Source organism: Antechinus flavipes, chromosome 1 (assembly GCF_016432865.1).
Source record: "Antechinus flavipes isolate AdamAnt ecotype Samford, QLD, Australia chromosome 1, AdamAnt_v2, whole genome shotgun sequence".
Lineage (NCBI taxonomy): Eukaryota > Metazoa > Chordata > Mammalia > Dasyuromorphia > Dasyuridae > Antechinus > Antechinus flavipes.
Window position 1 is genome coordinate 32,482,667 of NC_067398.1, and position 72,089 is coordinate 32,554,755.

The following is a 72,089-nucleotide window of genomic DNA, read 5'->3' on the forward strand; positions in this document are numbered from 1 at the left end:
CCACTTATGATATCTTCTGTATCTGCAGAAGCAACTAATTTTAATCTTAACAAATTTTAATTATTTGAAGATATTTCCTTAAATTAAATGAATATCTGCCACCCATTACTTTTAGATGAGAAATTCTCAACTTTTGCATGTGTGTGTGTGATTACTTCCCATACACTTTGAGAGTCTGATGGTATCAATAGAACACCTTCTCAGAATTGTGTTTTTAATGCATAAGATTAAATATATAAGTTTCAAAGGAAATGGATTGTATTGAAATGCAATTATATATATGTGTATATATATGTTTGCTAAATTGCTATATTTCTAAATAAGTATATTTATCTTTATATTCCTTTCCTCATCTCTTCGTTTTTCTTCATCTTGTTCTTTTGCTCTTATTGTTTTTGTTCTTGTTCATGTTCTTTTTGTTTTCATTCTTGTTCTTCTTGTTTTTGTTCTTGTTCTTCTCTTCTTCCTCTTCTTTTCTCCACCTCCTCCTCCTCTTGTCTCTATCTCCATCTCTGTCTCTGTCTGTCTGTCTGTCTGTCTCTCTCTCTGTGTCTTTGTCTCTCTGTGTCTGTCTGTCTGTCTTTTTCTTTAATTCATTCACTAATCACAGGAAAAAAAAAACCCCAATCTTAGAGGTAGGATTAACCTAGAGGTAAGATAGTGGTTCTTGTCCTAGTGGTAGCTGTTAATAAAAGTCATGTGGAATATTCCATAGTCCCATGGAATTGAAATTTAGAGGGTACAGATGATAAATCCCAATTTATGGATCAGCAGAACCTGGGGGAATAATAGTCCCATTTGCCACCTTGTTGGTATTCCTGATATGATACTGATAGCACATCCAATGGAGTTTATGAGAGTCTATGCTCCTAACTGCATTCACACTCCTTTGGCATCTAAAAACATCTGAGTTTTATACCTACCTTATTCGCAAGAATAATAATAAAAATAGGTAGCTACTAGATGTATTGCTTCCTTACCCTGGAAGTATCAGCCATTTGGATGGCTGGATTTCTCTCTCAAATGGAACCATGTCGTCTGATCTCCCTCTCCCCACTAAATTTGGTCCTGAAAGTTCATTTGAGACCCCGTTTTCTGTTACTTGTCTCAGATACCAAAATTACTAGTTAAAATTATTAGTGACAAAGTAAGAATAAAATGGGACATGGAATTAAAAAAGTTGGGATTGAATTACAGTTCTACTTCTTAGCAGTTTTGGTCAAATGACTTTACCCCTCTAGCCATCAGATTTTGCAGTTGAAAAATGGTGGTAAATGATAGGTATTTTCCTAGATACTCCTGAAAATTATTTTTGATTCTAAGTTTCAAGATCTTGAGAAAGTTCTGACTTCTGAGGTCTGGGATAGCAAGACTAATCTTTCTTTCCTTTAAAACAAAGACCTTAAAATACTTGAAAGCAGTACATGTTAATTTAAGAATGGAAGTATTATGTTAAAATGACTGGTTTTTTTTTTCCCCTTTTTTGGTGAGGCAAAAAAAAAAAAAAACATGAAAAAAAGAGAAGAGACACAGATAAGAGAAATCTGTCTTTTTATCTGTGCAATTCTTTCTTGTCCTGCCTGCAAATTGAGAGGTGAATTCTAGAAAGATATACAGAGCAAAAATTCTGAGAAACTCCTGGGGTAGCTTGGTAATTCAGGGAATAGAGTAGGGTCTGGAGTCAGGAAGACCTGAATTCAAATCCAGCCTCCAACACTTAGTAGCTGTGTGACTCTAGGTAAATCAGTTAAACTTATTGGCTTCTATTTCCTTATCTGTAAATATGAGCTGGAGAAAGAAATGTCAAAACACTCCAGTATTTCTGCCAAGAAAACCCTAAATGGGGTCATGAAGAGTCAGACAGGATTGAGAGAACTGAACAACAATAATAGTGGATAAACAAGAAAGACTAGAACATGTGAAGGTAATGGAAAAGGCAAAAGGTCAGAGTGCATTTAAGTAGTTACTGCTAGTTAAAACTCTGTTACACAGTAAAATTTTTTTGTGATCATTAGCTTTATCTCAATTTCAGTTTCTATACTTTTTTGAAAAAAAAATTTCCCCCTTTTTAAAATTTATTTTTCTTCTCTTTCTGTTGATTCTACTTTAGCTTTATCGTTTATGACCCTTACACTATTTAGAGTTTCTCCAATTTTATATTTTTCATGGAATTAAGGTTTCTAAAGTATCTATTTTTTAAGTTATCAAACTGTGCATACCCTTTGATTCAGCAGTGTTACTACTGGGCTTATATCCCAAAAAGATCTTAAAGAAGGGAAAAGGACATGTATGTGCAAGAATGTTTGTGGCAGCCCTCTTTGTAGTGGCCAGAAACCAGAAACTGAGTGGATGCCCATCAATTGGAGAATGGTTGAATAAATTGTGGTATATGAATGTTATGGAATATTATTATTCTGTAAGAAATGACCAACAGGGTGATTTCAGAAAAGCCTGGAGAGACTTGCATGAACTGATGCTAAGTGAAATGAGCAGGACCAGGAGATCATTATATACTTCAACAACAATACTATATGGTGATCAATTTTGATGGACATGGCTCTCTTCAACAATGAGATGAATCAAATAAGTTCCAATGGTGCAGTAATGAATTGAACCAGCTACACCCAGCGAAAGAACTCTGGGAAATGAGTGTGAATCACTACATAGAATTCTCAATCCCTCTATTTTTGTCTGCCTGCATTTTTGATTTTCTTCACAGGTTAATTGTACATTATTTCAAAGTCCAATTCTTCTTGAGCAGCAAAACAACTATAGGGACATATGGACATATGGATTATATTGTATTTAACATATATTTTAACATATTTAACATGTATTGGTCTACCTGCCATTTGGGGGAAGGAGTGGGAGGAAAGAGGGGAAAAATTGGAACAAAAGATTTTGCAATTGTCAATGCTGAAAAATTGCCCGTGCATATCTTGTAAATAAAAAGCTATAATAAAAAATATCTATTTTGTACTCCTTCTTCTGAAGAGTATGTTTTTTATAATAGCTTTTTATTTTTCAAAATACATGCAAAGATAGTTTTCTGCATTCACCCTTGCAAAACCTTGTATTCCAATTTTTCTCCCTCTTTTCCTATCTTCCCCTCTCCCCTAGATGGCATGTTAACATAGTTTGAAAACTTACACAGGTTAAACATGTGCAATTCTTTGAAACATGTTTCCACATTTATCATACTGCATAAGAAAAATCAGATCACAGGGGGAAAATAAGACAGAAAAAAAAAAAAACAAGCAAGCAAACAACAACAACAAAAGGTACAAATGTTGTGATTCATATTCAATCCTCATAGTCTTCTTTCTGGATGCAGGTGGTTTTCTCCATCACAAATCTACTGAAATTGCCCTGTCACCTCATTGTTGAAAAGATCCAAGTCTATCAGAGGTGATCATCATATAATTTTGTTGTGGCTATGTATAATGTTCTCTTGGTTCTACTTACTTCACTTAGCATCAGTTCATGTAAGTTTCTCCAGGCTTTTCTGAAACTGGCCTGCTGATCATTTCTTATAGAACAATAATATTCTATTATATGCATATACCATAACTTATTCAGCTATTCATATCCACTCACTTTCCAGTTCCTTATCGCTACAAAAAAGGGCTGCTACAAACATTTTTGCACATTTGGGTCCCTTTCCTTTTTTATAATCTCTTTGGGATACAGATCCAGTAAAGAGTGATCTGTTTCTTAAAGATACTGGTTCAGTTTCCTTTTCTGTTGTACCTCACTCTTAGAAATACAAATTCCTATAGCTGGTAGAGAGGGTGTTGTTCCATGATAAAAATTCACCTATGAACCTGATTGTGTACATAGTTTGTTTTTAATCTTTGTCCTTCCCATCATCATTTTTTCCTATTTTCCATGAAATCTCTCTGGGTCCATGTTTCCCTTTCTTCTGGGTCTCATTTACCCCTAGGAGCTCTGATTCTTACTTGCCTGAGCCAAAATAAGTGGTATCTCTAAGCATCAAATCCCTGCATTTACCCATTGTGAGCTCTCCAATTCCCTTGTAAAACATTTCTCTTCCCCCGTGGAAACATCTATTCAGTGGTACATCACTGAAACAAGATTTCCCCTCTCTTTCCTGTTTCAATCCTTCCCTTTGCCTTTTCACTCATTCTCCTGTAAGCTTTCTTATTCTTGAAAGAGTATTGGTTTTATTTTTCTCCAAATTGTTAACCTGTAATTGGTTAATGTACCTTCTATCTTCTTCCTCTCTCTTCTATCCTTTTACTCATTCTCCTATTTAATTTCCCTAAAGGAAAGATATAAGTTTTAATCCATGATGCTTCAGGTCTCTTTCTCCATCATCATTTATTTTTGACTTGTACTTTCACCCTTGATTCCTTGTTTATGTTCAAAAGAAATCTCTTTATGGTCTCTCTACTGATAGTTTGTTGCTGTTGTCCACATTTACAGTTTACCATTTTTTTTTTCTATTTTGTTATTTGGTGTGTTGGAGAACCAACATTTTTCATGCCTATATTCTTTTTAAGAATGTTTTTAAATGCTCTAAATCATTATTGGTTGAAAAATACAAATTAAAACAACTCTGAAATACTACCTAATACATCTCAGATTGGCTAATATGACAAAAAAAGGTTAATATTGGATATTGGAAAGGATGTGAGAAAAGTGATACATTATTGGTGGAATTGTGAAGTCACCCAACCATTCTGGAGAGCTATTTGGAACTATGTCCAAAAGGCAATAAAATTGTGCATACCCTTTAATCCAGCAATGCAACTGCTAGGTCTATATCTCAAAGGCATCCCCCCAAAACAAAAGGACTAATTTATATAAATATATTGATATCAGATCTTTTTGTGGTGGGTAAGACTTGGAAATCAAAGGGATGTCCATCAATTAGAAAATGGCTAAGTCATTTTCTTTCTTTCAATTTTTTCTTTCATTTGAGTCATTTTGTACAAGAAGACTCTTACTGATCAGATATTCACTGATCATAGATGAGTCACTTAACCCAGTTTACTTCAGTTTCCTCATGTGTAAAATGAGCTAGAAAAAGAAATGGCAAACCACTTTGGTAAATTTTCTAAGAAAACTCCAAATGGATGCACAAAGAGTTTGATAGAAGAATGAGATGATGCTATCTTGTACTTTCAATTTTAAAATGTTCTATTCAACTCTATTATTTCCTTTGATCTTTCTGTTTGTTAAATTTATAAAATTCTTAGAGGGTTCATTCATATTTCTGGAAATTGTGTTCCTAGCTATTCTTATATTTTGCAATTTGACTATTTTTATTGAATTACTGTGCTATGTCATTACATACATGTTTAGTAATGGGATTGTGTCATGTCTATGACATTTTTATTCCTCTTTTCATTCTGCTTGCTATGGAGATTTTTAAAAATTGTCTAAAATCATGATTGCAATTTCTGCTTTTTCAGTACTTGCTTAATGCATATTAAATTTTAATACAGCAACAAATTTTCTTTCTATTTTTTAGTCAGATTTTGTTCTTCTATTGTTAGCCATAATTATTCTTTTCATTGGAGAATTTAATATCATAATTCTTAGGGTTATTTTTATTTTTTTATTATTTTTTTTTATTTTTTGCTGAGGCAATTGGAGTTAAGTGACTTGCCCTGGATCACACAGCTAAAAAGTGTTAAGTGTCTTCCTGATTTTGAACTCAGGTCTTCCTGACTTCAGATTTGAACTCAGGTCTTCCTGACTTCAGGGATAGTGCTCTATCCACTATGCCACCTAACTGCTCCAATTATTGTTTTTTTTTTTTAATCCATTTAAATCTTTGGTATTGACTTTCCCATTTTTCTTTTAAATCAGTATTATTTAGCTTTCCTTTAACCAATTTTTTTTCTTAGATTCCTCTAATACCTCTGTGATTTATTAATTTATTCATACCATTATTCTTTCATATTATAATTTTATTTATTTTTCTCTTTTATGTTTACCTTTTGGTAAGATTATTTCTGACTTTATATCCAGCTTTTCCTCTTTTTTGACCTCCCCCTAATTACAAAAGGAAACAACTTCTCAATTTTTCTTTGTCTTTTGATGAGTTTGTTGAAGTGTCTGCACATCTTGTTCACTCCCCCCATCATAAGTGGTGTGTGTGTGTGTGTGTGTGTGTGTGTGTGTGTGTGTGTATTCTCTCCAGTCCACCAGTCTTGGGAAATTTGAATCCCTTTAGAGTTGAGATTGAGGGGAACTTCTGATTACCTGCATGACATCTGGAAATATATAGAAGACAATAGTTGATTTTAAACCCACCTAAACTCCTTCTGTCTTCATTGATCTTTGCACTGCTTGGTCTCTTCCATTTCTCCCTACTGCACTATATTACTTTTTTTCTTCTCCATGCTACCACTTCAAAGTGGTTAGATCTATACCTAGATAGACTTGTAGATGAGTGAATGAATGAATGGTTACTCCAGCTAAAGCTTCAAAAAAGAGCTGATGCATTTACATAATGTGAAAGTGTAGGAATTCTCATATCATAGCTAAGGTATTCATATCAGAAAATTTTATATTTCTATGGACATATCTTTCATTCACTTTTTTTGGTAAAAGTTTTAAAGTCTATATATAAGATAGATTCCTTGGTTGGTTGAAGTGGTGCATTTAGGAAGTTATATTGAGACCTTGTTTACTGGGTCCCCATTTTTAATGTCAATGATGATTCATCTATCAACGTCTGTTTTGATGCAAAAGGACTGGAAATTATGCTTTTCTTAATTATATATCCTCTCATTTTGATAGATACAAAGAACAACTTCTGATTTGGGAAAGCCCAAGTTTCTAGGGGAGATATGGGATTGTCCATTATAGGTCAGCTTGAGGAATTCTAAAGAGAAGAAAGTGCATGAGATTCTGAATGAGACTTCTATGTTGTAAACCAGTTTGGAGAAAGCACTTAGAAGTATAGGTTGGTACTGTAATAAGGGAATGTCAAAGTACTGAGTGGGACAGATAAAAGCCAGAGTAAGACTAGAAGTTGCCAAGTAATAATCCCAATTCAAGTTCTTTGGTCCTCATTCAGACCTTGGTCCTATTTCCATGTATTCAGATTAGACTTTTTGCTGAATTTATTTACCTTGAATCTACATCTTTACTTCACAACTATTTATTACTGGCGTGGGAATTAACTTGAGTTGGTTTGAGAGGAAACATCATGGTATATGCTGACTCAAGTCAGGAAGGCCACCGTTTAAATTTTATCTCAAACATTTAGTAGTGCTACAAACTTAACAGCCTTAGTTTCCCATGTATATGTAATCCAGGGCTGAAGCTTAAAATTTGTATGAGATTTGTCATTGGTGGGGAGAATGGTCCCCACTCCATGGTCAATGCCTTTGTGAGAAGTGGAATTATTAAGAACTTAGGAGAAGAAATATCTTTATTTCCTGACTTCAGCTTTGATAAAGCACCCACATGGTTCTCAGCTTTTTTCAGGGAAAAGTTCCTAGAAGATGAGCATGACCCAAAAAAGAAGTCAACATATAGAGAGGAACCAATGCCTCAAACACATCTCTATTCCCTGCTTGCCCTACTGTAGAGTTAGGGGAATATTTCCTTGGGAGAGATTAGGAATTCTTTTTTGTGGTTCAGCTCTTAGTGCTCTTAGTGGAAGAGTTCATTTACTCTGTTGTCTAATATATTTCAATCTGTATAATTTCTTTGATTTCTTTTTTGTGGCTTTGATAAATAAGTTTATCTATTATTCACTATATGTGAGGATCTTTCATGTAACTGGCATTTGGTAGGAAAGCAGTCAAGTCTTCAGCTGTGGTTTAAAGCCCTCTTTACATTTTAAGGGAGACCAAAAAGATAAGTGGCTTGAACCCAAGAAATAATTTCCCTCAGACTAATAATATAGAAAGTAAGGGAATATACATTATCTATCTATCTATCTATCTATCTATCTCTCTATCTATCTATCTATCTTTCTATATTCTAGCCCAGCACTACCTCTCTGAAGAGAACAAAGCAAACCAATGTCATGGCTCCAATCTTTCCCCCCTCCAGTCAGGAATCAAAGCCTCCCTTTGAAAAGAGGGAACAGAGGAAGTTGTAGAGAGATCTAGTCACCCCTTTCTGTGAGTCATATCTAGACAAACCCTTATGTACATATGTAAATTATATGGGCACAACACAGGCACATTACATATATAATGGGATAATAACAGCACCTACTTCAGAAGGTTGCTGTGAGTTGCAAATGAAATCAACTATTGAAAAGCTTTGCAAACTTCAAATGTTATAAATGTGAACTATTATTAGTTCATTGTTTAGTTTATGTCATTCACACTTCCCTATGACTTTGCTTTTGAGAAATGACAAATTCATCAGAATACTTGTATAATCTTCCAGGGAGACTACTTTGAGGGACAATACTTCTTTGGCCATGCAAGGCCTGATATTTAGTTTTTGTGGGGATGGAGAGGGGAAATCAACCTCATTAATTACTGAGGCAAGGTAATATTTTAAAGTGGTACATTTAGAATTGAATAATTTTGACTTTTTTCACCTTGCCTCAGACACCATTTCTGCCTTCTGAGTCTCAGCCCTCACTGTAAAATAGAAATGATTCTTGCATTAAAATGAGAATGAAAATGATACTATATACATTTAAGTTATTTTTCAGTCACATCTCATGAACCATGAAAGGTTGGTCTCAACTGGCCTCATATACCAATGTGTCTCATGTTCAATTCAATGGTAGCAACAAAGTTCTTTGCTCTGTTCTACCCTCACCCCTGCTCTGTTTCTATTCCTATTCTCATGGGGACAAATGGATAAGGCATATAAAGAGTTATTTTCCTTTCCAGGCCTAAACTACTTTCATCAAACAGGCTGGTGCCATTTCTATAAAGTTTTTTTTTTTTTTTTTCCCTAGGGTGACAAGATCCTTTCTTGCTCCCTTCCCTCACCTGTGGAAAAGTGTGAAAATCCCAGGTTACTTTGGAAGTGAAATAGGATGAAAACTGCATTATACTGTCATATAGGGGGTCCATGACGTGATTTTCTCACCCTGTAGGGGGAAATTATCATTATATTTATATCCTTCAAACCATAAGTAATTATACATAATATTTTCTCTTGCCATAGATTTTCTTTTTCCAAACAAGATTCCTTTTTGCAGATGAAATGAATATTTCGGGAGGACTTTAGTTTACAAATTAGTATTTTTAGAGGGCTAATGAACCATAAAAGCAACTGAGATTATAATTTTCAAATATGCAATAATAAAATATTACAATTATAATATTTACTTTTTATAATTATTTAAAACTTGTTTTATGTATAAAGAATAATGAGTCAAATGAAGACTCGAAATAGAATTGTTCTTGCTTAATAAGTGACATAGCATTCTAACCTGTTTAATGAACAAATGAAGTTATTAATTCAGAACAAAAGCCTTTATTCACAAGCCCAAATGGTCCATTACTTTCTTTGTAACTTTCAGTTGAAAATCTTAAAAGCATTGAGAAATACTGTATAATCTTCATTTTCTAGATGGAGAATAGATAAATGTTTATGTGGAGGCAGTCACAAAGCTTGGAATAGAACTTGGGGTTTCTGGCTCCTCGTTTGATGAACTAAATACTATATAATGCTCCATAACCCTAATTAAAAATACAAAAGCAGAAGGTTTTGCTTGAATAGAGCACTTTTAAAGAGAATGTGATGGAACCTGATGAGGCAAGGGGGTAATTGCTGCAATTATAAGACATGTATAAACATAGATGCTGCATTAGCTGGAAAGCAGCGAATGAGAGGATTATCAGTTACAGAATACAAGGGGATAAATAATACATGTACTATCCATGTAATAATAAATAAATTTAGGCTAAATCATGAAGAAAGGAAGTGTAAGTGGTAAAATTTCAGTTATTGAATTTAAATCTCATAAAACAGGAATTCTATAATATCAAATGAAAATTCAGGGTCCAGCTATTGAATGCTTTTGGAGGAGGAGATTGTGGAAAAATGCATTCAACTTCCCTGAGGCTTATGAGTGTAATTATCAGGCAAGGAAAAGTGGTGTTCTCAACTGAGTAAAAATCAATGGCAATGGGAAAGTTGCATTTAATTTAGGAAATGTGCATTTTGCTAGACCAGAAAGAGGTAAAGCCTATTTGAGGAAAAATATGATTTTTAAAAAAGGAAAAATATGATTGAGTAGTGACTTTGTGATATCTGAAGAAACATTGGAGTGGCCTAGTGATTCCAAAAAATGGGTTATACTGTAGAACAGTGTTGCAAACCAGATATTTTTAAAATTGCTTTCATCAAGGGAGTTTAACCTGGAGTATTATTCTAATACACTGAAGGTAAAAACAATCATCATAATCTTCAGATCATTACTAGATTCTAGTAAGTTGCCCTTTTAAATTCCAAAAATATGATGAAATATTCTAAAGTGATTCCCAGTTTTTAACCACTTAAAATGCTGAAAACCATTGTAACTAGAAAATTATAATGTGTGGGAGGAATTAAATAAGATCTCTTAAAAATAGGGTAACTTAAAAGACACTTTTAAAAGTAGAGACACAGGAAAAGATGCTTTATATGTTCTATACTGAAGTTTATAAATTCTTTAAAAAGAAACAAAAATTAAAATTGAGAATGAGGGCCTTAGGTCAGGCATAAATCTTGTGATAAGTAGCTTTGACCTAAAAATGTACATTAGAGTTCCTTAAGAGTAGCGATTATCTTGTCCTTTTTTCACTCTTTCAAAGTTTAGCAAAGCATCTGGCATACAGTAGATGCTTAATGTTTAGTGAGTGGCATGGTAGCCGATATTACTTTTAAAAAAAGATTAAAAACAAAAGATAATGGTCTGCATCATAAAGACCAAGAAATGTTTAGGAAAATCAAAATCAATTTCATATTTATCCTTTTTTTTTTTTTTAAGAAATGACAAGCACATTCTCTTGTGATAACCTTAATCAAGAATTCTGTTTAAAGATAATAGTTTGGAGTATTTCATAATAAAAGTTTAAGATCTGCTAGCATTAAGTATACAAACTTACTTTTAATAATCATATATCACATTTTGTTTTCTATAGATAAAACCTAGAGAGGGGAAATCATAGAGAGTGGGAAACCTAACCCAAATCACCACAATCTTTTGTCATGTACCTTAAGTCAAAGTTCACAGACACACAAATATACATACACATAACATATGTGTTTATGTTTATAGATACACATGTGTGTATATATGTATAAATCAAAGACGCTCCCATCTGCTATTATACATTAAAGCTCTTCTATGTTTTAAAATCATGTACCTTTGTATATTAATAATTGTTCACTTTCTTATATTAATTTTCTTTTGTGAATGTGTAATTCTGCATTTTATGTGCAATTTCTTTCTAGAATAAAATAATTTAATGAAGAAAACACTTATGTACAAGCATGTATGTATAGGAATACATTTATGTTGATCTGTACATGTATGTGAAATATATATAATTATGCTATTCGTGAATAATTGTTTGAACATTATTATGCAGAAATTAAGTAAAACACCTAAAACTCCCCCTGCTGCCTACCATCTGCTTTTGACTTGCATGACTATGAAGACAGTCCTGAATCTATTGCACTACGGTGCAAACATTTTTGCTGTGTACACATAAAACTATGTAAAATTGTAGGCTATTTTACAAGTTTACAAAAACTTTTAGTGGTTGGGTTGGGCATGATATAGGAAAGTTCTCTAAGGGTTCGTTATATAATCTAAACAAGGAAAAATTTTTTCATTCACTATGTTCTTGCTAATATAAAAAAAAAGTTTTATAAAGAATTTTATAAGCCCAGGCTAGTGACTTGGAAAATCTTTAAATTACTAGATTTACTTTAACCTTTGCTTGATATACACATAGTGCCATCTGTTCATCCTTGAGTGAACTCAGTGTCCCTCAAATATAATCTGAATCTAATATTTTAAGCAGTCTATATTACTCAAGAAAATTCATTCCTTAGGATAGCAAATAAGAGTATATTTCTGAATGATTTTTTCTATGTATGACTCTATAAACATTGTCCCACTCGCCATCTTTCCCTTAGACTGAACTATAGTTCCTGAAAGACTTGATCTTTTGCACTGCAGATTTCTGAGTGTCTCACCTGGTTTGCTTCAGAAAGACAGCTAATTCCAAAAGAAAACCATGTCTAGTGTTTCAAAGTTTAAAAAAAATTGAAAGCAATTTCAACTAAACTCCTTTCCTCAGGTATACTTTGCTTGGTCTACAGCCATGTTTTCACTAATCCCATAAGTACAAACCAGTTCTTCCCTGGTCCTAGTATTTCTGGTACCATAATGAAATCAATTAATACCATTGATACTTTAAAAAAGATACTTTAAAAATTCTCTCCATTATTAATGCCTGTCCCTGAGAAGATGCAATATACTGCCCTGGGCTCTACTTCCCAATTTCGGTTAATTCCCCCATTAGAATGCATACTTCCTAAAGGCAGGAACTGTCTATTTTTTTGCATCTCCAATGCTGTGACACATTGCTTGGCATATAGTAAACATGAATGCTTTTAATTCTTGTTCGGTAAATAGATAGATAAAATGTATATGATTTAGAATTGCAGGCCCTGATTAAATATACAATGAAAAAAGCTCTCAAAATCATGAACAGTTTTTTACTTCATGGTAGTTAAACTTCAGTCAATTTTACTAATTTAAATAAATTTTATAGTTTGTTCATTTGAGACAACATGCATTCACATACAATACAGGCATTTTGCTTTTTCTCCAATCTTACTGAATTTATATAGACTTGATATCTTTAAAAATGCTGTTTATGTGCATCTATATATAATCAATTGTACTTACTACCCAGTGAAATTCTATTAATTCATTCCTAATTACAACCTTTTATGCATGTTATGATTTCCCCCTAAGTTCCATTGTCACATTTACTTGCATATTGGGCTTGTTTTTTTGAATGTTCTGAAATATATACTAGTAAAATTTCATTTGGCATATGTTCAAACTGTATGTATACTAAATAGCTCTATTTTTTACCAGCTTATTAGTCCTTGTTTGAGTTAGAGTGTGACCTATTTAGAAATTATTATAACTTTTTGGAATAAAAACTGAGACCATTGTGACAAAAATAAGGATGTAATATTAAAATCAAATGATATACAGTACTGTTATTATTCTGATACAGAATTTTTACACAGCGATATTGATACAGGTACAAATTACAAGATATTGAGCAACCTATTACAATAAACCTTTAAATTTCAAATAAAATACAAGTGACATTTTAATACATATTATTTCAAAGTATAACTAGTTTTATGCCAGATTAAACTAAATTCCTCCTCTTTGATGGCATGTTCTATAGTATATTTAAATGTCTTATTCATAAAATGAAATTCTATTATGAAGGGAAAATGCTTTAAGGAACAATCAAAAAAAGTAAGAAAAATTAATTTGGCTCACTATTCTGTCTGCTCTTACACCTCTCTAATAACAGAACTTGCTGCTGCTGGTTCAGACAGATAGTGGCAATACATCTTCATTACATATGGTTAGCTTGATTGCAGGTAAATTTTTTTTTTCTTTACTTCTGTGCCTCTGAGACCTTTACTACCTTATGTAAAGCTGTGGAGTTAGAATTATTGATTGTTGGCTTTTGCCAGTGGTTTCACTAAGTATCTAACAGACCAAGCATTGATAAGACTTTCTACTAAAGGTGGACTTCTATCAGGACATTTGGTAAAAGCCAGCTTATAATATGAGTAGAGTGATATGGGAGCAGGGAGAAGAATAAGGTGTAAGATCAATCATAGTTAAGCTGGGATTTTCATATACCTTGGGGACTGAGATATGTATCTACTGAGGGAATTATGATGAAGAAAACAGGAAAATCTAAAAAAAAAAAAAGATTTAATCTAACCATTTAATAGTAACCAAATATTAATTTAGCTCTGAATTGGAGCCATTTCTGGGATACCTGAATAGATTTCTGGGAATCACTGTCTAGAAGAGAAAGAACTTTTAGAACTTCTCCATCTGGTCTTTAATTCCCAGAAGCTGATACAACTACACTAGAATTTCTCCCTGACCAGCAGGCACATTACTGGGTTACAGCAGATTAACAATTTCTTTATCTTCTTTGAGGTGAAACTCTGGCAATAGTTTTCTAAAATGAAATGAACATTTCTATTAAAAATGATACTTAAAAAAAAACCTCATCATTTTTAATCAATTTTTAAATATAACTTAGACCTACATATATTTATTTTTTGATGCTTGTAAAGAGGAAAAGAAATAGGATTTTTTCTGGCATATAACTTGTTCATTATAATCACAAGAAAAAAATTTAAATACATTAAGTTGCTATTCACATTTAACTGATTCCATTTCAAAAGTGATCATCATTTCCTGGGTAAACATCGAAATCGGTTAAATGTAGTCCGTACACAGGCCAACCCAGGCAGGCAAGGACAGGTGTGATGCAGTCTCTTCCCAAAAAATGGAACCTGGAAATAAACACATAACACAGTCCCAAGTGAATTTTGAAAAATAAAAGAAAAAATTCTATTTGCTCCTCATCTTCTGAAAGGATCTAATAATCTATTGATATAAAAGGGGAGGGGGAGAATTTCTATCTATATGTGATAACATGTATACCAAAATAGATATGATGGAGCTAAAGAAAACAGAATAGCTATTTTGTTTTTCTTAATTCTGAGATGTGTTGTTTAGTCAAAGAGTTGCTTCTAATTCTTTGTGACCCCATTTTAGTTTTTCTTGGCAAAAATACTAGTGTTTTACCATTTCCTTCTACAGCTCATTTTATAGATGAGTAAAATGAAGCAAACAGGGATTAAGTGACTTGCCTAGGGTCCCACAGTTACTAAGTTTTTGAAGCCATATTTCAGCTTAGGTCCTTCCAACTCCAGTGCTGGCACCCTATCCACTATGCCATCTAGCTGTTCTAATTCTGAGATTACAGAAAACAAAACACCCAGTTTAACAACCTTTCCCAGATGAGGTGTTTCCCAACTCCTCAACTCTTTAAATTACATTGCATTTATTTATACTACATCTGTGCATGCTGCCCCAGGAGCACCAAATACAATAAACTCCTCGAAGGCTGGTACAATTCAGGTTTATTTTCCCCATTGTGTCTCTCATGTGTAACAAAGTGTCAGGCAAGTACTTTAACAATATTTATTGATTTAGTATGTGTAGTGAATGGTTGATATTTTGTTGCTGGTATATTAATTGTTGAAATAAATCTGTTATTTTATACAGCCTAGAGAAGAATATTCATTTTTTTTATTTACCCAGACCAACATGGTGTAGTAAATACAGTTTTTTTTCTTTCCTAGACACCAGAAATTAGAATTTATTTTAGTTTTACCATAAAAATATAGAAAATCATTGCTTTTAAAGATCAAAAACACAAACTTCTAAAATGGAAAGACAGATAATAAACTTTATAATCAATAATCTATTTCCATTGAATTAGGTTGTTAATGATGCATACCAATGATCAAATGCATATTGAAAGGCTTTCATGTCTAAAAAGGGTGGAATTATAAAGCTTAAGGTGATCTACTATCTCATTGGGTTAATGTGAGGAAAGTACTTTGTTTTAGTTTTAAAACTTTTTTTTAAGTGCTTAAATTGATCAAGCTAAAGCAAAAATTGATCTAATTAAAGTGCTTAAATTAACAGACACCAAATCAAATAATCACACGATATGATATAACATGGTGAAACATAATATATAATATAATGTATTATAGTACAGTATAGTATAATATAGTTTAACATAACATGGTATAGCAAAATGTGACATATAACATAACTAGCATTTTTATAGCATGTAAAGGTTTACAGAGCACCTTATTATCTCATTTTATCTTCATAATAACCCTGGGCAGTAAGTGCTATCCCTAATTTACAGATGAGGAAACTGAGGCAGATGACAGTTAATTGATTTGCCCAGAATCACACAGCTAGTATCTAAGGCTAAATTTGAAGGTGTTCTTGATTCCAGATCCAGTTCTCTATCTACTGAATATTCACCCAGCTATTTTATATACAAAACAGAATTGTATATGAAATTCTAAAACTCTACTGTGTGCAACTTATTTTTCCTTTTCTTTTGGAATAAATTTAGCCTGTAATTTGAAGACAATCCTTTGTAGTCTTTAAAATATATATTAATGTGAGAGGGAAAAGGTCAGAGTTCTAAAATAGTTGCCCGGACTCATGGGAATTATAGTTCCTTTTCTTCTACAGATATTTTATAACCTCTCTGTCCTGAAGGGAAACAAATATCAGTACTATCTCTAAAGACATTACTGGGCTCAGGGCAAATTATAACTGTATATACAGGTGAAATTTCGTTAAAATAAACATCATAGTCTTCCTTGAAAGGGAAACTAAAGAGATATAGCCTCTGATAGAAGTAATATAAAGAATACTCAATTTAGGATAAAGAGACCTAGATTTAAACCCAAGCTTACTGGGAGACTGGGAGAGGAACTATGAACAAGATTATTAACATTTCTCTTCCCTCATATGTGCAATGTACTATTTGTAGTAGTCTTCTCACAAGGGTATTTTGATGATCAAATGTATGAAAACTTTTGAAACTTTAAAGGGTAATCTAAATTCCAGCTATTATTGAAAGTTCAGCACACATTTGCCAATATAAACCTTGTAAGAGACTTTAATTCAAACCCCTATTTTTACACATGAGAAAGCTGAAGCCCAGAAAAATAGGACTAGTGCTACATCCATGGTCATCAAGTGGATTAGTAATATAACTGGCACTAGACCCAGAATCAGGTTTGGACTGTTTATCTTGATTTGAATATTCTACAGATCTGTTACTATTTAACTGACTGTCTCCTATGCATAAACTAGTTTTGCTATTCTCTGATGAGGATGCAGTTTAGGTTGACTAGATAACTGTAAAAGGAGAAAATACAGAGTTTTTATTTCTGGTTTTCCTATTATAGGAAACATCCACTTGAGCTAGGAATTCTTTCAGTTGAAGAAAATTGGAAATTCCCATTCCTCTATCAATGTAGGTCTTCAGTATAACTTGAGTTATTTAGGATGCTGAGAAGTTGACTAGCTTGCCCAGACTGTCACTTGTCACCTGTCACCAAGACAGGATGTGCCAGAAAAGGAACTGGAACCCAAGTTTTCCTGACCATGAAGGTTAGCTCTCTGGCTTCTGCTTCTCAAAATATTAACCAAAAATTAAATTAAAAGATGCCTAAATCTTCTTTAAAAATTACTAATAACTGAAACAAAGTATGCTTCAAAGTTTGCAAAGTCATTTTAATACCTTGTTTCATTAACAATAGACTCTTGAAGTCAATGTGGCTTTAAAGTCATAATATAGCTTCAGAGTAATATGATGCAATCTTTCCCTAAATTTGGATAACTGGTACAGGTTTACTAAGCATTTTTCTAACTAAATATGCTACCCTCTGCTCATCACCAAGCATCTGTCTTCTGGGACTAGATCCTTTCACTTGGCAAGATCATTTCTTCTCCCACTTTGAACCCAACCTTGACTTTGCCCAGCTTTTTCTAATTTCCATTAGGAAATTTGCCTATTTCATGCTGATTTTTTAACAGTATGTAGTACTGAAGCATTTGTAGATTTGCAGGTTAAGAATTTTATAAATATAAAAGGTTAAACAGTAAGAGAAAGTATGGATAAGTTGTAACATGCATCTTTGGGAGAAGTCCTTTGAGCAGTTGGATCACAAATCGACAGTTGTGAATAGGTCATTCCAATTCCAATTTCTCCTTTTGTTTAATGAAAGCTACTTCTTTTCTGTTTTTTTTTTTAATTTAGTGAAGCAAGCATTTATTATTTTATTAACTTGTATTTTGACTTTTATTATTTCATTAATTTAAGTAGGAAAACTAATTTCTATTTGTCATTGAGAATGAGGAAGTTGATTTGTATGAAGAACTTGATAAGGCCCATCATATTTACTAAACAGAATTTGATATGGATGTTAGTACCAGAATGAGCAAAGAGAAGATGGCAAAACAATGTGTTGGAGAACTTCAAGTCAAGAAATGATCCCCAAAATAAGAATTCATTATTTGATTAAAAACTGCTGGGATAACTGAAAATTAGCATGGCAGAAATTAGGCATGGACCCACACTTAACACCATATACCAAGATAAGATCAAAATGGGTCCATGACCTAGGCATAAAGAACGAGATTATAAATAAATTAGAGGAACAAAAGATAGTTTATCTCTCAGACTTGTGGAGGAGGAAGAAATTTGTGACCAAAGATGAACTAGAGACCATTACTGATCACAAAATAGAAAATTTTGATTATATCAAATTAAAAAGCCTTTGTACAAACAAAACTAATGCAAACAAGATTAGAAGGGAAGCAACAAACTGGGAAAACATATTCACAGTTAAAGGTTCTGATAAAGGTCTCATTTCCAAAATATATAGAGAACTGACTCTAATTTATAAGAAATCAAGCCATTCTCCAATTGATAAATGGTCAAAGGATATGAACAGACAATTTTCAGATGATGAAATTGAAACCATTACTACTCATATGAAAGAGTGTTCCAAATCACTATTGATCAGAGAAATGCAAATTAAGACAACTCTGAGATACCACTACACACCTGTCAGATTGGCTATGATGACAGGAAAAAATAATGATGAATGTTGGAGGGGATGCGGGAAAACTGGGACACTGATGCATTATTGGTGGAGTTGTGAACAAATCCAACCATTCTGGAAAGCAATCTGGAATTATGCCCAAAAAGTTATCAAACTGTGCATACCCTTTGATCCAGCAGTGCTACTACTGGGCTTATACCCCAAAGAGATACTAAAGAAGGGAAAGGGACCTGTATGTGCCAAAAAGTTTGTAGCAACCCTGTTTGTAGTGGCTAGAAGCTGGAAAATGAAAGGATGCCCATCAATTGGAGAATGGCTGGGTAAATTGTGGTATATGAATGTTATGGAATATTATTGTTCTGTAAGGAATGACAAGCAGGAGGAATATAGAGAGGCTTGCAGAGACTTACATGAACTGATGCTAAGGGAAATGAGCAAAACCAGGAGATCATTATACACTTCGACAACGATATTGTATGAGGATGTATTCTGATGGAAGTGGATTTCTTTGACAAAGAGATCTGAGTTTCAATTGATAAATGATGGACAGAAGCAGCTACACCCAAAGAACGAACACTGGGAAATGAATGTGAACTATTGGCATTTTTGTTTTTCTTCCCGGGTTATTTTTACCTTCTGAATCCAATTCTCCCTGTGCAACAAGAGAACTGTTCTGTTCTGCAAACATATATTGTATCTAGGATATACTGCAACATATCTAACATATATAGGACTGCTTGCCATCTAGGGGGGTGGAGGGAGGGAGGGAAAAAATCAGAACAGAAGCGAGTGCAAGGGATAATGTTGTTAAAAAAATTACCCTGGCATGGATTCTGTCAATATAAAGTTATTATAAAATAAAATACAAAAAAAAAGAAAGAAATGATCCCCCAAAACCCTACTTGTTGAAGCTCACATTCTGGAGAGGGTTGAAGCTAGTTCCAACTAGAGTTGATTGTTAAATTTTAAGTTTGAGAATTTATACCTCAGAAATTGGTAAATGCTGCACATCAACATTTGATTTCTTGTTTTGTTGATTGTCTAGACTTAAGAAGATGATGGAGAGAATGTTAATGGTGAAGAATAAACTGAAAAGTGTGTGGTGAGTACATTTTTTTCCTGGAGAGCAGGTTGTAAATTTTTACCAGTAAACCTCTATCTATACTAATAAACAGTGGTTATATCCCTCCCAAAAGAGTCATAAGTTTATAAATTGGAGATTAAACAAGTTATGATATGTGAATGTAAAAGAATATCAATGTGCCATGGGAAATAATGCAGAGTGAGGTAAGGAGAACCAGAAGGACAATTTATATAATAGTATTTTAAAGGCAAACAACTTCAAAATGATTAAGAACTCTGAAGGATGCATTAACCAACCATGATTCCAGACTTCCTGATAGAAATGCAGTAGACTTAAAATGTAAAATGAGACATTTTATTGGAGAAGATATATGTAGGAAATATTCATATTTGTTTAAAAAAAGAGTCCCCCCATACCATGTTAAAAGGAATTGGAAAGGAGAGAAAATAAGATTTTTGTTAGTTGAAAAAACATTAACATTTTAAAAAGTCAGAATAGGTTGCATAAGACAAACATCAAATGATATTTTTAAAGAAAATTAACTAAATTTTAATGGGTCAATAAATAACTATCCTGACTCTAGGCAGTTATGATGTCAAGGAAAAAGCACTGGATATGGAGTTGGGACAATTTTGGTCTTCATCTCTGTTCTTTTAATGCATGTAAAGCACTTTGAAAACCTTAAGGAGCTATGTACACACCTTAACTATTCCTTCTCCTCCTTCTCTTTTCCTTCCTCTTGCCTTCCTCCTCCTTCTTATCTTATGTGTGACTTGAGGCAAGTCACTTTATCTCTTTAAAACTCAGTTTCCTGTCCTCTCAAATTTGAATGATTAGACTTGTACTACCCCCTCACAGATTTGTGAAAATAAATTAATGTATGTAAACTCCAAAGAGATACATTACTATAAGCTACTCACATTATTTCAAAATCAGTTATATATTGGGTCACTGGTGCTTTAGAGTGTCAAAGCCAACATAAACTACAATAGTGGTTTATGTTACCACAATGTAACTACAGTAGCTCCAACTTGTCCTTTTTTAAACAAACATGAATGATTCTGAAAAACTAGGAAATGGACACAAGTAAAGAAATTGACATCAACATTTACCACTTCCTTAAAATGTTTAAGCAATACAAAACAAACACCATAAAGGGAAGGTCCAAATGAGTCTAAGAAGTCACATCAATCTGCAAATTTTTAGGTTTCTTTCAACAAGTGGAAAGATATAATAGCCAAGGGTAACACTGGTTCAGTACACAAATTTATTTAAAAAAATTTTACAGCCACAATGCAAAATTTATCTTGGAGTTTTTTTGTTCAAAAGCTTCAATTAACAAAATAATGAGATGCAGATGAGAAGATCCAACTAAGATTGACATGATCATAAGTTTATGTCAAAGGGATCTTAAAGACCATTAAATCTAATCCTTTCATTTTCCAGATGAGGGAACTGAGTTAACAGAGAAATTAGGTGAGATGCCCAGGATTATATAATGTCTGAAGCAGAATCTGAATTTAGGTTTTCTTGGCTCTAAAACCAGTGGCTTTGGAATGACAACCAACAATTAGATACAATAGGAAACATACTGCTGGCATTTTTATAATGATCTAATGTAACATAATCTAATTTTTTTTGTTAAGCATATCAGAACTATCATATTTGGACTTTCTACCATCTGTGTACCTAATTTATTTTGTGAGGAAGGAAGTGGCAGTGGCAGCTGGATGCAACCAAATATAAACAGAAAAAAATCTATTCTGAAGAGAGTCCAATGTTAAAGTCATTTAGGGTGAAGAGATCTCAAGTAGTAGAGAAATGGGGATTCTATTAAAAAAAAAAAAAAAAACAACAACAACAACAGGAGAGAACACGGATGGGGCTTTTAGCACACAAAAATGACCAAGACAATACTAACAACTATGAACCCATTAGTCCTACTTTCTAGTTTTTATAAAAATCTTTATGGGGAAGTTCTATTTATCCATTGAGGGTACAGAACCCATCTGTGCCAACAGTTGCAAAACAACTTGATAAAATCATTTCATTTTCACAATCACTAAAACTTTTCAATTAATCTTTTCAGTTCAAGTTTCCTCATGTGCCATACTAGTAGATAGCATCAAAGACAGTTTGTTATTTCTCTAGTTCCATCTTCTTGTCCCCACCCCAACCTCATTTATTTTTCTGTTTCAGCCTCAAGATTTAAACTTTTAGAAATGGACATTTGTTAAGATTATCTGTATATCCTCATGAACTGTTTAGAAGAAAGGTGCTATGGGAGTCTACTTACTTAGTTTTACTTTATTTACTTACTAATACTTATTCATCAAATGAGATTTATCACTCTCATACAAATGCTTTGAGTGAAATCTATGGAGAAAAGTTCCATGTTGCCTTTGTTATTTTTAACCTTTTATCACTAAATATTGAAATGAATATTGCCACACCAAAGGAACAAGTGGTTGGCTAGAGGATCATGTACACCCCCTCTGCACGATTCCTTTCAGGAAGGTTCCAAAACTTCACCAGCAAAACAACCAATGCTGCTTTTCTCCAAGGAGTCCTCTACTAGAAAGAGATTAAGCTGGGGAAATGGGCACACATTTTATTTTAAACATTGAATACTCTATTGATATCTGACTTTTTTCCACATACTCTTAGCCCATGGGTTTGGACAAATTTATGAGACTTTTTAAACATTTGACTCCATATGATAAATTGTTTTATCATGTAATTTAAAAAATACAAATGGAGGCAGCTAGGTGGCATAGTGGATAAAGCACCAGCCCTGAAATCAGTAGGACCTGAGTTCAAATGTGGCCTCAGACACTTAACACTTCCTAGCTGTGTGATTCTAGGAACGTCACCTAACCCCAATTGCCTCAGCAAAAATAAATAAATAAAATAAAAATACAAAATATAAATGGTCAGGTTACTTTCTGGTGAGTCCAGAAGTTAATTACAATATATACGCCATATCTTCCAGGACCAAAGGGAGCTCCCTGGGACAGATACTAAATTGGTATTAGAGGAAGCAACATGATATAATGGACACTCAGAGGAACTGGACTCTAATGCTTGCTTAATCACTTACTGTGAAACCATGGGGAATTCAATATCGTTTCTTTATCTTTATAAATGAAGAATTTGAACTAAGTAATCTCTTAAGATACGTTCTTGCTCTTAATCTTATGGAAAAAAAAGAAATGGGGAAGGGAATAAGCATTTATATAGCATCTACTATGTGCCAAGTGAAGAAGAGAATGAGCTTTTATATAACACCTACTATCCCAAGCATTGTGTCAAATGTTTTATAAATATATGATTTGATCCTCATAACAACCCTGGGAAGTAGGTGCTGTTATTTTTCCCATTTTACAGTTGAAGAATCTGGAGCAAATGGTGTTAAGTGAATTGCTCAGGGTCACACAATAAGTATCTAAGGCTGCATTTAAATTTAGATCTTCTTGACTCCACATTTACCATTCTAGCCATTGTGTTACCTTGATATATACTGTTTATGAAACCACAGAAGTGAATAAGAAGAATTTTCTATAACAAGCCTTATTATGCCAGTCAAACAATTGACTGAAGACATAGAGAATATAAGATCATACTGCCTGAAATTGATTCATTTTTTTATAAATGCATTTGGCTTGGTAGGATAAAATATTGCCTTGAAGGCTCTCTTTAGACAAGTTCTCTCCCACACATACATTAAAACCATACAAGACTCCTTTTAAGATTCAATTATGGAGATAACTTTCTCAATGATTTGCTAATTATAGACATCAAGTGACATTTAACAGCAAGATATATTTACCTAAAGGGTTTGCCAGTGTCACAGAATTTTGCTGAGATAAATCCAAATGAAATAATACCCTATTGACTGATGAGGTTCTCTAGATACAATTATTTTTAGATGACATCATATAGCAGATTGAGATATAGCCATAAAAGTAAGAAGTCTTGAGCTTAAATCTCATATTGACTGTGTGATACCAGCAAAATGACAAATTCTTCTTGTGTTAGGGAACTTTCCAAGATGATAAGTTCCAAGATGGCACAGCAGACAACCATTTGTATTTATATAGGGAATTTCCTCCCCTGGAAATTCCCTTTCCCAGTGAAATCACAGATCTAGTCTGTACCACTATTATATTAACTTAAATGAGTTTTTGAATGGTAAAAAGGGGGGACCCACAATAGAAAAGATATTGGTCTAACATTTAGGTTAATCAGAAAATTGGTGAAAAATGCACATTCTTCAGAATATGATCTACAGCTGAATAGATTGTTCAAGTAATTCAGTAAACTCTGTCTTGATACATGCCTCTACCATTCAGTCATCTTCAATAACTCCTTACTGCTTACCAAATAAAGTTCAAAGTCCTTAGCTTGGCATTCAAGGCCTCATACAATTGCTCTTCAATCTTTCTCTTTTATAGTCTATTTTTCTATATCATATACATTAAACTCTATTAAAACTGGTTTTATTCCATGGTCCATACCTTTTTTGAAGCCAACCAGAAGCAAAGCCCTCCTTTTATTACTTATATTATGCACTTGCTGCATTTTGTTTTATAATTTAGCAAAAGCTATAATGAATGGCCTAATGAGACTTAGACAGTTATACCTATGAAATCACAGGGTAGAATATGCTGGTTATTTGTGTGTACATTCTCTCCATTAATTGATGAAAACTCCTGGAAAAAAGAGATCATATTTTATTTATCTTTGGAGTTTTATGGAACTTAGCAGAGTAGTCTGTTCACAGTAGGTATAAAATAAATGTCTGTTAAATAAATGGAAAAATAATTGAAACTAATTCAAAATTTACAAAGAAAGAAAAAATATTCTATTGGAAAACCTAGCATAATACAGGAAAACATTTCAAACTGAAACTCAATCCCTTAATTTAATGAGAATGGGGAATAAAGTAGTTAATCTATTATGTAACTATTTTAATCTATACATATTAAGATATGAACCCTGATTATAAGGAAAGGCCTTTTGTAATTGGATTTGAACTGAACCTTAAAAGAAGCCAGGTTAACCAGGAATTGGAGGTGAAAGAAAAAAGCATTCTAGGCCTGTGGCACATTCATTTGAAAGAAAAGGAGTCAAGAGATGAAATGTCCCACTTAAGGAATAGATTAAGAAGCAACTAGGCCATATCAATCATAAAGTACATTCAGGGGAGTAAAATATAAAAAAGATTGAAAATACAGGAAGAAGCCAGGTTATGATGACCTTGAGATGCAAACTGTGGGTTTCATATTTACTTCTACAAGTATTAGGGAGCCACTAGAGTTTATTGGGTACAGGAGTGACATGGCACAATAAATATTTTAGAAAAATTATTTTGCCAACTAATTGGAATATGGATTGGAGTGGTAATAGACAAAGTCAGGGAGACAATTGAAAGGTTATTGCAGTAGTAGTAAGGTAATAAGGACCTGATCCTGTGTAAAAATCATGTGACTAGAGAGAAGAGAATCCAAATAAAAGAGGTTGTGATGATAGAAACAAGACTACACAACAAATTTGCAATGTGGGATGAAGGTAAGTGAAGTATAGAGGATGAAAGTAAGTGATTGATAAGATGATAGTGGCCTTCACTTTAGGAGAAAAATAATGAGGTCTACTTTGAACATGTTGAGTTTGAGGTGGAGAAAATTTAGCTTTGGGTACACAGATCTGGAAATATTTTTTATAATCTGTATAGAGATAACTGAACCCATGAAAGCTGATGAATCACTTAGCCACCAAATACAGAAAAAGAAGCGAGAAGGACCCAAGCAGGTGTGGGATATCTAGAATTATTAGAGTATGTCCTAGAGTGGTCAGACAGAATGGAGACCAGTAGAAATCAGTGTTATGGAAGCTTAAAGAGAGAATATTCAGGAGAAGGAAAGTATAAAAAATTTTATAATTTCAAAGATGGTAGAGATCTTGGTAGCTTTTACCAGTTGATTCAAGTTTAAGAACAACTATATTTTTTTGCAAGTCAGAAAATCAGACTTTACCATGCTAATTTTGTAGAATCAAAGAATGACAATTAGGTGGGAATCCTTATATCGAATTCATTACAAGAATGTTATAATCTCATCAAAGAGTACTATCAAATTCTATGTGCCATTCTTTCTAACTTAGTGGATGTTTTCTGCTGTTAATACTAATTATCAGAATATGAGATTATAATGAAAACTCTAATTGTAAAGTTTAGGACTTGCAATATAAAGGTCAGATATGGAAATTTTAGTGATTAACACTTCTCATAGGAAAAAAAAAACATTTAAACAAATTTTACTGGACATCAATTCTTTTAAGTCTGACCCTTATTTCCATTTTTTAAAAGCAATTATTGAGCTAAGGTAAAAGAAGAATTGAAATTTATATAACTATAACTTTCATTTTGCCCCACTTTTCTTTTTCCTGATCACCTATTCATCAATTTTTAAAAATTCAATTTACCTTTCATATCAAATCAGAATTTTAACTGTGGGCATTCAATTTTAAGAACCACAGTCAGGTGGTTTAGTGGATAGAATGCCATCACTTCCGTCAGGAAAACTTAAGTTCAAATCTTATCTCAGACACTCACTAGCTATGCGACTCTTGGCAAGTCACTTAACTCTATTTGCCTCAGCTTCCTCATCTTGAAAATGTACTGAAGAAGGAAATGGAAAACTCCAATATCTTTGCCAAGAAAATCCCAAATGGAGTCATGAAAAGTCAGACATGAATGAAATGACAATACAGTTTCAAAATCTTGAGAGAAGTAATACGGTGTGGTGGATACAGAGTTGGCATTAGATCCAAAGATCTAGCTTAGATTTCATATCTGACATCTACTGGCTTGTGTCTTCTTGAAGGACAAGTCATTTAAATTCTGTGTTCCAGACAATTCTCTAGGATTACAACTTATAGAATCCTTGTAGAGAGGCATTTATAGAAATGTCTTTGGTATACCAATGAAATCATTTGTGCATTCTTTCTTGCAGCCAACTCCTGTCCCCCTGCTTTCAAAATCAACAACCTTGAATGTTAGCCCATAGCAGGTAGAGTGCTAGACTTATAGTCAGGAAAACCTGGGTTAAAATCTCACCTCTGTTACTCTAAGAAGGTTACTCTGAACTTCATTTACCTTAAAGAGTTATTGTCAAGATCGAATGAACCAATCATGGATCTGGTATCAGAGGGTTTGAGTTAGCATCCTGATATTGCCTACATGACCTGTCTAACCTCATCTGTAATTAGAATTAAACATCCTCTAACAACCAAATCTGGATCTAATTCAGCTATTTTAATGACATTGTCATGTCAAGCATCTTACAAACGTTAAAGTATTATGGAATGATTATTGTTATTAACTGAGTGCTCTTTAAAGTTGTTCTAAGTAGTCAATTTCTAAGAATATGGAATTTCATGAATTCTTTATCTATTAAGGAAAGGATGAGACATATGATCTTCATAAAGCACCTTCCAACTCTACATCCTGTCCTCCATAGTAGACTCTAGATCACATTCAACATACTTTAAACTCATTATAAAGAAAGCTCATAATGAAAAATCAAATGCTATTTTATGGGTTTCATTACTAGCACCATCAGGAAAACATGAAAAATATATTAGTGCTTACAGAGAGAAGATGAAGTTTATATATGTAAAATCTCAGAATTCAAAGGTCAAATCCAGCCAATAAATGAACAACATTTTCTTGTGCTTGGTAAGTGATCATCCATTGTACACTTGGGAATGTCTTGTGAGAGGGGGTCTTGCTACCTCCCAAGGAAAACCATTCTTCATTTGAAAGCTCAAAATGTTAGGATATTTTTTTCTTACCTCAAGCCTGAATCTGCCTTCAGAGTTAAAATTAGCATTTAGTGGGGTCTGAAGTCAAGCGTCACAAAATGCATTGTGCAAGAATGAAAGATACACACCAAGAAACTTTTGAGGGGTGTGAGAGAGTTCTGGTGTGGATTTGTTCTGAGGGGAGAGAAGACCCTCAAACACTGTCAGTTATAATGGGGACTATTTATCTACAGGGCTGTTGCTAGGGAGTCCACTTTGGAATAAAGCAAACTGCAACCAGACTAGGGTGGATCTCATCTGGTTGACTCCTGAGACAAAGGCAAGGGAGGAAGTGTATCATTTGATAGCTTCATGTATCAAGAAATTATTATTGCTAATGATACAATAAGCACATGTTTCTGAGTACTTTAGGAATTTCAGGGCTCCCAGTGTCCTGTAAAAATTCTGTATCGATGCCCCAGTTGGCCTGTCCTGGTTACTGTTTTTTCATTCAATCTAATGTTCCTAGTTCTTTCTTATGGGGCCAAGCTGAACAAGTCTAATCTTTACCCATGTGATTATTCCTCAGAAAACACAAGGACATTCGTCATGTTTCCCGAGTCTTGTCTTCTCCTTCTTAAACATTATTTTTGACTTCTATTTACATGATATGATTTGAGGCCCCTCATCATCCTTGCTTTCTTTTGGATGCTCCTCATTCTATCAATAACTATTTTAAAATGTGGTACCCAGAACTAAATACAATTATGCAGATGGTGTCAAATCAGGTGGAGAACCTGAGACAATGAACCTGAGACAATGGAGATTCAGGGTACTCAGCAAAGGAATTATACTGCAACAGTCATTTCATGTGGTAAACTCACAAGTCAGTTTAGCTAAATTCAATTTTTAGATTTGTTTTAGTTTTGTTTTCTTTTGCCTTCATTAAGCCAAAAATATTCACTTAACAGTGTTATTTTTACTCTTCAGTTCATTGTTTGGATATCATGTAATCAGTCTCAGTAAATTTTATAAAGATCATTTGATAAGTTTGCTTATAATAATGTCCTATGATTTTCAGAGACTATTTAAATGAAAATGAAAAGAACAAAGTGTGCCCATCTGAATAAATGATACAAACTTAAAACTGATGACTCATTTTCAGTACTACTACTTAAGAACCTCACCAAAATACTAATGATGGTAGTAGCACCTTAACCTTTCTCTTGACCTTCCTCCCCATAAGTCTGGTATTGAAATAGATGACTAACACTTGAATCTCTTCCTATGCTGGTAGAAATAGCCATTAGAGAATAGCAACGCAGCTTGGATGGTATAAGGGTGTGGAGGAATAATTTAACCATAACAAGAAACATATCTCAGTGAAGCTATGGAAAAGCTGGAGCCAACTCCATGTTCAGCTGTTCATGTACAACTCCCAAGTTATATTACTTACTATAAGGCCAGAGAACTAAAAACAAGCCAACTGGTCAAAATTTATTACATTAAAATTCTCTCTGAAGAGCAGCAACGTTAATTTTTCTCTGTAACCATGGAGCACAGGAAAGATGGTAAAATGCTTGGCTGTATTACAGTTTTAAACCTTAAACCACATGTGAAAAAGCTTTCCTTTACTTTTTGAAAAAAGAGTTCAAATTGTTTTTCTAAAATATTCAATCAGGTTTAAAATGTGAAAATAATGTCTCTTTTTTAATAACAACTACTGAATTTTTTTTTCTCTTTCTACAACAATGAGAGACAGTTGAACTTTGACCAAATACTAGCCAGTCTTGGTCCAGGAAGGGAAAAATAAAGATGAAATGCACTTCTTTCCTCTCCATAGAGATGGAAGACTATAGGTATGCATGTGATGTTGGATATGGATGCTTAACTGCTTTCTGTTGCAAGGAGAGTAAAAAAGGGATGTTAATACAGTAGTCTCTATCATAGGGAAATGATTGTGGTCTAAAATCAAAATGAATCATTGATCCATTGTATAAAATGATAGAAAAAATGAATCATCAATAAAAATTAAAATTAGAAAATGTTTTTTAAATTGAGTGACACAACAAATATCTGTGATAACCTAGGAAAAATAAGAGCACATTTGATTGTACACTGTGAGCAAATATAATATTTTTTTCAGTATTTATATCTACTTTTTAAAAAAGGCATTTACCAAGGTATATTATAGATTGTGTACCTAAATTCAATTTTGCCCTGTATGATTTTAAGATGATTTTTCATAGAAGATAGATTTCTGTTTCATTTTAATTTTTCTCCTGTACTAAAAAATATGTGACTTAAGCTTAATCAGAATCCACTTGAAGTCCTTCTTCCAAGGGGTACATCGTCTACCTTATCCTCCCTTCCAGGTTTAAACCAAAACATGAGTATAAATATCTGCCCAAAATGAAAAGTTTCCAACATTGTTATTCAAGCTCCAATTGTAACCATATTACCCAAGCATTCATACTTATGGCTATTATTCATTCCCCCTATCAGTTAAATCAATGAGAATCATGGTGGTCAAATACTAACTTTCCGAGTCAATGGATGACAGCTGTCTCCCAAGTTGCCCATCGGTGTACACATTCGGAGGCTCCTGATCCAAATACTGACAGCACAGCACATACCACCCCCACATTGGGGGTCCTTGTCACAAGCCTAAAAGTCAGAAATAAGGAGAATCAATTAGACAAAGGATATTTTCCTCTTAGAAAAGTATCTAAATGTAATGTGATCAAATGATATGACCAACACAATGACTAGTACATGGTAAGTGATTAACAATTACTTAATAACTGCTTCTTTATTTGTGATAATTTGTGATAACTTTATTTGTGATAATTTATGGATAGGTAGCTAAGTAACAGTGAATATAGAGTCTGGGCTTGAGTCAAAAAAGTGGGAATTCAAATTCTGTCTCTGATATTTAGTAGGTGATTCTGGGCAAACCACTAATCTCTATCAGTTCAGTTTGCCCAACTATAAAATGGGGATAATAACAGCACCCATTTCACAGGGTTCTCATGAGGATCAAATGAAATAATATATATAAAATGTGTTACAAACCTATATATGCTATAAGTAATGTATATAGACACATATACACACACCCTATATATATGTGTATATTCAATTAGATAAACTGTTTCAAAAAGGACTTAACACTGTTCCTATTTTATTAAAATATCAAATGTAAAGATAAATCACCTTTCTATTTCTAGCATTTTATGCTTGAGATGCCTTTGAACTGAAGAATTATCATATGTATTGTATTATTCTTACACCATACAAGGCCATTATGAACTATACATTGAATAATGAGATTTTATGACCATTAACTGCAGAATATCTTAGGCCTGAGTTTTAAAGGATTTTAAAAGTCTATTAAAGTAGTATGAAATGCTAGACATCCAGAAATTCTCCAATATGAGTTTCAAAAGTGCTCATTTTCCCCAAATAGCTTTCTGCCACTTGACTTTTCTTATGCAGTTTTAAAGTCCTTTAACATTTACAATTTCTCTATATAAAATAACCTTTATAGAGGCCAATGTGATTGTATCAAGACTCTTATTAATTAGAAACAATTATTCCCCAAAGTCTGTAAGTTTTAAACTAGAAGGTTTTGATTTAGAATATTTTTACTTATAGATTACTGAAATCATTCAGTTAGAAGCTATATAAAATGGTAAAACAGGTGTTTTCAAATTTCCATATTTAAAACATCAGCTAATAAATGTAATGAACTCTGACATGGAATCCTAAACACTGGTCCCTACCAATGCATTATCCTAATATAAAAATGAAATCCTAACACAAAATTACGTTAAAATATAGCAATAATGTCACGAAGGAATCTTAACACATTCATTAAATATGAGAAGTAATATATACAGTAAATCTAAAATGTTAGAAAATTCACTTTAAAAATACAGAGAATATGAAAGATGTACAATACATTTTACATATGTATTAGATCTCAAATTATGAGCTCTCTATTATACCTCAACATGACTGAGATAACAACTAAGTCCTTAACATATTACAAATCGCAACATATTTACATGAAATGGCTAAAATTGTTCTTCAAATTTCTCAGGCAATATAATTGTCTTATTTCTCAAAATAAAGGCAGACATTACAATGATTTGTTCTTCAAGTGACCAACTTTAGGTTCTGGTGGTTAGGATGGTTATGATGTCTGTCTAAAATCAACAGGTATGGGAATATGGAAACTTTTTGTCAATTATTCAGGTGTTTGGAATTGTGAAGAAAAATATCCAAATTACTTTTTACTAATATTTTACCTTTCAGATGGTTATCATATGTGTATAAGTATTTTTTCTCAAGATTCATTTTCATACAATAATTATCTTAAATCTGTATAGATACATCACTTTCTAATTATATCTATCTAAAATAAAAACCGTTTGAGATCAGCACTACAGGGTTTGTATTTAAACATATGCTAAAAATTATTATTCCCTCCAGCTTCACTGGCTCTGTCAGCAGAACAAAACTCAAATAAAGACAAAAACTTGCCACTGACAGTTTGAAGCTCTGACACTGTAAAGACAACATTCATAGATATTGACCAACTTTTCCACTTTTCATTCAGAATTTTGCTATCAGGAAAACAGATATAAATTCTCCTTTGCTTATCAAAAATGACTAAAATTACTTTAAAAATGCATTTTAATAAAGTTGCTCTAAAATGTATAGAAAATTATGAAAGTCATTCATCATATTTATTTTTAAAACAATGATTTGCTTCGTGGAAAGTATATTTATAAAAATGAATATCTTGGTTCTTATATTCTCTCTTGTCTTTTGTTCTTGACCCACTGATATTCATTCAAATGGCACTTTGTTAGAAGATTGGAATAAACAGAATACCCAGAAGACTAAGTTTAAAACCGCACTAAGACTTTTGGGACATTCAGTATCTACTGATATTGCCAACAGTATTTTATATTTAGAGATTTTAAAAGTTTCTGTAAGACAGTTAAAATTAAGTAACAACATCCCTCCCCTCAAGATCCAAAACAGCACAAAACTTCAATAAAATAATTTTAATGACTGTAATTTTCTGATCAAAGGGGAATCAGGAGGCATCTTTTTATTAGCAAGCAATTACAATAGACAGTCTTCTTTTTGAAAAATTGTAAATACAAAATCATTGGAAAAATTTTAAAAGTCACTTAATATTAGAGCACCTTATTTTCAAGGTACATACTATACTCCAATGTTAATCATTTCAAAAATATAATCTGTTCTAATTAGTGAAACAAGCAATTTTAATTGCTTGAGTATTTTAACAGGTGTGTAAAACAATATATTTATTGAATAAAATTAAAATTTTGAGGACTATGGTTTTTCAAATGGAAAATGGAATGTGCTATAAATTTAAACTTAGTGATGGTATGTATTTTGTTACTTAATTTTTTCCAGTGAGGACAACATATTTAACACAATACTGGAAAAGAGAGTTACAGTAGTTTTTTTTTTTCTCCTTTTAGGAAAAGAAAATGAGGATTTCTATCATCTTTTCTAAGTTTAAACAATATGTATGGGTTTGGGTCTTTTGGGGTTAGGGGAGGGAAGAAGAAAACATCACTCCATAATTTTGCTGTAGAATTAAGTAATGTAATAGAGATTTGTGGTTTCACGTACAGTTCTTATTATTTTCTCTGCTTTGTATATAGAAATACTCCTTTTATTCGGTGTTTGTGAAATTCAGAATAAAAAAAATTTAAAAATCAGTTAAGCAAAACCACCAAAAAAAAAAAAAGAAAAGAAAGAAAGAAAGAAAGAAAGAAAGAAAGAAACCCAAGAGTTAGGAACCATAGTCTCTGTCTCTCTCTCTCCTTTTTTTCCCCCCACGTTAATTTATCAAGACTCGGCAATGGAAAACATTTTCAAAGCTAACCTCAGAAAGAAGAGCGGTACCCGCAAAGAAATGTACACAAATGTTTTGAAAAACTGCATGGTGAGAGCAGACAGAACAAAGTCTCTCCAACCCGCTTCGCTAAACCCGGAGTCTGAGCTACTGCTCAGCCTCAGGTTGGAGAGGGGATCTCTGCGTTTTCATTTGGGGAAAAGGGGGGGAGGCATGAAGAAGAGCAAATATGCCAGGGAGAATTGTGAGAAAAATTGGACTCATCAAAATGGTGCGAGAGGTTGAGAGCCCCTGGGGCAGGAAGAAGGGGGTCGCTTCCTTGCTCTGGGGATCAGACAGCCGCAGGGGCCAAGGGCGCACCAGGCTCTCTCTCTCAACAGATTCCGCGCAATGTCAAAACCAAACACGGGGGTTCAGACCTCAGCTCTCGTCCCATCCCCGTGTCCTCGAAGCCTCGCGCCCCCAAACCGCCACGACTCTCCCGGAGGAGAGTCCTAGACGGCGACGGGACAGACGGGACAAGAGACAAGTTTGCTTTCACAAACTGAATTTGACCGACGGCCTGCCTGCCTGAAGTCCCTGGGACCCGCCGCCCGAGCCTGGGGATCTCCGGTCAGGGGTGGAGCAGGATAGGGTGGGGCCGGGCAGGTGGAGGGCAGCGGGCGCTTCTTACCCCAGTGATGACGGCGGTGTTGCCTGAGGGCGGCAGGAGCAGCAGGAGTCCGAGCAGCAGGAGTAGTAGCAGCGGAGGGGACGGGGCGCGGGGCGCGGTCCTCATGGCGCCCTCTGGGGAACGGGCAGAGAGCCGAGCCGACCCAAGCAGAGGTGGAACGGGCGGAGAAAGCGGAGGGCGTGCGGGCTGGCGGGCAGGCTGGCACGGGGCGCTGGCCGGGGCCACGCAGGAGAACGTCGGGTGCACGAGGTGGCAGGGGCCCCCTGTAGCTGCGGCGAGCGGGCGGGACGGGCACCCAGACGGGCCGGGAAGGGGCGCGCCGACGGGAGCCCCAGCACACTCGGGACCGTTGGGGCGAATCCGGAGCGCGAGAGAACCGAGGGGCCCGGGGAAGGAGGGGCTGGGAGACGAGGCAACTAGAAGCGCCGACGGAGAAGGCGAGAGGCGGAGATGAGATCCCTGCTGCCTGGGCGGCTCCCGGGAGCATCCTCCGAGCCGAGCCGTTATAAAGAGCCCGGGGCCGCTGGCGAGCCCCGCCATGAGTCACCGCAGTGCCCGCCCGCCCGCGAGGCGCGTAAAGGGGCCGGGGCTCACGCGCGCACACACGGAGTCCAGGGGCAAGGCTGGCAGCCACACTCCCAGGCACACACGCACACATGTAGGCTGGGGACGAGGGGCGGTGCACACACTCACATGTACATACACAGCTGCACACAGAAGTGTAGGGACCACGGGTGGTGCGCGTGCACACACACAGACACAGACACACACACTGCTGCACATAGAAGTGTAGGGACCAGGGGGTGGGTGCACACACCTGGACATACTTACAACTGCACATAGAAGTTTAGGGAAGAAGGGTTACACACTCCCTCCCTTCCTCCCCCCCCCCTCTTTTTCTCTCTCTGTGTCTATCTCTCTGTCTTTCTCTTTCTCTGTCTCTCTCTTTGTCTTTGTCTCTGTCTCTCTGTCACTGTCTCTTTCTCTGTCTGTCTCTGTCTGTCTTTTTGTGTCTGTCTATCTCGGTCTCTCTCTGTCCCTATTTCTCTGTCTCTTCCTATCCCTCCCTCCCTCCTGCTTTTCCTTCTCCCCCCTCCCTCCCTTTCTCTCCCCTATCCCTCCTCTCTCTCTCTCTCTCTCAACTAGACAGTATTCACAACAGCAGGCTTGCTTACATCTCTCTCTCTTTCTCTCTCTCTCTCTCAACTAGACAGTATTCACAACAGCAGGCTTGCTTATCTCTCTCTCTCTCTCTCTCTCTCTCTCTCTCTCTCTCTCTCTCTCTCTCTCTCTCTCTCTCTCTCTCTCTCAACTAGACAGTATTCACAACAGCAGGTTTGCTTCCATGGTCCAGATATGAAGTATTAGATACTTCTGAGAAAATCATGGCTTAGGGAATTATCTCCCCCATTTTCTCAGCATCTATTTTCACCCAATAAAACTTAGAAAAGCTATCGTCCTATAGTCTTCTCTTTCAACCTCCACCCCATCATAACACACACCTCAGTATTCTCAGAGTACATCTGTTTCTCTTCTCTTTCCTTATTTCTCTCCCATTCTTCCATTTATTTCTTCTGAGTTTTTTTCCCATCCTCCCTATTTTCTGATTCTTTTCTCTTCTTTCTCCTACATTCCTGGAATTATATGTATGCAATTTGTTTTCTCATTTTAGCTTTTCCCCAACTCAGCTCCAAACAATTAACTATCACTGAGGTAACAGAGAGATATTGCTAACAATGACATTTTTACCAGATTAATCTCCTGTGACTTCATGCAGTATCAATTATAGATTTGGAGCTACAATTTTTTTTTTATTTTGCATCCCCCTCAAAAACAACAATTACATATGAGAAGAAGTGCAAAGAAATCAAGTAACTTGGACTCCTAGATTCTAGATCTAGATCCAGACCCAGAGGCCTGAAATGTCTATGTGGTTAGATTATTTCAACCTCAGACATTTGTCCTTGTCTGATCTATTAAATTTAAACCAAATTTCCAGAATTAGAAGGAACATTAGAAGTCATTTAGCCCAAATTCCCATTTTACAGCTGAGGAAATAAGTGAAGATAAGTGAGTTAAATGATTTGCCCAAGTCCTTAAAGTTATCAGGTGTCAAAGTCCTGATTTGAACTGAGGGCCTTTACCTTCAAATATATTGTTCTCTGTACACTACGTATTTAGACTCATTTGGGGGAATTATTTTTAGTTTTCTTCTATCTACATTGTTTTTAATTCAGAAAGACAAATTTTATGTTTTAAAAGATGTAGCAGAATATCCTTTCTATGGTTTTCATTATTTCTTTAGCTTTTAAAAAATATCTTTGTCATCTGAAAAGTAGAAGTAGTGAAATTTATACTACATACATCATGTGTGTCTGAGATCTAACATAAGAAACTTTATCTTTTTGAACATAGTTTTTGGTTAAACTATTTATTTAAAAAACTGTTAGCATCTGTTGCTTCTTCAAGTATTGTGGATGATCAAATGAAAGGCTTAATCAAGTCAATCCATACTAAGACTTTTTCTTCATCAGATATTCAAATTAAAAGTGAAAAGGCAGTTATTTGAATGTGAAACAGTTGAGTGGATATTTGTATGTATCATAATATTTTACTATTCCTCCAAATGCTTTAGCATCTGAAAGATATAACTTTAAACATGGAAAGAAATAGGAATCTTGCAAGTTATATAAAAAGTGTTTAAAATTGAACTCAATTGGAGAATAAATGGAAAAAGTAACAAGTGATGGAATTATGGAGGAGTCTAGTTTTCCAACCTCAGTGCCAGTGCTATTGGGGAAAGGATACAATGTAAAAAACACTCTTAACTAACTTTACCATTTCTTTAAAATAGTCCGCTTCATTTTCATTATTTGTGAATACTATATTTACTGTGTGTGCAGATTATAACTACACAAATGTCATCTTTAAAAGTGGTTGAATTTTTTAAATTATTTAAGTTAATTATAAAATCATAGATTAGTGCTTGCCATCTAGGGGGAGGGAGTGGGGGGAAGGAGGGGAAAATTTGGAACACAAGGCTATGCAAGGGTATGTATGTTTTGAAAACAAAAATCTTTGAAAAAAATAAAATCATAGATTGGAATTGGAAGAGACTTTAGAGACCATTGAATTCACTATCTTGTTTTAATATATGAATAACGTCAGGAACAGAAAGGTTAAGTGAATTGCCCAGTATTATACAGCCATTAAGAATCTGGTCTGGCATTCCATCTATTATGCTACTTGTTCTAATAAATCAAGGGAAAAAGCTCGAAATATTTTTAGATGAGATTTTTGAACTCCATTTACTATTTTCCCCTGTCTTTTCAATTATCTTGTTCCTTCAGGGTAGAAGGGGATTGAGCCTCTTTTTAGAACGAGGTTCATTATGAAGAGTTTATGAGAATATTGGAATAGCAGAACAGAAATGGGACACTTCTGGTAAGTATGGGAAATTTTATATATTTTATGGATCCAAGAGTGGAAAGCGGGAAAAAAGCGGTCAGATGGCAAGATTAATGAAACAGCTCCTGGAGAAAACTCTTTAAGATCCTGCAAAAGAGTGTTCTCTCTGAGAGTGACAGAGGATTTAATGTAGAAATCTAAAGATTCAAAGTAAATACTAGCATTGTATTTAATACAATTTAGCTGTCATAGTTGTTAGAAATGATACTTTGAAATAAACCAATTTTTATAAAATAGGAAGAGATTTAAAAAATCCTTGAGGGCAGATAAATAAAGTCAAGCAGTAAACATCACAGTAAAATAATAAAGTGGGCAGCTAGGTGAAGGCTAGGCCTGGAGTCATAAAAACCTGAGTTCAAATATAATTTCAGACACTAGCTCTATGATTTTGTACAAATCATTTAACTTTCTGTTTGCCTCAGTTTCCTCATCTGAAGGACGGGGATGATAATAGCATCTACCTCCCAGAGTTCTTGTAAGGATCACTTGATGTAATAATTGTAAAGTGTTTAGCACTATATAAACCCTGACTACTACTATTATTAAATAGAACAATGCTATAGCTTGATCCATTTAAGTCTGCAAAGAAGGCAAATAGGAAACACAGAAGAATTATTTAAAATTCAATTCAAGAGGTAATGCCCAGAGATAATGCACACTTCAATGAGCTGGAACTATTCCCACTATTGAGAAATCTCAGCATGGAGGAATCAAAGGAAATTTGACATAAGTGGAGACAATCCAAGTTCTGTTTTTCATTCCAGATTTTTTTCCTGAAATTCCTATCTATTTCAGTTTACCTTCTTTTTCTGCTTGCATTTTTGTTGTATTTATACTTTGTTCACCGATTATTATATGTTGTCCCTCCTCAGCTCTTATTGAAGGTTCATTTGTGAAGACACTGTCATTTTGACTGCTATAAACATAGTAGGACACTTAATAAATAATTAAGGATTGCTTCTGATCTTTTCTTGTATTCTTCTTTGCTGTATCATTCATCTGTGGCCTTCTTAGCATGAGCAGCTTGAAAGTTTTGCAAAGCATTTCATTTGGTTCTCACAACAAGTTTAGGAAGAAATATCACATAGATGACTTGAATGAGCATGGCTTCAGACAAAATGAGACCTGGGAAAAACCTTAATTTAGAAATCCAAGGTCACCCACTGCGTCCATCGCCAGTCATGTTGAACTTTGTCTTTCTTGCCACTAGACTTTATAGGATGTGGAGGAGAAATGGAGGCTCATGATTTTTCAAAGCTCTTCCTTACATATCCAGTTCATGGGTAAATCAAGACATCACTCTTATAATGTCATTGGTTCTCCTTGAGAATGAAGAACATACAACAACAGCAATGTTAGGATGCACATTATATTCCACGTTGTGGATCACCTGAAAATGAACTATATTTTGGTGAAAACACTTAGGTGAGGAATATGCAATTAAGAGCTGACTTCAGATGAGACATTTCCAGACTTTTTAGGTCCATATCTTCAGATTCTAGTAAATTTGTTCTTGTTATTCAGTCATGTCCAACTTTTTGTGACCCTGTGGATCATAACATGTTGATACTGTCCATTTCTTCTCCAATTAATTAAGATTAAGTTTCACACATTTAGTTTATGAGATTGGATTTGAATTTGGGTTCTCTAACTATTGCCCCAGCACTTTATCCATTGACACACCTAGCTACCTAAACTTACAGTGTCCCCATTCAATAAAACAGAAAATAAATTTTAGAGTTCCTCATGGATGTTCACGTAAGAAAAAAAAATTGTCCACCCACATGCAATATGAAAGGAAATAAATTCTAGATGATATCATATATATGTACACAAGAAAGAAGAAAATTTATTGATTTTGGTGAGATAACATATTTACTAAGTGTCTCCTATAGCTCTTGACAATTTTCTTCTGTCTCCAAAGATTGTATTAAAAAGTGCTGGGCCTAGAGGTAGAAGGACATGCTGTTGAATTTTGCTTCAGCTACTTGCTATCTGTGTGATTTGGGGCAATAATAATTGCACCTACCTCACTGGGTTGTTGTGAAGACCAAATGAGATAATATATGTAAAGTGCTTTACAAATCTTAAAGCAATGTTAATGGTGATGTTGCTGTTGTTACATTGGGAACCCTTCCCCAGATAGAGATGACTCTATGGCAAGTATTTCTATGACATATTCCTACCAGTTAGCCATCATGGTTGGGAGTCTGCCATGCCCTTAGAAAAATATCTCATCCTGCAAGACTGCTTCAGTTCTGCTTAATACTTACTCCTCATCAGAAACCTCGGTGCCCTATGGTCCTCTGCTTTGAGAACAGGGGATGGAGCAAAGAACTCTCAAGGCTTCCATTTAAAGAGATTTCCCAAACTAGTTATCTTTTGATTTCCTTCCACCTTTTCTTTCTTGGATTTATGTTGTTCAGGTCTGTTTTGTTGTTGTTGTTGTTGTTGTTTGTTTTTGTTTTTTGGCAAAGGAATAAGATAAGGGATCATAAGGCAAAATAATAATACAAAGATTATGATTTGATAAAGGAATTTTGGAGTTCATGATTGTGGGAGTTGAACATAATGGGATGGGTTACCATTTCCTTCTTCTAGTTCATTTTACAGATGAGGAAACTGAGGCAAACTGAATTAAGTGACTTGCCTAGGGTCACATAGCTAGTGTCTGAGACTATATCTGAACTCAGAACAATGAGTGTTCCTGACTCTAGGTCTGGCACTCTAGTCATTCTGTATCATCTAGCTGCCCTGTTGCCAGATACCTCTCCTCCCCTGCCATCTTTCCTGTCTACTCTACTACCCTAGCTTCCCTTTTTGTGTTGTCTTACCCGATTAGATTGTAAGCTCCTTGAGGATAGGGATTGTCTTCCTTTGTCATGTTTTTAATCCTCAATGCTTATCACATAGTGAATGCTCAATAAATATTTATTGACTTACAGAAATGCTTTTTGGAATCAGACTAATTTTTTTATTTGAATTTGGCATTATTTCCTTATTTCAAAATATAAAGTTCAATTGGGAAAAGAACTCAGGTTTTAAAAATCTTTTTTATGGACTTGAAATATTTGAAACTGCTATTAAAATTAATTTAATATCAATCAATTCTGCATCATTTAAAAACTTTCAGCATTCCTTCCACTAAAATCATGCATTTTCTTTGAATTTTTAAAATATATGAGAACATTTTCCTGACAACCTAATTATTTCTCTTTTATATTTGTAGAAAATGAAACATTGGCATATTTTAGCTGCAATATTGGCTTCAATTCTCCCTTTTTGCTATGTAAAAAGCATACTTTTGATCATAGTTTTTGTAAGCTTCAATAATTTTTAAAGGGATGCCAGTTTATTTGAAAATGTACCTTTCACAATATTGCTTCATAAGATTTGTAATAAAGATTGAATCACAGGTAGGCACCAGTGTTTCATAGTTAAACCTCATTTATCTTTGCATAAATGCTTTTCATTACATAGGTAAAAATAAATTTTAAAATGCTTTTCTTATTTTTTCACTTTGTTCACTTCATGCCATTAATGGCAGCTTTTCTTCTTCATAAATTATGATATCAGGAATCTAGAATATCATTCCAAAGCAATAACCGTACTTTAAATGTGACATCTAAAAGATTCCAATTGCTTTTATAATTCTAAATGAGATACCTATTTTTATCTGTTTTAATGCCATTGGCTGCTCCTTTTAAAAAAAGATTTCAATGTGAAAGCTAATTATCTATGTGTAGGCACTCAAACATTATTTGGCCTATTCAAGTGTTAATGTACAATAAAGTTTACGTAGTTTAAAATAATAGAACAACCTGAATTCAAGACAAATCATTCTTATAAAAATTAGCTAATTGCTTGTAAAATAAGGAATGAGAACTTTTGATTCTGAAAGATTAGGCTTTTAATAATTATGACACTGAATTTACTTAATTTTCCTTTTTCTTTTTTGCATTCAAAATAGACCTTAGCTCTCCAAAGTTTATGTATTATGTGCTTTATTCAAAAGAAAGACTGTCATGCAAATTAGCATCATGCTTCATAATTTTATCTACAAAAATTTCTCGCAAATGGTGGATCAATTTTTTTCTTGACAAGAAAAAACAACGCTAAGTGACCAATTGATTGAATCTGTTATTTTGTATTACAAATAATTCTTTGTGTAGGAAGTGGTTTTTGGACTAAAGATTCTATTTTTGGAAGGAGTCTTTCTACTAGATGCAGATTGGAAATCCACTTAAAACATCATAGGAGTACTAGAAGGTCAAGTCAACTGTCTATGGGCAAACATCTAGTATGTGATTTGAAAGGTTTTCTTGACTTTTGAGACTTCCATGTAGTGCCACAGTGCTTCTATCTAATTGAGTGTAAATTAAGAAATTATTTCACTTGTCATTATTCTTTAAATACATAAATATTCACTATTTTACTTTTATGTACTTACATATAAATTATGTCATCATGGTTTTTGTTTGTTGATTGGCAGGAGATCACAAAGGACTTAGTTTATTTGGTTTTTTTTCCCCTTTTTTGAACATTGTAGGCAGTTAATTACTTTATTTGAAGTTAGAAATGTAAAAATCTCATATAAAGCAATTGATATTAGCATTTGATTTATCTGTGCATATCATTGTATATTCATGTATATTATTATATTTATATGTATTATTGTAACATTTTATATTATGTGTATGTCTATGAATTGTGATAAAATATTTATATACACTATAAATACAAAGCAGAAGAATATATAAATTCCTCATAAATACTAAAAAGAGAGATAATCGTATATCTTCAAACATTTTTCCTTCTTTATTGTGCTATCTAAAAAAAAAGTTGAGAAACAACTTCTGGATGATTTAATCATTGTATTAATAATGCTAGCATTTCAACATAAGGATCATCATTTGGACATTTCTCTTAACCAAAGTCTCTCTAACTCAAACCATTTCTCTCATATTAGTGGACTTATATTTATATGTCCTTCTAAGAATAGGGAACCAATCAACTCTGCTTTGCTTTAAAGTGAATGTTACAATGAAAAGGTGAACTGCATTATAATGGAGATGAGTGTCTTGGGTCACCCAAATTTTGGACTTACTGATTTCTATATCATCTGTCTGAAAAAAGGAAGAATCAACACTTCCCAGACCTGTCTGATAACAATACAATGAACATTAACCCAGATTTATTCTTTTACTGGCCTGGGTAAATCTTTAAGAAGGATTTCTTACACTGGTTGATTTCTCAAAGGGAATAGAAAAGGAAAAACCTTGGCCCTAATATAAAAATTATTTATTAAATACAAAGTTATTATATGTTATTAAATATAATATGCCACTTCTAAATGACATAAATAAAAGTTTGGTTAATATTTTATGACAACGAACCTCATGTATTTTGTTGTTTGTATTTAATTTCTTTGAAAATGTTATCTTATTTTTTCATGTCTTTTATTTTTATATTACCTTTATTTCTGAAGTTGTCTCTTTCATTTTTTTTGCCCAGTGAGTCATCCCTCCTAACATAGGAAGCAATGCAATAAAATCAGTCAATCAGTACATACATACATATGCACATATGCTATAGTTGATAATATATGCAACATCTATACCAGTGTAATCTCAGAATTTTAATTCAAATTTTCTTGATTCCAAAGTCATGCAGTATCTTTTGTTTCCTCATCCCCTTCGATGTCAATGCTTTCCCAGTTTTAGTTATCCTGTATATAACTTGATTTGCAAACATTTATTTGCATGTTGTCACCTCTATTCATTGAGGGAAAGAACTGCCTTTGGTCTCTTTTTGTATCTCCAGTACTTAGCACAGTGCCTGACATCATAACCGCTTAATAAATATCTGTTGAATTGAATTTAATTGAACCTAGCTACCTTATACAGCCATTCACTTTCCTTCCCTACTGAGCCTTGCCTTATGAGAAAGAGAAACAAAGCAATTACATTTGACAGCAAATTGAATACTTGAGCCTCATAGTCCCCTTATGCCTTGCCAAAGAAGAGAAAGAGGTACATTTTTTTTTCATTTTTTCTCCAGGGCCAATTTAATTTTTATAATGACATAGTTCTCAGCTTTGGTTTTCAATTCTTGGATTTACATTGTTGTGGTCATCATGTATATTGTTTTCATGTTTTTTTTTTACTTCCCTATATATAAGTTCATATAAACTTTACCATAGATCTCAAAATTCTTTATGTTTCCATTTTTTGGCCTTTTTTTTTTTTTTTTTCGTTTACATGTTTCTACTATTGAGGAAAATACTACACAATCTTAAAATGATCTGGTTTAGATTACATTTTTAAATGTTTTAAAGAAAGAGATCCAAGCCATTTTAAAAGCAAATTTAAAAAAAACATTTAATTCTCACTGGAAGATCTGTTTTAGAAAGGTTTCCATTCACTTCAATTCCTTTCCTTTTTCCATCAATGATACAATGATAAAGTGTAGGAAATGGTCACATATCTAATATGTATGAGAGTCAGAACTAGTAAATGGAGGGAGCTCAAATGTGTAACATTTTTAAGAGAACATTCAAAAACAGGAGCCTATCAGTTTCTTCCCTTTCTGTGTCTGCTTCTTTTTCCCTCATGATGAACATAGACAGCAACCTGGAACAGAAGAGAACAATGATGAATTTCACATCAGAAGACTAGGGTTCAATTTCTGATTTTACTTCTTACTACCTGTGTGATCTTAGGGAATTTTTCAAGGCTTCCTGAGAGGATTTGGACTATTTGGGCTATTTCCCTGAGATCTCTTTCATCTTTAAATCTCTACCTTTATAAGCTTGCAATCTTTATTAGACTTTAGGCTCTTGGATTCTATTTATTTTTGTGCCCCAAGCGTGTAATATAAGACCAGATTCATGATAAAAGTTTATTGTGCTGAGTTCAGTGGTGGGACACAAAATCAACAGAAGGCGGGAGGGGTGAGGAAGAAATAAGACTTTATTAAGTATCTACTATGTACCAGGCACTATGCTAAGTGCTTTACAAATATCTCATGTGATCCTCATAGTAATTCTACAAGATAGGTACTATTATTATCCCTATTTTATCACTGAGGAAACTGATCCTGGCAGAGATGAAGTAATTTTTCCAGTGTTTCGAAGCTAGGAAGTATTTGAGGCTACATTTGAATTTAGGTATTCCTGACTCCAGGCCCAGTGCTTTGATCAACTGTACCACCTGGCCACCTATTTTCTTTCTTTTTTTTTTTCTTTTTTTTTTTAATTTTTATTTAATAATTACTTTATATTGACACTCGTTTCTGTTCCGATTTTTTTTCCCTCCCTCCCTCCACCCCCTCCCCTAGATGGCAAGCAGTCCTTTATATGTTGGATATGTTGCAGTATATCCTAGATACAATATATGTTTGCAGAACCGAACAGTTCTCTTGTTGCATAGGGAGAATTGGATTCAGAAGGTATAAATAACCCGGGAAGAAAAACAAAAATGCAGATAGTTCCATTTGTTTCCCAGTGTTCTTTCTTTGGGTGTAGCTGCTTTTGTCCGTCATTTATCAATTGAAACTCAGGTTTCTTTGTCAAAGAAATCCACTTCCATCAAAATATGTCCTCATACAATATCGTTGTCGAAGTGTATAATGATCTCCTGGTTCTGCTCATTTCACTTAGCATCAGTTCATGTAAGTCTCGCCAGTCCTCTCTGTATTCATCCTGCTGGTCATTCCTTACAGAACAATAATATTCCATAACATTCATATACCACAATTTACCCAGCCATTCTCCAATTGATGGGCATCCATTCATTTTCCAGTTTCTAGCCACTACAAACAGGGCTGCTACAAACATTTTGGCACATACAGGTCCCTTTCCCTTCTTTAGTATTTCTTTGGGATATCTGGCCACCTATTTTCAAGAAGATTAACATTATAATAAATATTAGCACAGTAGGAGCTTATTGGTTAAATTGAGTTTCATTGGATAAGGGGATGCAGTTCATGAAAAACTTTAAATGTCATGTTCTTTTCTTATTTAAAACTTAGAGGTCCAATGTAGCAATAAAAAATCTATGTTAATGAAACCTTTAGGCACAAAATTCTGATCAATTTATCAGCAAGATTAGCAATTGGCAAGAAATCCCAAGGGATCCCAAGGATCCTCAATAGTCAAGGATTCATCTGATGGTCAGAGTGGCTCATTTATAGTTAAGAGATAGGCTAATGGTGCAAACTAAGATAAGACTGTAATTAGTCTGACACATTAATGAAGGCTGGATTTACATTTAGCTTGACTTAAATTAAGATCTGTTATAGAAAAGCTTCCATCCACTTCAATTTTGTAAATTCATTTCCATAGCCCATGGCAATGGGAAAAACACCCTGGAAAGTCTCGTGGTGGGCAAAGATAACCAGATTGAGTCATCTTCCCCTATCTCTCCTATTGTCAGAAAATCCACACATTTGAGTTACAGACATAAGGAGTTCAAAATCAAATAATAGGGGGCCAACCAATACAATAATGGATTGATCATAATAAATTGACTAAAGATTATTAAAATAATAGAAAATCAAGTGAGATATCACTTTTTTAATTTCTCACATATGTCAATTCTCAACTCCCTTTCTTCAATTCAAAGTGGCCTGATATTTTTCCTTCTGGTGTAAGAGTAAGAAATCAATTTTTCATTAAAATTATCCCTAGGTCTAATATCTGGAATGAAATGCTTCCTCTCTTATTTCTTTTATCATCTTGGTTAACCATTTCTTATCACTTGATGTCATCAATCTCTCTCTTTCTGTCTCTGTCTCTCTCTCTCTGCCTGTTTCTGTCTCAGTCTGTCTTTGTTTCTCTTTCTCTTCGTTCCCTATCTCCCCGTCTCTGCTTTTCTCTATCTCTGTCTGTCTTTATCTCTATCTGTCTCTATCTCTCTCTGTTTGTTTCTTTGTCTCTCTCTGTCTCTCTCCTTCCTTCCTTCTCTCTCTCTGTCTCTCTCTCTCTCTCTCTCTCTCTCTCTCTCTCTCTCTCTCTCTCTCTCTCTCTCTCCTCTCCTTTATTCCCCCCCCCTCTCTTTATCTCTCTCCTTTCACCCAAAAACATGTCTCCCCTAGCCTAAAAAAAGTCCCACAGGATTTTGGCGATTCTGTCATTTTCTACTATTCTATCCCTTCCCTTTTCCTACCAATTTTTTAGGAAAAAGTAGTCTATATTACTACTTCCACTTGTTAATTGCATTCCTTTACCTAAGCTCCTTAAAAACTGATTACTATCTTAAACATTGTTTTCTGCCTTTGCCTCCTTTATTTTTTTATCTATTCCACACTCGCCCCTCCCCCCATCTATTGTTTTCCTTGAAGTGCTCCACTGTATAGGACTTCAGCAATCACCTCTATATCAATGCTTTCTAATATACCTTGTCCCAGTACTCCAATCTCAGATTTTCAACTACAAGTTAGATAACTCCCCCTCCAGGTGTCCTTCAAACCAGTCTCAAGATAAAGTCCTTATTTTCTCTTCTAATTTGTTCTTGTAGTTCTGCTGCTGTTGTTGAAATCACTATTCCCCCCCCAAAAAAAAAAAAATCTTTGGAGTTATCTTTGAGTGGATGCTTGCAATCAGGTGTTAAGTCCAATTGCTTCTAATTACACAATTTTTCTTCCACCTTTCTACACCTTTTCATTGTGACTAAAGTCACTCTAGTTTAGATCATTATCTTTTCTCCTTTTAGACCACTGTAATAGAGGAAGCAAACAAGTATTTATCAAAAGCCTACTATCTGTGCTAAACAGTTTATGAATATTATCTCATTTTGCCCTCCCAGCAACCATGTGAAGTCTTGTTATTATGATTCTTATTTAATACCTGAGGAAAATGAGGCAGACATAGCTTAGTCCATTTATCCAGGATCACACAGCTAGGAAATATCTGAGGCTAGATTTGAACTCAGGTTTTCCTGACTCCAGGTTTAGCACTCTGTCCAATGAACTCCCAAGCTGCCTCCATGGTTTACTAGATGATTGCCCATTTTCTAGTATATCTCCTTCCCAATCCATTCTTTATAGTAGCTCCTTTTTTTTTTTTTAAACTTATCTTAATGCACTATTCAGATCATCTCTCTTTTATACTCAAAAACTTCTAGTGGTTGCCTATTGCTTACTGATTAAGGTATAAACTTTGAATCTTGGCATTTAGAAGTTCATATAATGATAGTTTTGATCTGGGAGGAACCTTCATGGTCATTTATTCCATCCCTATTTTACAGATGAGGAAATTGAATCCTGGAATTTAAGAGACTTGCCAAATTTTGCACATGAAATAAGAAATCAACTTGAATTTTGAACATACATCTTCCATTCAAGATTCTCCTTAATCTGCTCCTAATGTACTTTTTTTAAAATTATTTTTTATTTTCAATGATATTTTATTTTTTAAAATATATGTATAGTTTTCAACATTCATTTTTGTAAGATGTTGTGTTCCAAATTTTTCTCCCTCCCTCCTTTGCCTTGTCCCTCCCCAAGACAACAAGTGATCTGATATAGCTTAAATATGTGTAATTCTTTTAAATATATTTCCATATTTTCCACGTTCTGCAAGAAAAATCAGACAAAAGGGGAAAAATTATAAGAAAAAAATAGATAACAAGTGAAAATATTATGTTTTACTGATCACAAAATAGAAAATTTTGATTATATCAAATTAAAAAGCCTTTGTACAAACAAAACTAATGCAAACAAGATTAGAAGGGAAGCAACAAACTGGGAAAACATCTTTACAGTTAAAGGTTCTGATAAAGGCCTCGTTTCCAAAATATATAGAGAACTGACCCTAATTTATAAGAAAGCAAGCCATTCTCCAATTAATAAATGGTCAAAGGATATGAACAGATAATTTTCAGATGATGAAATTGAAACTATTTCCACTCATATGAAAGAGTGTTCCAAATTACTATTGATTAGTGAAATGCAAATTAAGACAACTCTGAGATACCATTACATACCTGTCAGATTGGCTAAGATGACAGGAAAAAATAATGATGAATGTTGGAGGGGATGCAGGAAAACTGGGACATTGATGCATTGTTGGTGGAGTTGTGAACGAATCCAACCATTCTGGAGAGCAATCTGGAATTATGCCCAAAAAGTTATCAAACTGTGCATACCCTTTGATCCAGCAGTGCTACTACTGGGCTTATACCCCAAAGAGATACTAAAGAAGGAAAAGGGACCTGTATGTGCCAAAATATTTGTGGCAGCCCTGTTTGTAGTGGCTAGAAGCTGGAAAATGAAAGGATGCCCATCAATTGGAGAATGGTTGGGTAAATTGTGGTATACGAATGTTATGGAATATTATTGTTCTGTAAGGAATGACCAGCAGTAGGAATATAGAGAGGCTTGGAGAGACTTACATGAACTGATGCTAAGTGAAATGAGCAGAACCAGGAGATCATTATACACTTCAACAATGATATTGTATAAGAATGTATTCTGATGGAAGTGGATTTCTTTGACAAAGAGACCTAATTGAGTTTCAATGGATAAATGATGAACAGAAGCAGCTACACCCAAAGAAAGAACACTGGGAAACGGATATGAACTATTTGCATTTTTGTTTTTCTTCCCGGGTTATTTTTACCTTCTGAATCCAATTCTCCCTGTGCAACAAGAGAACTGTTCGGTTCTGCACACATATATTGTATCTAGGATATACTGCAACATATCTAACATATATAGGACTGCTTGCCATCTAGGGGAGGGGGTGGAGGGAGGGAGGGGAAAAATCGGAACAGAAGCGAGTGCAAGGGATAATGTTGTTAAAAAAATTACCCTGGCATGGATTCTGTCAATATAAAGTTATTATTAAATAAAAGAAAACAAAATATTAAAAAAAAAGAAAAAGAAAATACATTGAAAAAATTTTAAATGCTAAAAAAAAAAAGAAAGAAAATATTATGCTTTGATACACAGTCTCTCTCTCTGGATGTGGATGGCATTTTCCATTCCAAGTTTATTGGAATTGTCTTGAATCATTGCATTGTTGAGAAAAACTAAATCTGTCTCAGCTAATCATCATAAAATCTTGTTCCTGTGTACAGTGTGCTCTTGATTCTGGTCGCTTCACTTAACATCAGTTCATGTAAGTCTATCCAGGCTTTTCTGAAATCAGCCAGGTCATCCTTACTTTTGAAATAATAATATTCCATTCCATTACCACACCACATTAACGTACCACAGCTTAATCACCCATTTCCCAACTGATGTGCATCCATTTGATTTCCAGTTCCTTGCTCCTACAAAAAGAACTGTTACAAACATTTTTGCATATGTGGTCCTTTTTTCCTTTTTTATGATCCCTTTGGGATACTGATCCAGTAGAGACATGGATAGATCAAAGCTTATGCACAGTTTGATAGTTCTTTGGGCATAGTTCCAAATTGCTCTCCAGAATAGTTAGATCATTTCACAATGCTACCAACAATGTATATGCTTTTTCAGTATGTCTCTAAATTTGCACTCCTGTGTTCTTTTGAAGCTACTGTAATTCTGCTTTCACATAGATGCCTTCTTAAATAAATAAACTAGGTAGCCCTTTGTCATTATTGTCTATATCAAACAATTGCTATCAAAGTTTTTCAGAGACTTTCAGAATGTCCTTATATCACTTTTTCTGACTACCATGTGAGAGCTTGCCTTGTGGTAATTTTCTATAAAATAGTCTTTTAGGCAAATGTACTTCTGACATTCGAACAATGTGTCCAGTTCATTAGAGTTGTGTTCATAAGAGTGAATGCTTAGCAATTTAGCTCAAGAAAGAACTTCAATATTTGCTACTTGATTTTGCCAGGTGATCTTAAGAATTGTCCTAAGACAATTGAAGAGATTTGGCATTTTGCCATGTTTCTGCTACACTCCTCAGGTTTCATACATCAGTGAGATCCCCAAACAGCTCAATACCTTCAGTTTGGTAGGCAATCTAATACCTCTTCTCTTTTACACTTTGCTTCAGAGCTTCCTAATAACTGAGATAACTCAGGCAATACATAGGTCAGCCTCATCATCTATGTATCATTTAAATGCTGCTTCTTATCCAGAGCCAATTTCTTAAAACTCCAGGCTAGGTAAGTCTCTAAGACAATATATTGTAGAATTGTTGTTGATCTATATTGGAAAAAAGGATGTTTTTCTCATGGGAATCCATGATGAAGTCTCTGTTATAGTTGAAAAACAAAATTCATTCTTTGCAACTTATTGAAACTGTTGATTGAAACTATTTTAATAAAGTCCCTTTAAGATGGAAAAATAATTTTTCTTGTATGTTTTCATGTCCTTCTGATTTCTCATACCACTATCTGTTTTTCGGAAAGCCTCACCAATTGTGTTATACTCACTCCCTTTACTTCTTTGCAGTTATTGGAGTTACAATTATAGATTTTGGAGATAATGGAAGATATGTGAAAATTCAATGGAATTTACCTGGCAACTGACTAATCCTATTGAATAGCACACAATGTTCAATCCTATTGAGTAATCAAGAATCTTTTATTATCTCACTGTTATTGTTTCCTCTATTGTTATTGTGAACATTCTATTGTTATCAATGAATTTATCAAACTTAAAATAAAAATTATGTATAACATGCATAACCACTTGATTGAAAAGTGAAAAATTCAGTTAGACCAGCTTTAAATTTTGTATCCTCTTGGACAAATGCAAGGTCCTTGAAGACAGGGACAATTCTTATATCTCCAGGGACTAGTACAGGGCCTGGCACAAAAAAGTGCTTAGTAAATATTTTTTGTATTATTGTTGGAAAGCAGTTTGTTAGACTCCATCTTTTTTTTAAAAAAACTGAATTCCACATATATTCTTTTATAGATAGATAGATAGATAGATAGATGATATTAACTGAATTGAATTTTAAAACTGTGACTTTTTTGTATGTATGGCAAACAAAGTGTTCCATGGACAAGATCTGTTTGTAGTCACTGAATGGAATATTTGTATTTGTTAATGACTTTAACTTCTAAACCAACTTTCCTGTTTAATTTTCATTTATTTATTAACTTTAAAAACATCCTGGGGGAGTAATTAAAGGTATTAAATTTTGGCCTATAATCCAAAATAACTGCTTTGATGAGCTGGTTATAAAATTATATTGAATAATATTTAACAACAGAATATTTTCTTCTATTCCTGTTTAATAGGAATTCATCTTACATTATGATTTACAAATGAGATTAAAGCATTTCTCCATAAGTCAATAAGAAACAGCAGCCCTAAAATGTAATTAATGTGGAACATAAACTGCAATATGGGAAATTGTAAAAGTCCATGAATTTTTGAGTCTGTTGTGATGACAAAACCTTCTGGTGACTAGTAAGAAATATGAAAAGGATAATAATACTAAAAACATATTAGTATTTGTTCTCTGTACTGCCTAGATGACCTGATTCTAGATTTAAAATGTCAACAAATATACCTATTGAGTGGATAATGGAAAATTTTTTAGGCTACCATAATCTAATAGAAATATATTAAGGATAATTTTTCATAACCTTGTTGCTTATTGACTAGAAAAAGGCATATAATTCAGTAAACAAAATACCACCTTACAGACTCTCCTAAAAACAAAAAGAAATTCTGTGTACACGTCAAAATTATATAGGCATAAAATAGCAGAGATAGCACCGATCCTCTTTTATAAAATTAAATTAATTTCAGTAAATACAAATCTATTTTTTTCTTCTTCACATATATGAGGGGGCATATGTGTGCCCTCAAAAAGAGAAAAGGAAAAAAAAGAATATCTTTGTATAATATGCATAAGTCAAGCAAAATTAATTCTGCTTTGGCCTTGTCCCCTAATGTGTCTCATTCTGCAAATTTAAGTCATTACCTGTTAGAAGATGTCAGGAGATAGATCACACACTTCATCATTGATTCTCTAGAGTGATGGCTGTTGATCTTCTAATTAATTATCATGCAGGACATTACTCAGGGAGGAAGATATTGACCAAAGGTGTTTGCTGCTGCCCTATGTTGTCTATCGCAGCATCCAAATGGATAAGGAATTACCAATAGATGCCATAGTTCTCCCAATGCTTCTGTTTTCAGCAGATGGCATTGTGATCATTCAATCAAGAGTAGAACACTGCAGAGTTTTCTGAATGACTATTAAAATTACTCAAAAGAGTTTGGTCTGATGATTCATATAAGAAAAAAAAAAAAACCAAAACAAACGACAGAAGAATGCCTGTATTGCATGAACAGCCATGAAGTTTATCCATTGATAAAATATCTTGGGCAGGCACCATAAATGGATGATGAGCTGGGCCTGAACTGGCAGAAGAGTGAGAGTGGGCTACTTTGTCTTTGAGAAGTCCTAAAGTACTTTGTTGACTCCAAGTTTCTACCCAAAATTAAGGCCCATTTTTAACAGCAAAATTTTCTGCTAATCTTTTGTGACTGGGAGTTATAAAATATCCCAGTCTGTAAATAATTAAGAATTGTAATTCTGCCAAATGATTATATATGGTGGGTATAAGTAGACTCCAATTCATTCTAACCAAGGATTATATGAGAGAAGTACCATAAATAATATGGTCAGAAAAATGTATGACTAGAAATAAAGATAGCTTAGTTCTGCAGCAGCAGTGAAAAAAGATTTAGGAATCGTCCGTTAAATTTTTGGAGAACCAGAAGCAGGTTCTAAACATACTGTGTTTATCTTTTGTGGAGGACTTACAGGGGAACATAGGAAAATTGTACAGGAAGTAAAAGTAATGATGAATTGTTCCTTCAGGGAGTACTAATATTGATAGCATCGTATATTATGAAATCCCCTCAAAGAATGTTTAATAACATCCACTTCCCTTTTTCTGATTAGACTACTCAAATAACCTTCTACTCTATAATTTTGTACACTCAATAGCCCCCAGGAAGAGAATGTCTTAGGTTAATAACAAAGTGGTCTTAGTTATTAGGTGAGGTGTATCTTGTATCATAAATTAATTAGGTGGCTTTGGGGTTTAGAAATTAGTCCCTTGTAAATTTGGTTGATGTGAATCAGTCCTCTAGAGCCTAATTACCCAAGGTGAACTAATAGACTCAAATCTCTGAAGGTTAGAGCCAGGAGTGCGCTGGTAAATGCTTAACAATTGACTTTCTGAGGGGAAAATAATACTCATGACACAGTTTTAGTTTAATTTGCATTATTAACATTTATTTCACATTCCAAGTCTTAGGTCAATATAACTCAATAAATCAAGCCTGATTTATACATTTGCAGATTTTATTTATTTACAGATTTGCATATTTTTGAGGTGTGAATACTCATAATAAAAAATTGACAATTGGCTGGAGAGCTGGTTTGACACTTTAGCTAGCTCCAATACATCCTTAGGTAGAGTTAATGATCAGATCCTGAATTGAGAAGCCATAGCAAGAGATATCCCATCTCAAAGGCCTTGCCTCAATAAACTTATTGATCAGTTACTTGACTACATTAAATGGTCATCCAAATAAGGAATGTAGGCTTCCTTATAATATTCTTTTCAAAAGTAATAGATCTAACCTGAATAGCTGTTGCTTGCCTAGATAAAAGTTTTTTTTTTTTTAAAAGGAAATAAACAAAGAGATATCTCTAGATCAAACAATGTTGAATGGCTATTATCAAAGAAGAAATGTCCATACTATTTCACCAGTCAATTGACTGGGGGCTTGCTGATGCAAATATACATGTTGTGATGGGGACACTCTCTTCAGGTTACAGGAAGAAACTTAGCTCCCCAGTCTTATTCTGAATACTGAGTCTCATATCATAAAATAATTAATTTTCCAGAATAATATCTTTGGGTGTATATATGTATATATATACACATACCCATATTTAATTATAAATTGCACAACTGAATGGCAAAATTTGAAACTAAACTCATTCATCTGGGATCTTTTTTGAAAATGGACCATAATAAATCACATTTAAATTTATCTAAAAACTAGAAGAGCCTGAAAATCTCTGAGCTTGTTTGAAATATTTTTTGGTTTCAGTTAAAAAGACAACATAAATGCAGATGTATGGAGAAAGCAATGTAAATAAAGATGTGGGGAAGCAACATTCCCCACCTCCCCTCCCCAGCTATTTCAATCCTACGCTTCTCAAGGGAAGATATAATTTTGTTGTCATTTGGTTGTTCTTATAAAGGAATACAGACATGTCATTTAATGAGATACAGCTTCAGTGGAATCTATACAGTGAAAGTGACAGTTGGCAGTTATTTGGTTAGTTTAGAATATGTCTAATCCAAATGAAAATGTGTTTAAGTGTCTACTATGTGCAAGGCACACCTTAGATTTTGGAGAGAGAAAAACAAAACAAAATTAGTCCTTGCTCTCAAGAAGCTTGCCTTTTACTCAACATAGACAGACAAATTGGAAATCCCTGTCAAAAAGTGCTTTTCGTTGTATACTCTTGTTCTAGGACCCTAGAATATCTCCCATTTCTTTACCTCCATACCCAAATGATTCGCTGGCAATGAAAGCACTGAATGAATAAGTGCATACTAATTTTATAATAGAAAGTGGTCTCCTCAATCAAGTGACCCTTTAGAGGGGCAGGAACATTCTTGTACAGTCACAAGCTACAAGAAAGAGGCATGCAGGTTCTTCACACTCTTAGTTTCTCTTCACAACTAGAAGATGTCAGCTGTCAACTATGATATTACTAAATATGGAGGAGCTAAGAAGTCCTCCTGATAGTATGAAGATGCTAAGGTCCATAGAAATTAATGGATTTACCCAAGGTGACATAAATTTTCTTTTGTTAATTCCTCAATTAGAATAGAATTTTCACAGGAGCAACATTTTTTTTTCCAGAAAGGCTGGAATTAATCTCTTGCTACACCTTTAACTTCCATAAATATTATGCTTTTTGCATTTTTAACTACTTGGTTAGTTGTCCAAAGTAAAGGGACCAATAATTATGCAAAAAAAAAGGTGTAAGAATATAAGAATTACTCAGTTTGGCTTGGAATTAGGGCCAGGTATTTTTTTTTCAGTCCTTATTGTGGCTTGAGATGCAGAATACATGAAATTAGATGAATAGAGTTTATATCTGGGTCCTCCATTTTACTAGATTATAGGAATATAGTCCCTTGATTTTTTTTTAATCTTAATTTACCTTTCTCTTTTCCTTTCAATCTGTACTATTACCCAGGCCAAATCCATCTTTATAGTGAATGCTGATATCATGACATCCTTGTCCAAGGAACTATACTGTGTCCCTATTACCTATCCTATAAATTAAGCTTAAATGTCTCCTAAATTGTTTTCAATGATCTCAATTTATTCTACTCAACATTATTTCCCATTAATGATCAACATAAATCTATTATTTTTAATATTATTTTATTTTTTTCCAATTACATATATAGTTTTTGACATTTATTTTTGTAAGATTTTTGAGTTCCTAATTTTTTCTCCCTTTCTCCCTTGTCTCTCTCAACCAAGAGAGTAAGCAATCTGATATAGATTATACCTGGACAATCATTTTAAAAATTCCCATACTTATTATATTGTGAAAGAAAAATCAGAACAAAAGAGAAAAACGCAAGAAGAAAACAAGAAATGTAAAAATAATATTCTTTGATCTGTATTCAGTCTTTACATTTCCTTCCACTTTGTCTTCTGTTTATTCTCTCTCTCTTTCTTTCTTCTCTCTCTCTCTCTCTCTCTCTCTCTCTCTCTCTCTCTCTCTCTCTCTCTCTCTCTCTCCCCTGCCCCTCTTCTTAAGTAGGTTTGCTTCTGACCACTGTTTTCTTTTAAACACTATCTCATCATTCTCCCTCCTTTCTTTTATCTGTTTTCCTTCTATTTCCTTTTGGATAAGGTAGATTTTTTTTTAACAATTGAGTATTATGTGTATACATACATATGTATGTAAATATTTCCTTCTTTGAACCGATTTAGATGTGTATCAAGTGTTACCTGTTTCCCTCTCCCATTTCTGCTTCCACTTTAAAAGCTCTTCCTTGCTCACCTTTATTATGTCAGAATTTTCCCCATTTTTCTTCTCTCTTCCTTCTTCTCCCAGAGTATCCCTCTTGCTCCTTTATCCAACACAGAATGATTCCATTGATTGACATATGATGCATTAGCCTAAATAATCAAAATAACATATCAGCAGGATCACAAATTAGGTGAAATAAGGAATATCGTCACACAAGATGGACAGACATCTCCTTAGGTTGGGCAAGAGGAAATGGTACAAGCTATTACAGTCAGTGACCTAAGTGGTTATATTCTTATAACATAGTATAGTTGTTCTTGAATGACTAGACATCTAGCCCTATAAAAATAAAGCTCAAGAAGGAGAAAGCATCTTATATTATGAAAATGATCTGAGGTCTACTTCATTACAGGAGACCATGGATCTTTTTTTTTTTTTTAATGTCATTGGTTCAGAGCGCTACCTCTGTCTCTTTTATTGTAGATGGGATAATTTTAATCCCCACAATTCTAACTCCCCAGTACTACCAAAAGACAGATGACAATGCTTATGTGTATAACAGGCCATATGTGTCCATTAGCTTAATGCAGACATTAAGAGAAAAGGAAAATGATCTTATGATTGAATTTAAATCTCAAGCTCAGCGTAGCTGTATTTTTTTCAAACCATCCATTTTTGGAATTGCTTCGAATCAGCTCAGGGTGGAAGTTTCTTGATGCTGAAATTGCTTCATTCTTCTCATTTGTTCCCATACTGTCCAGCACAGCTCTTGGAATCTAATAAATGACCACTGATTGATCTGCATATAAATTGTACTGCCTTGACTAAGCCCCAAAGAAGTACAAAGTCCCCAGAGAGTAAAGACCAAAAATGGGAAGCAAACTAGGTCTTTATGACACTGAACTCTGAACTTCATCTGCTATACCAGTGGGGTCAAACTCTAATAGAAACTGAGGCCACATCTATTCATAAAGTTCTTGATGGGCTGTACATTGGCAGTTTTAAAATGTAATATTCTTTGCTTTATTGTACTTTTATTTTATATTTCTTTGGACAGAGCAACTGCATGAAGGGAAAGGAAATCAGGAAAAAAAGGAAAGGAGAGAGAGAGACAGAGACAGACACACAGAGAGACAGAGACAGAGATTCAGAGAGAGAGACAGAGAGAGGGAGAGGAAAGAAGAGGGAAGGAGGGAAATGAAAGGAGAGAAAGATGGAAAGAAGGAAGGAAGGAAGGAACAAAAAAAGGGAGGGAGTGAGGGGAGGAGGGAAGGAAGGGAGAAAGGGGGAAGGAAGGAGGAAGAGAAAAAAGGGAGGGAGGAAAGAAAAGAAGGAGGGGGAAGGAGAAAGAGATGGAGAGAGAGAAGGAGAGAAGAGAGGGAAGGAGGTAAGGAAGGAAGGAAAGGAAAAGAGGGAGGATAGAAATGTACAGTTATTGGAGATACAAAGTATTGATCAGGTTTGGTTTTATACAAATCCACCAAGCTTCTAAAAACACAAGTTATATTTGCTTTTTATTAAGTTACTCTCTGAGCTAGGACAAAATTGGGGAGAGCTCAATTTTCTGTCAACAGCACCTTGCCACAAGATTTGGAACAAATCAAATGTTTGGGAAGGATTGATTTTTTTTTATTTGGACACCAGACTCATTCCTCCAATCTTTTGTTCAAGAGGCACCTGAATGAGGAATCTATATTATCAATTCCTACTATGATTATTCTAAGTTTCTTAGTTCCTTAGACTTAAAAAAAACTGTTAACAGAGTTATGTGCAAAGAGACAACCTACAAGAGTTTTTATTCGAAGGTCTGGCCATAGGCCACATTTACTTGAGGAAACAGTAAGTCTCTTCCAGCCAATTTAGTGTTACTATCGGGCTCATTGCATTCCCCAAAACAACCTGGTTGACCTGAGACATCCTATCTATTTACTTATTCTAAGGACTTGGACTCAACACCCTACATCAATTTTGGACGAACTTGGATAAGCGACACAAGGAGGAACAACCATTCCATGAGGTAGGGAAAAAGAGGTAAAATTTGGAATCACCTAAACTGAGCTTCTATCAATAGAATACAAACTCCTTGAGGGCAGAGAACTTGTCTCTTTTGTTTTTATATCTCCGAATCTAGCATAGCACTTGGCACATAGCAAATGCTTCATGAATCCTTGTTGATAAGTTGACCAATCAACTGGAGGGCCTAGGTGACGAGGCTGTTTCTGAGTTATATGAAATAAGCTATTTGGCACACTTCACATAAGGATTAACTTATGCAATAGAGATAGCAGAGAAAAGATGTACTAGAATTCAAATCTCAAATGCTATGTGTGTTGCTGTCTCTCAAACCCAAAATGCTCATCATGGGGTACATTAACAAGTGAATCGAACTGGCAGGATTTTATGCCTTTAAAGTTGTATAGCTCAATCCCTTTTTGTTGCTCACTACCATTATAGTCTTATTAGAGAAAGAAGTGTCCCCAAAAATGGCCTCAGCTAGGCTAGGATTCTAAATCAAGAATGAGCTTCAAAGGAATAGGCTTCAGGGGGTCTTAATCTGGGGTCTCTGAGCATGTTTTTTTAATATTATTTTTGATATTGATATTTGATATTATTTTGATAATTGTGTTTCAGCATAATAGGTGTCAATGTACTTTTTTATTCATTTAAAAAAAATTCCAAGAAGGGGGCTATAAGGTTTCATCAAATGACTAAAGGGACTCATAATGATAGTTAATACTTCAACAGTACCTCTTATGTTCCAGGCACTAAGCCTTTTACAAATATATCTCATCTGATGAACCTTATAAAGTAGTTGCTGTTATTATTCCTATTTTATAATGAGGAAACTGAGGCAGAGAGGTTAAGTGACTTGCCAGGGTGATACATTTAGCAAATATTTGAGATCAGATACTATCTAATTCTAGGCCCAGAATTCCATCCAAAAAAAAAAAAAAAAAAAGATTAAGTTTCTCCCATTCTAGTGCACTTGAGTGATAAGGAAATTAAAGCTGACTTGTCAAAGGTCACACAGCCAATGAGCATCAAAGATGGCATTTTAAATTTCAGTTCTGTGATTCCAGAGCTAATTCATATTACTTCCCCTGCTTCTAGTTGTTTGCCACTGTAGTTTATTGGTCCAGTAACAAGGGAGTTCCTTCTCTCAGGCTCTGGCTCCCCTGATAAGAAAAAGGTAGACTTCTTTCTATCTGTCTGTTTTGTGCAGCCAGATGAATATGTGCATAAGCCAACAAATTTGTTGGCTGTTGTCCTTCCTTCTTGAAGAGGACCAAAGTAACATCGCTGTTTAGAGTGGAGTTATGTAGAGGGCTGGAACTCTGGAGAAGTATACTTGAAACAAGGTGTTAACTAGGTAGAATTGATGAGATAATGGTTCTCTAGTTCACATATGTACTTAGTATTTAGCATGGTGATGTAATGGTTCTACAGTTGGCACATGCTCAGTGTGCTGTAGTGATGTAATTGTACTAAGGTATATAAGAGCTGAGAGGACTTGAAATAAGCAGATTTCAGAGAGACTGGAGTGCAAGCGAGCTGGAACTCAGACTCTAGACTTCCAGAGTAAGCTAGCCCGGACATTACAGAGTTACAGTGTGTCCAACTGTGGCTAATCGGACCACTATGAGCTTGGAATGCTCTGCTACAGGTTGGACACAGTCCCTATGAACATTTGGGTGACTTTTCTAACTTTGTACATCTCACATTTCCACTTTGCTCATAGAGCACATCTTTTTTTTTTTTTTTTTGATAGTAGAAACCAACAAGTCAAATTATCATCAATGATTTGAGAATATGGGAAGATCAAGTTAATAGTTGCTACTAGACACCTGTAGGTGCTACAAAGAAGCAAACAATGTATCATAATTTTATATCCATTTAAACAGTTGGCTCTGGAGAAAAGGGATTGCTTTTACACCTTCTTGAAATCAAAGTTGTTCTTCATCTTTGACAATTCTAGTGAAGTACCTAGATGCTCCATTGGATAGAGTCCTGGGCCTGGAACCTTGTAGGGTTGTTAAAAGGATCAAATAAGAATATTTGTAAAGCATTTATTATGGTGTCTGTTACATAGTAGGTACTATATAAGTGCTTATTCCTTTCCCTCCTATTTGGTAGGTAAGCACTTCATTACAGTCTCAATAGACCAAAAGAATTTTATTTACTTAGTTTAGATTTTATTTCACCATCATGTCCAGCAGACATTATTTATAGCCCTTGTGTCAACAAAGATCCTCATTACTGCACTTGGGAGGGTAGTCTCATTTTCTTGCTTCCTTCCCAAGTAATTAAATGCACTTTATAGTTCTGGCTTCTAATTGGAAAGCTTTGGCGTGACCAGCTGATCAGTGAGTTACTTTTTCAGGGCAGAAAAATCTTAAGGATAAAATGTTGATTGTACACAAATAATGAAAAACAGCTTGTCTTTTGGGTCTTGCAATAGAGGATAGACTCCAAAATTTTAACATTTAAAAAGATTTCTTACTAGCCTACTATGTGCTTCAGGAATTCCATCACCTCTTTCTCAAATTGGAATTTGTTCAGTTTAGAAAATGGTCTTTAAAGATTGCTCAAACCAATTCTAAATTCAAATTCAGTGAGTGAATGAATTGAAAGGCATTTTTTAACTAATTACTCATGTGTTAAACACGGTGCTAAGCTCTGAGATTACAAACAGAAGTCAAACTCTGCTCCAAGAAGTTTACTGTCTGATTGAGAGAGATAACAAATAGATGAGCATTCTGTGCCAGTTGGGAGTAGAATGGAGATAAAGAATTTCATCCCTGCTTGTAACTCCAGAGGAGACCTAAGTGGCTGGAGGATGGGATAGAGGAAAAAGGAAGAGGGAAGGATATACTCACTGAAAATTCTTTCCCCTTTTCTGTCTCCAGGTCCCTAAATTAGAAGGGAATATCATTAAAATAAACTATTACCCCTTGCCTCAATGTATCTTGATGTACCTAATTTATAAACTTTTGAAAAACTGCAACTCAAATATCTCAGCATTCATACAGGCCACACTAGATTTGAAAGTCCACCTTCTATTTGTTGCCCTTCCATGATCTGCTCAGCTTCTATGTCACTTGGAGGACCAATTTGGCAAATATCACTGCCTCTACCAACTGACTTCATCAGGTTGGATATAAAGGTAGGTAATATTGATCTTGGATTTTGATAATGTTCAAAGTTCCATAGTTGTAGCAATGGATAATGACCTACTTTACTTTTTTAATAAATTGTCCTGAGACATTGGCAGCGAGTATGGAAAGTAGCCAGATGTGCTGCTTCTTTAAATTCTTTTCCAAGAATTCCTTAAGGGAATTCTTGCCTCTGACCTAATCAATGAGTAGATTTGGCCATATGGGACTGGGATTCCTAGAAGTATAATCAATGTACAGTCATATGGTTTATATAAAGGGTAACTTCACTGCTTCAATCAAAGTGACTGAATCTTTAATAATCCTGGTCTTGAGAAAGGAATTCTGCTGCAGGATTAATTTAAGTTCCATAGCAAAATGTATCTCTTTTCAAGTCCCACATAAAGTTTGAACTGTGGACACTAACCAATCAATCCTCAGTACTGATGAAAATATTAGAGTAGTTTATACTTGGAGAGTAGATATACATCCAAATTAGTCCTCTATTCAGTTTTGAGCAATTGAATGTGAGTATGGTACAATATAGTACTTCTTCCAAGAATAATAGTTTTTGCCTAGAACTTCTTTTCTTTATTTCTGTTGGGGATAAGTTGAGAGAAAATAAATGCATGTAATTGAAAAAGTTTTAAAAATTTTTTTCTTTGAATTTAGACTCTACTCTTTATCATCTATCTAGGTGATTTGGGGTAAGTCACTGTACTTCTCTGTATCTCAGTTTCCTCATTTGTAACATGAATGAATGAACTAGATAATCCCTATATTCTTTTCCCATGACAGTGTTCTTGATTTATGGTGTTTGAGCCATGATAAGTTACCATTTTTATGACTGTGATAATTCCTTTCTTTTTATCCTATAATAGTGAATGAATATATTTTGACATATATCTTCCCTATCATCTGCATGTTATCTAATAGCATTTACTTTTCATATTCTTATTCCCAGATGGAAATGCTATATTTATAGTTGTGTTTATCCAGTTTATCTTTCAAAAGCATGTAAGCATATCCCTTGGATTATTTTCGACTTTAGGAACTTATCTTCCTAAAAAATGGTAGATCTGAATATATGATAGACATACATACTTTAAAGAAGTTTTTACTGTCCTTCTTCAGATAGATTCAATTTTTTACAACAAATATATCATGTAGCTTTCAAAATAGTAATATAAAATGGCTGGAGAAATACTCCTCTGATATTTAAGGATCATTTAACAAGTTGTATTGTGGTACAGTTGCTGAAACAAATATTACTTTCTTTTTTCTTTTTTTTTTTAAATAATTTTTTATTGATAGAACGCATGCCAGGGTAATTTTTTACAGCATTATCCCTTGCATTCATTTCTCTTCCGATTTTTCCCCTCCCTCCCTCCACCCCTTCCCCCCAGATGGCAAGAGTCCTTTACATGTTGAATGGGTTGCAGTATATCCTGGATACAATATATGTGTGCAGAACCAAACAGTTTTCTTGTTACACAGGGAGAATTGAATTCAGAAGGTATAAATAACCCGGGAGGAAAAACATAAATGCAAGCAGTTTATATTCATTTCCCATGACAGTGTTCTTGATTTATGGTGTTTGAGCCATGATAAGTTACCATTTTTATGACTGTGATAATTCCTTTCTTTTTATCCTATAATAGTGAATGAATATATTTTGACATATATCTTCCCTATCATCTGCATGTTATCTAATAGCATTTACTTTTCATATTCCTATTCCCAGATGGAAATGCTATATTTATAGCTGTGTTTATCCAGTTTATCTTTCAAAAGCATGTAAGCATATCCCTTGGATTATTTTCGACTTTAGGAACTTATCTTCCTAAAAAATGGTAGATCTGAATATATGATAGACATACATACTTTTAAGAAGTTTTTACTGTCCTTCTTCAGATAGATTCAATTTTTTACAACAAATATATCATGTAGCTTTCAAAATAGTAATATAAAATGGCTGGAGAAATACTCCTCTGATATTTAAGGATCATTTAACAAGTTGTATTGTAGTACAGTTGCTGAAACAAATATTACTTTCTTTTTTCTTTTTTTTTAAAAAATAATTTTTTATTGATAGAACGCATGCCAGGGTAATTTTTTACAGCATTATCCCTTGCATTCATTTCTCTTCCGATTTTTCCCCTCCCTCCCTCCACCCTTTCCCCCCAGATGGCAAGAGTCCTTTACATGTTGAATGGGTTGCAGTATATCCTGGATACAATATATGTGTGCAGAACCAAACAGTTTTCTTGTTACACAGGGAGAATTGAATTCAGAAGGTATAAATAACCCGGGAGGAAAAACATAAATGCAAGCAGTTTATATTCATTTCCAGTGTTCTTTCTCTGGGTGTAGCTGCTTCTGTCCATCTTTGATCAATTAAGGCTCTCTTTATCAAAGAGGTCCACTTCCATCAGAATACATCCTCAAACAGTATCATTGTTGAGGTATATAATGATCTCCTGGTTCTGCTCATTTCACTCAGTATCAGTTCATGTAAGTCTCGCCAGTCCTCTCTGTATTCATCCTGCTGGTCGTTCCTTACAGAACAATAATATTCCATAACGTTCATACACCACAATTTACTCAACCATTCTCCAATTGATGGACATCCTTTCATTTTCCAGCTTCTAGCCACTACAAACAGGGCTGCCACAAACATTTTGGCACATACAGGTCCCTTTCCTTTCTTTAGTATCTCTTTGGGGTATAAGCCCAGTAGAAACACTGCTGGATCAAAGGGTATGCACAGCTTGATAACTTTTTGAGCATAGTTCCAAATTGCTCTCCAGAATGGCTGGATGTGTTCACAATTCCACCAACAATGTATCAGTGTCCCCGTTTTCCCACATCCCCTCCAACATTCCCCATTATCTTTCCCTGTCATTCTAGCCAATCTGACAGGTGTGTAGTGGTATCTCACAGTTGTCTTAATTTGCATTTCTCTGATTAATAATGATTTGGAGCATATTTTCATATGTCTATAAATAGTTTCAATTTCTTCGTCTGAGAATTATCTGTTCATATCCTTTGACCATTTATCAATTGGAGAATGGTTTGATTTCTTATAGATTAGGGTCAGTTCTCTATATATTTTGGAAATGAGGCCTTTATCAGAACCTTTGATTGTAAAAATGTTTTCCCAGTTTATTGTTTCCCTTCTAATCTTGTTTGCATTTGTTTTGTTTGTACAAAAACTTTTCAATTTGATATAATCAAAATTTTCTATGTTGTGGTCAATAGTGATCTCTAGTTCTTCTTTGGTCATAAATGCCTCCCTCTTCCACAGGTCTGCTAGGTAAACTATCCTATGCTTTTCCAATTTATTTATAATCTCATTCTTTATGCCTAGGTCATGAACCCATTTTGACCTTATCTTGGTGTACGGTGTTAAGTGTGGGTCAATGCCTAGTTTCTGCCATAACAAATATTACTTTCATATTGTATACAATATATTGATATTTTTCATATCCAAGAAAATGTCCTTTTGAAAAGTAAATCCTAAGAAAGAGAAGCAGAGAATTTGAGAGTTGGATGGCCATTCAATTTAACCCATACACACACACACAAAAGTTACTCTAACATACTTAACAAGTTGGGGTCCAGTTTTGGCTTGGTAGCCTCTAAGAAGAGGGAATCAAATCCCTTTGAGGCTACCCTTTCTACTTTGGGAAGCTCTGATTCTTCAGAATATTTTTTCCCTAATGTTGGAACTAAATATGCTTATTTGCATTTTCTACCCACTGCTCCTTAATCTGGCCTCTGATGTAAAATGAAAAAAGGAAAGTCTAGTGCCTCTTTTCTTTAAACCTTTAGATATTTCAAGAAAGCTAACATGTTGCCCTCAAGTCTTTTTTTTTCCCGTTAGGATAAACACTGCCAATTTATTCAACTGATTCTCATGTGATGTGGATTCAAGGTCTTTCACCATCTTGAGTAATAATCTAGATTGTCGATGACTTTTTAGACCATGGTGTATAGATTGAATACAAAGCTCAAGATGACATGTGATGAGGTGAGAACACAGGGAGTGTTACTTCCCTATTCCTAGAAACTCTCCTCTTCTCAATGCAGGTCAAGATCATATTAGCTTTTTTTGACTACCACATCATTTAGATAATTAATATAGAACTTGTGATTCACTAAAATCCACAGATTTTTTTTCATAATGGTTGCTATCTTTCTATGTTTGTATCTACATATCTTAGTGTTGTGAAATTGATATTTTATCCAATTATAAGTTGTTGTTCTTTCATCCCCATGTTTATCCTTTTATGATCCCGTGGATCATAGCTCATCAGGGCCCTTCTATTCCATTATCTTTTGAAGTCTTTCCAATTTTCATGTTGATTATTTCCATGATACTATACCTCATATTCTGTCATACCCTTTTCCTTTTGCCTCAGTCTTTGCCAACATCAAGTTTTTTTTTTTTTTTCCCAATGAGTCCCATCTTTTTATTATGGGGGCCAAAGCATTTAAGATTCAGCTCCAGTATTTAACATCCAGTGAATATAGCCTGGATTAATTTCATGTATTGATTGATATGATCTCCTTTCTGTGTCCAAGGGATTCTCAAAAGTCTTTTCCGGCACCACAATTCAGAAGCATCAATTCTGGGACATTCAGCTTTCCTCATAGTACAACTTTCACAGTCATACATTGCTACTGGAAAAATCATAGCTTTAACCATGTAGATCTTTGGTGGCAAGGTGATATCTCTGCTTTTCAGCTTACTATCCAGATTTGCCATATATTTCCTCCAAAGAGCAAATTAATTGACATCTACAATCATTGTTGTGTCCAAGAATATAAAAGCTTATACTGTTTCCTTTTTTTCTCCCTCTATATGTCAGGAAGTGATAGGACCAGTTGCCAAGATTTTGTTAAATTTAGTTCAATGCTCTGCAGAGGTCCTCAAACTTTTTAAATGGGGGGGGGGCACTTCACTGGGACTGTTGGAGGTCCAGCCTATAGTAAAAACAAAACTTTGTTTTGTGGGCCTTTAAATAAAGAAACTTCATACCCCTGGATGAGGGGATAAATGTCCTCAGCTGCTGCAGCCGCAGTTTGAGGACCCCTGCTCTAGTGTGTCAAGGTCCTTTTTGGATCTTGTTATCTGCTAAGTCATCTGTTGTTAGTCACTCCTCCTAGTTTTGGGTCATCTGTAAATTTGATGTGCATAATATATAGGCCTTTACCAAAATATTGGCAAAAACTATTAAAAAACATAGAGCTAAGTATGATACTCCAATGAAGACATAATTTTTAATACTGATTATCCAACCAGCTCTGAACATAGTGGATTATTTTATCATCTATCACTCTCCATATTCTGCACAAGAATATATGACAGATAGATAGATGTAAACAGTATTGCAATTAGCCAATCCTCATACGATTCATGTTCCAGAATTCCATAAGTTATAGTCTTACATAGACAGGATCACATTTGAGAACTGGACTTGAAGGATGACTCTCTTTTTGGTTTATATATCCCCATCCAGAGTTTATACTAGGAAATAACCAAATATTTTCAAGCCTAGGTTTCCACAAAAGTGGCTTCAGATCTTTACTTTCTATTCAATTAACAAAAGAAACAAATGCATGTGAGATAGAGGACAACCAAAATTCAACATGTTTTTTCTAATATTTTTCTGTTCTCCACCCAGCTGCAACAGTTTTTCCTCTGAAATTACTTTTTATCTACTATATAAATTTCTTAAAACATAAAAGTTATGTTCATGTTGTCTCCTTCGCTAGAATGTGAACTTCTTCAGGGAATGGGATGTTTTTGTTTTTTTTGGGTTTTTTTTTTTTTTGCATTAGCAAAGTGCTTGGCTCATAGTAAACACTTAATAAATGATTGTTGACTGACTTACTGACTTTTCTGAGGAGAGGAAGGTGATTAAACATTGTTCTCAAGGTAGATGTATCTGGGCTTGGTGATGCTACTTGATGATGTGATGGGTCAAGGTCCAATGAAAGCAGTTTAATGTTAGAAGCTTCTGAGTTAGAGAAGTCAATCGTAGCAATCCAAAAGCTTACCCTGGCTTATTAGAAGACATGAACTTTGAGGAAGACAGGGCAGTGTAGAAGTATGAAATGTAACTATCCATCTCTTGACTAGGTATAAAAGCAGTTTGTATTGCCTCATGTTTAGTTTAAATCTTCCTGACGATGTACATTTGTGAGAGTCCTCGGGGTTTTAGAATTTCTTTTGGGTATAGGAAATAAATATCTGGCTCACACTATATTCTAATTGTACATTTGTAATCTTTTTATTTCTCCTTTTGAGAAAATCCTGCATGGTAACATATAATTGTTCATATAATTCATCCCCGGGAATCTGAGGTGAGGGACTGTGTGCAATGTCCTCTCCCTTGTGCCCAGCTGTGATTTCTCAAACACTAGACAAGTACCAAGATAGTATGAAGGAGCTTTGTAACTTTTTTGCCTTCTTTGTAGAATTTTTTTTTGATTTCTTTATCCTGTGAAATAGATAATGGTACATTGGTACAAGCAGAGAAGTACATTTCCCTCCTACGTATGCCTTTCCAGACTCTGACAGCATGTGTAACTGAAAGAAATGATTATTAATAACCAATTATGGGGTAGATCCAGGCTTTTCCCCTTTCATAATTCCTCGTTCAAAGCCTAGACTGTGAAGGACATTACTGACTTCAGCCAAAAATTGACTCCAGGTAGACAATCTTTTTTTAAGGGAAGTCTTACCCACATAAGCAGGTTTGGATGGACATGGATTCTTTGTTTTGATTGCCCATGGCTGGGGGTGATCTGGTAGAGACAGTCTCAGTCCCTCATTGGAATGAGCCCCCTTCTAATTGTAATATTCATTCTTTCATTGTTAACCAATCAAAATTGATTGCCATCATTAGGAATACCCACTCTTCCAAGGGCATATAACAAGCCCATCACCATGAAGCATCTTTGGTATTTGAGAATGCTATTGACCTCTTTTGTTAATAAAATGTTAGCATTATTAATAAAATGATGCATTATCCAGAAACTATGTCTCTCAAACTTTTAAAATTCCACACTATAGTTACACCCTAGATCATCTATCAGCCTGTGACCTTTTCCAAGAAAATGTCTCTAATATGCTGCCCACTCCCTTCCACCCCCTTCCCTCCCTCCCCCCCAGATTTGCCACTGGAGAAATCTTCCATTTTCAGTAGTAGAATTCTCTTCTGACTTACTTTTATTTTCTTCTTGGCCATGCTTCTGACTTTGTGGACTATAATGCCATGTCTCAAGTGAGTAGCTTCTGTTTCTGCCCCATCCTTCCCAGTAATCTTTTGTGCATTATATCCTCCCATAAGATTGTAAGCCTTCTGCAGGCAGACACTATTCTTCTTTTTACTTGTATTTGTACTTCCAGCTTATAACACTGTATTTGGGACATAGTTAACAGATGGATCCTTGTTGCCTTGACTTCGTATTAAAATAAAGATCCTGGCAGCAATTGTCATGTTAGTCCAAAGAAATTCTGTTCATTGAACTTAGAAAAAGAATTAGAATTGCATTACCTTGCTTTTTCTCACAAATACTGGCTATAGCTATGGAAGAATAACAGAAAAATGGACCAGAAATCCTCTGGTCTCCTACTTTCCTATTCTGACCCATAACTCTTAAGTTCTATTATAGGAGGCAATTCATTCATTTGATTATCAAGTTGTCTCATTTTAATCAAAGTCAAAGAAGTGTATTTTTTCCAAAATAAAAATGCTAACATCTTCTCATTACTTGAAATCTATTAGATAATTAAAGGCTTAACATTGATAAAGACAGCTTCTTGGGAATAGAATAAATGCTTTGCAGAGTTAAAACCACCCCCTTAAACCATGAATCAACTCAGTCCTCAATCACTGCATTTGTACCAATGTTTCTTAAACTGAAGTCTGGGATTTAAAAAAAATCTTGATAAGTGTGTGTATTTTTTATTTCTGCCTTATGTGCTTTGTCTCATGGATTTTTAAATGCACTATTCTTTGTGAAGTTTTCTCAGCAAAGATATGAGTGCTTGGCCATTTCCTTCTTCAGATCACTTTAGAAAAACAGGATTGAGTGACTTGATCAGAGTCACGTAGCTAGTAAGTGGCTGAGGTTGGATTTAAACTCAGGAAGAGGAGACTTCCTGATTTCAGGTTTATCTTTCTACCCACTGAACCTGGCTGCTCATTTATTTCATGCATTTTAAAACATTCTGAGAAGTCTATAGAGACTTCACCAAACTGGCAAAAGGGTGGTACACACACACACACACACACACACACACACACACACACACACACACAGAGAGAGAGAGAGAGAGAGAGAGAGAGAGAGAGAGAGAGAGAGAGAGAAAGAGAGAGAGAGAGAAAGAAAGAGAGAGAGAGAGAAACAGAGAGACAGAGAGAGAGAAAGAGAGAGAGAAAAAGAGAGAGAGAGAGACAGAGAGAGAGATTAGGAATTCCTAACTTATGCAATAAGGTAAAGTCATTATTAAGATAACTCTTAAGAAGTTATTGATTTTTTCAAATCCAGGGAACAATTAAAAGTGATTCCCTTCAAAATAACACTGAATCAGCCTTAACATAGCAGAAGAAAGTCATTTTTTTGGAATGCCTTTTCTTGGTTCCAAAAAAAATATTTCTTCTGATTTCTGTGGCTTCATTATAGATCCCAACTATAAATAACAAAAAGAGAAACAAGATAGATTGTGCATTTATTTCTTGATACCATATGAATTCAATAATAAATAATTGTGCTCTACAAATATGAAGTCTTTTTCAATGTCATTAGTTCTAATCAAAAATAAATTTAGCAGCATTTCTTTAAATTTTGCACCTTTGTAATGAACTCTGATAAATTCAAAGAACTTGCTGTTAAATAAAGAGATAGAAAGGTCTAATTTGCTGGTTCATTAAGCAAGCTTATTTCTAGACATCTTGCATATTGCTTTGAATTTCATATTCCGAACAGTGAAGACAATAGAACTATCCATCTCTAATGTAGTGTGGCACACAATTAGGAACTCAAATGGATTAAATCTCATTTCATCAGAGATACACACAGTGATTATTATTTTATTACCGAATACTGTCAGCTTTACACTTTTTCAAAAGCTTTTGTGACACCTGCCTTGCATACTTAAATTTACATTAAACCCCCTTCAATAGGAGGAGAATTTGAGACCTGTTCTTTTTTTTTTTTTGCAAGTTGTTTTGAATGTCTATTCTCCTACCCACTGTGAAAATACAAGATTTTGCACAAACTGTCCAGTTGATAAAGAAATTGATAGATAGATAAATAGATAGACAAATGGAGAAATGGTTATCTATCTATATATAGATATATAGGTTATAGATAGGATGGAGTTAGAAAGATTAGCTATAGATAGATTAATGCATATGTGGGTAGCTAATTGATAAGAGATAGATAAATAGATATAGATATATAAATGGATATATAGGTTTTAAATTGACAGGATAGATGGTAGAGAAGATAGATATAGGGAAATATTAATATAGATGATAGTGATAATAGAGCTAAATGATAGAATAAGAGAGAGAGAGAGATGATGGACAAAAATATGCCTAAATAAATAATAATATAATTAGCCACTGTAGCTATGGGTCTCTAATGACTCAGAATCCTGCAATCATATACTTACATGAATTGGGTCACATTTTAGGACTGGCCTGAAAAAAAAAAAAACTGTCTCTTTGTATGTCTCCAGCCAGAATCCACTCTGGGAAATTCCCAAATATTCTCCTGTGTTGGTTTCCACAGATCTGAGCTTCAGAATCCTCAGTTCCTGTACAAGCACCAAAGGAAACAGATACATACTAGATAGAGGATAACCATTATTAATACTATGGAAAATATGGAAATCACAAAGGACTAACAGAAGGACATAGAGAAAATATAGAAAAAAGCAAGATGAGTTCAAAAGCTCCCAAAGAAGGAAAAGGAATTTGAAATTACCAGCAAGATAATATCCTGAATCTCTGGTTTAAAAAAATCTCCTTCTTCCATGAGGCCTTACATAATTCCTTTTAGACTCACAGTACAACTCTGTGATTTGGACACCTCCCACTACCAATTTCCTTTATTAGATCTTTGTCTAGTGCATGCCAATTAATCATGGTTGTTTCCCATGTTTTGTTTCAGGAATCTTCTCATTTTTTTAAAATTTAGTTTAATGATTTCATTGATTCATGTGAATTCACTTATCATCTCTATACTGATAATTCTCAGGTCTACTAATCTAGCCCTAACTTCTTTCTTGACTTCCAAAC

General features: G+C 34.4%; 1 protein-coding gene across 2 annotated transcripts; it reads right to left on the reverse strand.

Annotated features, from left to right (window-relative positions):
- Window positions 1–11,523: 11,523 nt before the first annotated feature.
- On the reverse strand, window positions 11,524–35,144 carry PROK2 (prokineticin 2). Of its 2 annotated transcripts, XM_051975218.1 has the most exons (3): window positions 34,156–34,734; window positions 30,119–30,244; window positions 11,524–14,529 (listed from the first exon to the last, which is right to left on the reverse strand). In XM_051975218.1, the coding sequence occupies exons 1-3, from the start codon at window positions 34,693–34,695 to the stop codon at window positions 14,425–14,427; spliced, it is 771 nt and encodes a 256-aa protein (XP_051831178.1). In that variant the 5' UTR covers window positions 34,696–34,734; the 3' UTR covers window positions 11,524–14,424. The 2 variants fall into 2 exon arrangements, with proteins under 2 accessions (XP_051831178.1, XP_051831100.1); XM_051975140.1 differs by lacking the exon at window positions 11,524–14,529 and having other exon boundaries at window positions 30,158–30,244; window positions 34,156–35,144.
- Between the last annotated feature and the right edge of the window lie 36,945 nt (window positions 35,145–72,089).

What these genes read in the sequence shown, in the direction of transcription:
- PROK2 (XM_051975140.1), bottom strand. Translation starts at nt 34,996, where the DNA reads ATGTGCAGTTGTAAGTATGTCCAGGTGTGTGCACCCACCCCCTGGTCC.